Below are 72,089 nucleotides of genomic sequence, written 5' to 3'. Positions count from 1 at the left end.
TCACTCTAAAATATCAAGAGTGCAAAATAGACACCCACACGCACACACTGTAAAAAACTATTTGTTGGGTCAACTAAAAATAATTTGTTACCTGGCTGCCTTAAAATTTTAAGTTCAGTCAACTCAAAAAAAGTTTATTCAACTTGAAATGTTAAATTACACTACGTGATAACTTTGAAAATTTGAGTTGATTCAACTTAAAATTTTAAGGCAGCTGGGTTACTTACCCATCTGTTAGGTTTAACAAACACAAATATCTAAGTTGTTACTTAGTACAACTTAACATTTCAAGTCGACTAAACTTATTTTAGTTGACTGAACTTAAAATTTTAAGGCAGCAGGGTAACAAATTATTTTAAGCTGACTCAACAAATTGTGTTTTTTTGTTTTTTACACGCACAGAAACACACACAGACACACATAGAAATGAACTGATCAAAATGTAGCAGAGCAAATTTTGATAATATGTGAAATAAAATGAATAAATTAATAAATACAAAAGAGTCTCTCTCTCACGAACACACACTCAGAAATTAACTGGTAAGACTGCAATAGAGCAAATATTGAGAATATGTGAGATGGGGAGAGCAATTTTCTTGTAAAATAATTAGTTTATATGTAAATAGTTACAATTATATTAATTTATGGTTATTTAGATTTTTTAACCTCTTTTTCTTCAATTCACTGTTTGATCATTATTGTTTTTGCTCTATTTTAGCAGATGTTCCTGATATCTGACTAACAGTAATGCTTCCCACTTGTTCCCTTTCAGACAAAAGTTTGATGTTTGTAATCATAATGCAACCTGATATTTATCTAACCAAAAATATCTAAACTTAAAACTTAAATTCTAAGACAAAAAGTAGTCTTTTAGAATGTCTAAATGTATTCTAAAAGCAAAACCTAAAAAAAAAAATGTCAAAAAAACAAGCCAAAAGCCTCTGTATATAGGTATAATATGTATATAGGGAGCTATACAGGAGCTTACATGAATTTTTATCTTTTAATGACACCAAATGGCACAATTCTCGCTACAAAAAAAAAAAAAAAAAAAAAAAAAGGATTTTAAATGTGTTCACTCTGTATACAACATACAACAAACTGCTCATTAAAATTGTATAAATATCGCATACTGTCATAAAATCCCCTCAAAATTCTAAATAATACTCAAAAAATATTATTGAACAAAAATATTTTACAATGATTTTTCTGAAAAAAAGAAAAACAAAAAGTTACATTTCAAGTCTTCGGTCACTTTGACCACAAAGGAGCCAAGTGTGACTCCTTAAGATACTAAGTCATAATTGTCACATAAAGTCATGAAAAAACATTATTTGTGATATGAAGTCATAATTTTAGGATACAAAGACAGTTAATAAAGTTGCAAACGTGAGAAATTAAGTGTGAGATAAGAATGGGCAAATTTGAGATACAAAGTCATAATTAAAATACACAAAGTCATAAATATGAAATACAAAGATCCTGATTTGAAATATGAAGTTGAAATTGTGAGATACAAAGTCACAATTACACAAAAAAAGTGCTGAAATATGAAAATGCTAATCTGATATACTGAATGATGTCACAGCTGTGAGGTTTTTGATACAGTTATGATAAAATCATAATTATGAAATGAATGAGCAGCTTTGAGATACAAAGTCAAAATTGTGAGATAAATTCAGAATTGTGAGATATAGTTGCAGTGATGAGAATTGAAATCACAAATTTGAGATACTAAGTCATACATTTGAAAAATTAAGATCCTAATTTGAAATATGAAGTCGAAATTGTGAGATACAAAGTCACAATTACACAAAATAAAGTCACACATTTTAGAAATGTGCTGAAATATGAAAATGCAAATTTGACATACTGAATGAGATCACAACTGTGAGCTATTTAATTACAGTTATGATAAATAATATCATAATTGTGAGATAAGAATGAGCAACTTTGAGATACAAAGTCAAAATTGTGAGAAATTATGAGAAATCTAAACAATTTTGTGATATGAAGTCATAATTAAGTTAAACAGTCATAACTGTAAAATCTGAACATTCTAATTTGACATAAAGTTGCAGTTGTGAGATACAAAGCGTTATGCAAAATAAAGTTGCAAACATGAGAAACAGTCATAATTGTGAGAAATCAAGTAATAATTGTGAGATATGATTAGGTACACTTCAGATACAAAGTTGAAATTGTGAGATATAAAGACAGTTATGCAAAATAGAACTGCAAACATGAGAAATAGTCATAATTGTGAGAAATTACGTCGTAATTGTGAGATACGAATGGGCAAATTTGAGATACAAAGCTGAAATTCTGAGATATAAAGGCACAATTGTAAGAAATAAAGTTGCAAGTATAAGAAATTAAATCACAAATGAAAACACAAATTTGAGATATGAAATCGTAATTGTAAAAAATTAAAATCCTAATTTGAGATGTAAAGTTGTACTTATGAGATACAAAGATAGTTATGCAAAATAAAGTTGCAAACGTTAGAAACAGTCATAATTGTGAGAAAGAAAGTCATAATTGTGAGATACCACTGGCCAAATTTGAGATACAAAGTTAAAAAAAATTGTGAGATATAAAGTCACAATTGTGAGAAATAAAGTTGCAATTATGAGAAATGAAATCACAAATTTGAGATAAATTTGAGTCAAAATTGTGAGATACAAAGTCACAATTACCTTAAATAAAGTATTTTAAAATAGCCATGTGCTAACATATACAAATACGATATTGAATGAGATCATAAATAACAATTACGATAAATAAAATCATAATTGTGAGATATGATGGGGCACATATAGATAGTATAAAGTTGAAATTGTGAGATATAAACTCACAATTGTGAGCAAAAATGTTGCAATTATGATAAATCAGGTTTATGGTATAAGGTCACAATTTAAATATATAAAGTCATAAATGTGAAATACAAAGATCATAATTTGATATGAACTCATAATTGTCAGATACAATGTCAAAATTTCAGAAAACAGTCACAAATTTTAGAAACAGCAATGTGCTAAATTATGAAAATGCAAATTTGATATACTAAATGAAGTCACAACTGTGAATTAATAATTATGATAAATAATTTCATAATTGTGAAATATGACTGATCAACTTTTGAGTTACAAAGTCAAAATTGTGAAATATAGTCACAATTGTGAGAATTAAACTTGCATTATGAGAAATAAAAACCATTTTAAGATATGATGTAATCAAAGTCATAATTGTAAAATATGAAAATAAAAATTTGACATATAAAGTCGCATTCACAAATACAGTTATGTAAAGTAAAGCTGCAAACGTAATAAATAGTCATAATTGTGAGATATGATAGGGCACATATAGATAGTACAAAGTTGAAATTGTGAGATATAAAGGCACAATTGTGAGCAAAAATATTGCAATTATGAGAAATCAGGTTTATGGTATAAGGTCACAATTTAAATATATAAAGTCATAAATGTGAAATGCAAAGCCCGTAATTTGATATGAACTCATAATTGTCAGATATAAAGTAAAAAATTCGGAAAACAGTCACAAATTTTAGAAACAGCAATGTGCTGAATTATGAAATGCAAATTTGATATACTAAATGAAGTCACAACTGTGAGGTAACAACAATTATGATAAATAATTTCATAATTGTGAAATATGACTGATCAACTTCTGAGTTACAATGTCAAAATTGTAAAATATAGTCACAATTGTGAGAATTAAACTTGCATTATAAAAACCATTGTAAGATATGATGTAATCAATAAAGTCATAATTGCAAAACATGAAAATAAAAATTTGACATATAAAGTCGCATTCACAAATACAGTTATGTAAAATAAAGCTGCAAACGTAATAAATAGCCATAATTGTGAGATATGATGGGGCACATATAGATAATATAAAGTTGAAACTGTGAGACAGAAAGTCATAATTGTGAGCAAAAAAGTTGCAATTTTGAGAAATTAGATTTGAGGTGTAGTCACAATTTAAATATGAAAGTCATAAATATGAAATATGAAGATCGTAATTTGATATCAAGTCATAAATGTGAGATACAAAGACAAAGTTTCACAAAACAAAGTCACATTTTAGAAACAGCAATGTGCTGAATTATGAAAATGCAAATTTGATATACTAAATGAAGTCACAACTGTAAAGTATACACAAATCCAAAATTGTGAAATATAAAGTGAAATGAAATCAGACATTTGAGTCATAACTGTAAAATGCAAAACTCCTAATTTGAGATTTGAAGCCGCAATTGTGAGATAGAATGTCACAATTATGCAAAATAAGGTCATAAATATGAAAAATAGTCAAAGCTGCGAAATATGAGAAGGCAAATTTGAAATACTGTATGAAGTCACAACTGTGAGATATTAAGTCAAAATTATGAGGGAAAAAGTCTTAAATATGAGATATGAATGGGCAAATATGAGAAGCTGCAAATGGGAAAAATAAAGTTACAATAACGAAAATAGTCACTAACCAAAAATAAAATTTAAATCTGCAGAGAATGAAACTAAAGTTGCAACAACATAAAGCTTTCTGTTGGTCACCATCTCCTCTTTATTTAATGAAATGTGCATTTGCGGTCATTGTAATGATTATGAATTGTAATGATGGTGAACTCAAATTATGTCGCCAAAAACATCCAATCTTTTGATGTCGCCGCATTTCGCGTGCCAATGCGCGACCCCTCCCTGAGAGATGTGCGTTCATGTTAATGATTGAAGTCAGGAGATAATTTCCGAAGCTTTCTGGAAAGTCAATTATCTCTCTCTGCCCCTCCCGCCCACGAGCCATCTACCCCCGTAAGCTTCATTTATTACCTTTAGAGACTTTTGACAGAAATACCATTAAAAAAAAGACACTGACATTACTTAAAAGAAAGGGCATCACACAGTCGGGTGATGAAAATTAAGCGCCTCACGCGCTCGTGCGCATTCGAAATGGAGCTAGACCACTGTGACAGGAAATGCGCATCAAATGCGTCGCCGCAGTGGCTAATAGCCGTAGCGGTACCGGTGATGGCGAACGAGGGGCAGAACTCCATCAGCCGCCCTCCTTCTCCGCCGTCCCTCCCTCTCCTGCTAAGAGAGTGTGTGTGTGCCACTCAGGCGGGCGAGAGAGTCGGCCTCCAGCTGGGCCGCATTTAGGAAATGCCAGTGAGCATGGGCGGCTTGCTTGACTAAGCGCAGTCTCACAGAGCCACGCACCACTGGGGATAGTGTGAGAAAGGGTGCAGAACACCGCCCTCCCCCTTACGGGACGACGACGCTTTGCTGTCACACACACACAGGTCTGCACATGGAAACACGAATGCATGCAAACATCCACAGTGGCCTGTTACACTATGAATCTCAGACGTGCGCAAAGCTGCCACGGCTACACCACCCACCTTGTGGCACGGATCTTCGCTTTGATGGTTTGTCTACTCGTGTAGAAAATGGATCAATGGGGTGAATGTGTGGAAGGTTCAACTGTGTGTCTGTTATTTTCATTGTCTGACGCTTGACATCTCAATCCAACTCTGAAAAGCTCCACATAACTTCGGCCGTGGCCTGTACACTCTTCACTTGAAGTTGTTGGCAAGCAAACGCTCGTTCCGGGCGTCGTGCTAGCTTCAGGCTAGCGGCAAGGCTAGGTCTTAATTAGCTTAGCACAATGTAACCTCTGGAAGCGCCTTGTGGATACACAGCAGAGGGCACAACCCTGATAGCACTGATGAACACACTCACATAATCTTGTCATTTGCAGCAGCAAACAAGTAGTCACTGTAAATGTATATTTTATTTAATGTATAAATGTGTGCATGCAGTGTACTTTAAATCTTAAAAGTATATTATATATAACAGATAATATAATGTTTTATCTGACTTTTGTGTACTTAGAAAGTACTACTTGAGTAAAACTTAAGTAAACTTTGTCATATGGTCATTAAACGTTTTGAAATTATGTTGTGCTTTACAGAATTACACTTTTTTCATGTGTTGTTGATTTCAAAACACATGTAAAATGTTTCAATATTCAATATTACATGTAGAATTTTCAAATACTGACATTACAATTTCAAACATATTTAACTACATGACATGCAAGTTATATAGTTAATAGAAAGTTTACTGTTAATGCTTGTCAGCATATATAATATAAATTTGAACAATAATACATTTTAATTTAATTGCAATTAAGTGTTTGAAAACATTTAAAAAGTACACTACCAGTCAAAAGTTTAATGTTTTGTAAAGTCTCTGCAGTTATTTGATCCAAAGTACAACAAAACAGTAACATTTTGAAATATTTTTACTATTTAAAATAATATATAATAAATAATAAATGTAAAAAAAAGATTTATTTAAATATATTTAAAAATGCAATTTATTCCTGTGATCAAAGCTACATTTTCAGCTTCATTACTTAAGTCTCCAGTGCCACATGATCCTTCAGAAATCATTCTAATGTGCTGATTTGCTGTTCAAGAAACACCGTAGTTATTATTATTATCAATATTTCAAACAGTTGAGCGCATTTTCTTTCCGGATTCTCTGATGAATAGAAAGATCCAAAGATCTGAAATAAAAATCTTCTCTAACATTATACACTATACCATTCAAAAGCTTGGAGTCAGTATATTTTTTGGAAAAGAAATTATAGAAATTAATACTTTTATTTAGCAAGGATGCTTTAAATTTATCAAAAGTGATGATAAAGACATTTCTAATGTAACTATTTCTATTTCAGAAAAATGCTGTTTTTCTGAACTTTCTATTCATCATAGAATCCTGAAAAATAAATACTCAGCTTTTTTAACATAATAATAATAATAATATTAATAAAAAAAATGTATTTTAAGCAGCAAATCTGAATATTAGAATGATTTCTGAAGGATCATGTGACTGCAGTAATGATGCTAAAAATTCAGCTTGCAAATCACAGGAATAAATTACATTTTAAAATATATTCAAATAAAAAGCAGTTATTTTAAATAGTAAAAATATTTGTATTTTGAATCAAATAAATGCAGACTTGGTAAGCAGAAGAGACTTCTTTAAAACAACAACAACAAAAACATCTAACTGTTCAAAAACATTTGACCGGTAATGTATGTTATCTATGTAATAAGTACTTTTTTAAAAATGCTTTTAAAAAAAAGTTTACTACTTTTTCACTATGGGTACCAATTTTTCCCAAGTGTTTCTTTTAAAAGTAAGCAATAAAAAAGACAGAAACTAAACAATTATTGTATATACAGACTACTGTATATGGCCATTAAATTAAACCCTTACAAAAATTAACCATGGTTTTACTACAAATAAATCAGGTTACTATAGTTAAAGCATGGGAATCACAAATTAACCACGGTTTTGCTACACTAACCATGGTTTAACCATGGTAATTGTAGTAAAACTGTGGTTACACAAACAGCAATCAATACACCAAAAAATATGGTTCCTACACTTTTACTATAATAAAACCATGGTTCATTTTCATAAGGGATAACAGTTTTGTCTTGGTAGAATTTGATGAGAAATGTTTCTGTTCATAATGAGATCTCTGAATTCTGATTACACTGCAAAAAGTGATTTTACAAAGTTTTAAGATGATTTACAAAGTTGATTTAAAGTTGTAAATAAAACAGATTGTCGAAGTATAAGAAAATACTATTTTGTATTGTGCATAAAACTATTTCAATTGTGAAATTTACTAGCAAATCTGAGAAGTAAGACACTTTAGTAAAGTCTTCATTTAGTCACATTCTGGGCGATATTTAATATTAATATTTGAGATATTAAACCGATCTCAATTACGTTTTTTGATTATTTCAACATTTTAAACTCCTACATTTTACATCACTAGCTCAAATAGTAGTGCATGGTGCTTGCAACATCAAGGCCAAAGGTTCGATGTCCATGAAAGCATAAACTTATAAAATGTATACCATTAATGCAATGTGAGTCGCTCTAGATAAAAGTATACGCCAAACGCATAAACGTAACATTAAAAATGTACCCTTAATGATAACTGAGGACAATAACAAACAGTAAAACATCATAATTATTACATCCATGGCACAGCAAGCATTATTAAAATGATTATAATTTCATTATCGGAGCTTTGCTTTGTTTACAGACAATTTGTATTTACATGGCAATAAACGTACCAATTGGAAGACCGAGATGAGTGTGTGTGCGTATTTCGAGGCAGTGTTAAATTGTCTGTCACTAAGGCCTACATCTGTACTGAGGACGATGTTTCCGCCCGAAGCAGAATGAGCCGGTCTCCCAAGAGCCCAGAGCTCATGTACAAAGACAATCAGACAGTGTTTCTCTTTCATTTTTTAATCTCATAGTGAAACGCAGGCGGATCATCTTAGTGCTGCTGTGAGAGAATTCAAAGCTATTTGGAGCAGGAGAGAAGGACTTCCACTGCACACGAGCCAAAAACCTGCTACTGGCAGAGAGGTTGTTAATAAACCTGACAGTAACAACCAAACTTGGCAGGGACTGCAGCAGAAACATGTGGGAATTTTTATTTAATTGAATTATGAAACTCTCCTTGATTTAATGTCAGAAACTGAACATAGTAAAAGTTGAAATATTTACTAGAAGAACTAGAAGTGAATGCATAGGACAAAAAAAGACACATAAAAAGTTGAAATCTGAAATCAATCAAAACTCATGGCAGCCAATCAATAACAATTTAAAACTTTCAATCAGAGAAGATGTAAATGATGTAAAGTCTATTAATAAGCGAAATGATAATGCCTTTATTGTATTGATGAAACAGAGGAAAAGATTTCAAAAGCTCTTCTGAATACAGCAAAAGAAAGAAAAAATAAGTCAGTATAAGTCAGATGTCAGTAAATGTCATTGGAAAAAAAAATTGTATTAAAAATAATCAAAACAGTCCGATGGTGAATTTGTCACTTTGCTATTAGAATGGAAGCAAAATAAACTCAGTGTTTTACAATTAACAGTTAAAATATTTAATATATCCATTATATTATGAATGTTAAAAATCTGAATGAAAAGTGAATTAATCAATACATTTTTAAAAAATCATCAAAGTACAATATATCAAGATTGATCTGAAGGAGTTTTTTGTTTTAAATATATGCCCTGCATGTTTTTCTAGTCACACATTGGGACAAAGCTACATACCTGTATATTTAAGTTTTGTTTAAACTAAAATTGTTTTTTACTACAACACAATTAACTGAATATCACAACACGAATACGTCAAAATTATGACGTTACTGAATTAATTCATTTGTTGAACACAGTTAAGATGGTCAAGAGAGACCAAAATCCCCCAATATGTCTGACAACAACAACAACAAAATGACATTTGTACCTCTAATAAGTTTTTTGTATATTATTTTAGCATTTCAAATGAGCTTTGGAGTATTTATATTTTCAGTTTTCATTTTAATTTTACTTAAAGGAGAACTCCACTTCCAGAACAACAGTTTACAAATAATTTACTCAACCCCTTGTCATCCAAGATGTTCATGTCTTTCTTTCTTCAGTCATAATGAAATTACGTTTTTTGAGGAAAACATTTCAGCATTTTTCTCCATATAGTGGACTGATATGGTGCCCCGATTTTGAACTTCCGAAATGCAGTTTAAATGCGGCTTCAAACAATCACAAATGCGGTTGTAAACAATCCCAGCCAAGGAAGAAGGGTCTTGTAGCATAACGAGTGGTTATTTTAATAAAAAGAATACCGTTTATATACTTTTTAATGCCAAATGCTCGTCTTGTCTTACTCTGCTTGGACTGTTTTTGTTCCTGTTCATGACAGTTAGGGTATGTCGAAAAATTCCCATCTCATGCTCTCTCTCAACTTCAAAATCGTCCTATATCACTGTTTTACCTTTTTTGTTAAGAGTGTTTGATCTTCTTTGCAGTTCAACGAGAGCAAGACAAGACGAGCGTTTGAGATTAAAAAGTATTTAAATTGTATGTTTTTTAATGAAAATAACCAATCGTTTCGCTAGACAAGACCCTTCTTCCTTGGCTGGGATCATTTATAACCACATTTGGGATCGTTTGAAGCCACATTTAAACTGCATTTTGGAAGTTCAAACTTGGGGCACCATATCAGTCTATTATATGGAGAAAAATGCAGAAATATTTTCATCAAAAAACATAATTTCTTTACGACTAAAGCAAGAAAGACATAAACACCTTGGATGACAAGGGGGTGAGTACATTATCTGTAAATTGTTGTTCTGGAAGTGGACTTCTCCTTTAACTTCTTTCATTTCATTGAGTTTTTCCATGTAATATGTATATTTAAACAAATTATTTTAATAGCTTCAGTTTAAATTAACAATGATTTGAAACCAAACTGTACTGTACTTGCAGAAAGTACCAATAATACAAACAACAAGGCCAGACGTACACAAAGGCCTCTTTCGAACAGCTTAAAATGGGCCAACTGGATGAACTGACGACAGCAAAACAGGTCCTTTGACCTGTCCATGTCAGAGTTTAATGAACTATTGAGGTCTTACATGACCCTGAACTAGTAACTGAGTACTGAGGACAGACTAAGGGATTAGCGGCTCCCTAAGGGCCACAGGCCTGTCGCCCACCCTGGGGTAAGAGCAGGGGGTTGTCACGGCAACCCCAACTGCCACTTTCCCAGCCTGGTTACGGGGCGTCAGTCACGACAGACGCTAATGATGCTAAGAAGATTTCTTCTCTGCAAAACCATATTAGAAATAGTAATAATTTAGGTTTAAATTCGTAAAAAGAGACAAAACGAGTGAGGGTTGAAGAGGAAGAGACACGGAGAGGGATAGAAAGAGAGAAAAGGGGGGAGAGGATGAGAGCGTTGCCCCCTCAGCAGTGCAGCTGCCCAGCAGGCAGTGGGAAAACAACAGCGGGGTCCTGCACAGCTGTGCCCGGAGTGGGGCCTGTCACTAGCGCTTAGGCTGACAACCACTCGCCGCTCGTTGGGGCCCCCTCACAGGTCAGTGGGTGACAGGAGGGGCCGTCATGCTCGACTGAACAGCCCCCCTCCCCAACACGCACGCACACACACACAGTCACACGCGGCCATCGGCATACTGGGAAAAGGTGTTCGCCACCTCATCTGATTGGCTTGTAGCTACAACTCCATTTGCAGCGCTCCCCAGGTTCCAAATCCATGTTTCTAATTAAGTGTTACCATCACACGAAGTCTAATGAAGATGTGGCCTTTTCAAACGAGGCCATGTAGTGTTGGGGAGGTGATCATGGTACACATTAATGAACCACTAATGTGTTTGAGGCATGTGTCAGTCTCGGTTCAAACTAGCTGGGCTATAATGTAATTACGCGTGATCTGAGTTATCCATCCAAAAGAGCTGACAAAAGCATTGAGGAACTTCATTTCTGCAACAATTTGCTATCTAATCTGATCTAATATATGCTAGCGTAGTGCTACAGTACCTTCTCCAGTGAAGACGTTTTTCTTAATGCTTGACTATTTTCGACTCTTCAAATGGTTTTGTAACTATAACTCAACAAATCAAATAAGAAACCTCACCATTATAATAAAACACACTAAGACTTACATTTATATTTCATTATTTAGCAGATGGTTTTATCCAAAGCGACTCCAAATGAGGGCAACGGAAGCAATCAAAACCAACAAAAGAGCAGCTCTATGACAAGTCTTGGTTAGTCTAACGCAGTACACGTAGCAAGGATTTTTAAAAAAATAATAAATAACAAGAAAACAAGGAGCAAATGAATAGAGATCACTGTTGTTAGAGGACGTTTTTTAATAAATTAGAAGATAATTCGTCGAAAGAACAGAGGACGGGAGTGTTAACAGATTTTTTTTATATATATAAGTCAAAGTTTAAAAATAAATAAGTCAAAAGAATAGGGAGCACTTGTGTTAGAGGGTCATTTTTTATAAAAAATAAAAGGAAAAGTAGTAGATAGAATAGAAAATGAATTGAGAACGCTAATGTTAGATAATCATTTTCTTTAAATAAATAAATAAAACCAAGTAGATAGAATAGAAAAAGAATAGAGAAAGCTAGTGTTAGAGGGTCATTTTTTAGAATAAATAAAAAGAAAGGTCGAAAGAATAGAAAAAGAATAGAAAATTCTAGTGTTAGAGGGTCATTTTTTTATAATATATAAAAAGAAAACAAGTAGATTTGGGAATCAATAATATAAAATGAATATAAAACACTAATGTTAGAGGGTAATTTTTTAATAAATTTTTTTTTTAAATAAATAAAAAGAAAACAAGTAGATAAAGCAGAAAAAGAATAGAGTATGCTAGTCTTAGAGGGTCAAAAGAATAGAAAAAGAACAGAGAACACTAGTGTTAGAGGATCAAAGTTTTTTATAAATAAGAAAATAAGTTGAAAGAATAGAAAAAGAATAGAGAACGCATTGTTAGAATGTTAAAGGATAAAAAAAATTAAAAATTAAATAAAAAAAAATCAAAAGAACAGAAAATGAAGAGAACACTAGTGTAAGAGGATCAAACAAATTTTATTAACAAGTCAAAATACAAATTAAATAGTGAGTGCTAGTAAATAATTTTTTTTATAATAAATAAAAAGAACCCAAGTAGATAGAATAGGAATAGAACAAAGAGCTTTAAATGATTGATTTAAAGATTAAATTATTATGCAATAGGAATATTTCAGGTTTAATACAAGTTAAGCTCAACTGACAGCATTTGTGGCATAATGTTGATTATTACCACAGAAAATTATTTCCATATTTCTCTCTGTTGCAATGTTTTATATATATATATATATATATATATATATATATATATATATATATATATATATATAATATTTCTATTTGCATTTCTTTTTCAGTTTTATTAATTTCAGTACTTTACAACTTATTTTATTTCAGTTACTGACAAGGCATAATTTTAAATTAAGTATTTATGTTTATGTTTTTCAAGTTTAAGTTTTTCCATGTAATTTTTATATTGCATTGTATTTCAGCTTTATTTCAAGTAACGACATACTTAATAATAGTTTACACAGGAAATAATGACTGTTTTATCACTATGACAATGTTGCCATAAACCCTAAAATTACTGTAAAAGTGATTTAGAGCGCTTTACAGCTCAAATAATACAGAAAGTTAAACTGTCAAATTACACTCAAAGCTGCATTTTGGTTTTTGTTTGTTTGTTTATTTATTAATTATTTATCAAAATTACACCTCACATGCTAATGAATGAGCTTGACCTCCACAGAACCTGGAATATACTTTTGAAGTTCAAACATCAATTCAAGATGATCAAGGATTTCCCCTGCAAGGTCATGTGGCAAATATTTACACATGTTTACTATGGTCGTATTGTTTCTCTGTTTAGCATCAACGGTGCTAAGTGGGGCAGAAACTCGCCAATAAGCAAATCAAATACAATGCACTTGGCTTCAAATGCAGAAGGGGACACTGCTCGCCCTAATGCTGAAACTCTGGTGATGGGATGATGAGTCTGGAAGGTTACACACCTATTAAACATGGTGGAAGTATTGTTCTATGCTTTTAACACATCTGGGCCCATCAGCGGTGAAAGCTACTTGTTGAGGTGGCTTGCTGTGATTGAACACGGTGTCGTTATGAAATACGAAGTGGCAAATGCAACATTGTTAAATTGAATTACAAAAGCTGAAATGAGTCAACAACGCGCACCACATGATACACTGCCCTATGTATGTTATGTACGCATCTGTCTTCTGTTTGATAGTATCGTACTATTGTATGGAAGAACAGTCCACTATGTGGTTGAATGACAATGAAGCATGACTTGATTTGACATTTGAATACTATTATAATAATGTCCTGATATTAGTAAAATGCTCACACATTTGGATGCAGATTTCATTTAAGACGTAAGAGGTAGCAGACCAGATCAGGTTCCTCACATAATTTCCATGAATATGAAATCAGAGTGAAGCAATAACACTGGCTTATGAAGCAGTAAAAATGCTTTGAATATGTAAAGTTGCAGTTCAGTGATTACTCAAGGCCTTTAAACCTTAAAGTAACTGTGGGGCTTTTAACTTACATTTATTGTCTTACACATGTAGGTTTAAAACTGCTATAGTATCAATAGCAAGAGCTTTCAACTAAATTTTTTTAGGTAACTATCACTTGCAACCTACAAAGCAAGAAATGCCCTTAAAATGTAGCTAATGTCACGTCATGTTTATACACTAGTCTATAATCCATTCAGGCTGAAATGTCATTTAATTTTACTTGACAATAACATTTAATTTTTCCGATAATGTGGAAAATTAAAAGTGTTCAAATCACTAGTCGTGACCTACTCTTGTGTTTCTGTCGTCCCAGGCAGAGCTTAGTGCAGTCTATGGCCTCTGAATTTCTTAGCTGGTGCCTGAGGGAGAAAATGACTCCGTTTTATAAAGGAAAATCGTGTAATTATAAAATATTTACTTCTATCTTAACTTACCTAGGTGTAAATAAGTCATTCTTATGTCAGCTCTCCTTAAAAGTGCGTCTGTGGCAAAACCGTTGCTCTGTTTGTTTGATAGGTTAGACAGAACCGAAAACTGGATCTCCATTTTAAAAAATGTTTGTAACGTTAGCCGTATAACGTTCGACTTTGTTAACCGTTCAACTTCCCGTAATTCTGTCAATTGGGACGAAACGTTACTAAAATACTGCACGACTATTCAGCGTCACTGCAACACCACTACTAGTCCATAGTCAAAGTGTAGACCGATTCCCGAACAAATGACTCTTTATAGTAAATCAAAAACATCCGTACAGCGAATGTAGTCTGATTCGCAAACGAAGACTCTTTGTGAATCGTTTCTTTATAGTGAATCAAAACACATGTACAGCTGGAACAGTGGTCCAATCACTGTTCGCTAGTGAATAAAAATTCTGTTCGACCCGTCCGATTCCCAAACAAAACGACTCGTATGAATCAGTTCTTTATAGTGAATCGAAAACATACGTACAGCTATTTTAAAAATGCTATTTTTTATTTTGTATTTAAATACATTTAATCTTAGTATTTTTGTATTTTCAAAATGCATAAAACACTTTTTGCCAATCAACCTCTTTATTAGACTGGCTGATTTACTGTATCAACAAGTATACAAAAATACTAAATACAAAAATACTAAGATTAAAAGTATTTAAATGCAAAATACATTAGATTTTTTTCAAAGGTATTTAAATACAAAATAATGTTTTGTGTTTCAAATACTTGAAATACCGCCCATACTGTGAATGTAGTCTGATTCACAAACACTCTATCTGAACCGTTTCTTATAGTGAATCAAAAAACACATACAGCTGGAATAGTGCGTCCGATCACCGGACAAATAAATCTGTTTGCTAGTGAATTAAAAATTCTGTTCGACCAGTGTAGTCCGATTCCCAAACAAAACGACTCTTATGAACCGGTTCTTCATAGTCAATCATAAACATAGTGCGAAAGTAGTCCGATTCCCAAAAGACTCTTTCTGAAATCGTTTCTTTACAGTGAATCAAAAATACATGTACAGCTGGAAGTGGTCCAATTACTGGACGAATGAAGCTGTTCGCTAGTCAATTAAAATTTATGTTCCACCAGTGTAGTCCGATTCCCAAACAAAACGACTCTTATGAATCAGTTCTCTTATGAATCGGACTCCTATGAATAGGTTCTTCATAGTAAATAAAATACATACATACATCGCGAATGTAGTCTGATTCCTAAACAAAGACTCTTTCTGAATCGTTTCTTTATAGTGAATCAAAAACATACGTACAGCGCCTATAGCTGGAATAGTGGTCCAATTACCGGGCAAATAAATCTGTTCCCTAGTGAACTAAAAGTTCTATTCGACCAGTGTAGTCCGATTCCCAAACACAACGACTCATGAATCGATTCTTTATAGTGAATCAAAAAACGCGGACAAACGAATCTGTTTGCTAGTGAATTAAAAATTCTGTTTAACCAGTGTAGTCCGATTTTTATACAAAACAACACTTATGAATCAGTTCTTTATAGTGAATCAAAAACATACATAAAGGCAAATGTAGTTTTACTCCCATACGAAGACTTTTTGTGAATCATTTCTTTATAGTGAATTAAAACCACACATACTGGAATAGTCCAGTCCAAAATAATCTGTTGTCTAGTGAATTAAAAATTCTGTTCCACCAGTGTAGCCCGATTCCCAAATGAAACGACTCTTATAAATGTGTGAATCATAATCATATGAAATATTAAAATTAATTTAGTATCAAAATATCTTTCAGTAACGAAACAGCATTTCCCAAATATTTTATATATATTTTGGTTTAACCAGTGGAACTACAAATAAGCTACTATAAGATAACCTATTGCCCAGATGCCAAACCACAGCCCAACATGTATGCCACCTCAGCCCCCATCCGTGTCTAATTCTGTGTTACTGACATCATTTTCCTCATTAGATAAATTTAGTGACTAGACTCGTGGAGCATGATGCCTTTCTGAGCTTGGAGTTCATTGGAACAGATTAGATTACTCAACAGTGATCCAGCGATTGAGATGGTGTCATCTTCTGCGATTAGGCTTCAGAGGACAATCCCTTCTGCGGATCTCTGGCCCTGGAGGGGAGGCAGCGAGGGGGAAGATTGTTGCGCTTGACACGTATTAGAGTAAAGCGAAGTAAATCAGCGGAGCTCAGAGCTGACCTGCGCTATCTGTTATGTATCAGCCTCAGACTAACTCCCACACTTCATTGATTTCACACTCCTTTTACCACAAATAACTCCCTTTCCTTTACTTGTGTGAGAGGCACTGGGCCGTAAGAACCCTATTGGGTAATTAGAAATCATATAGTAAAGCCCATTTCTTGAGAAATGTTCATGAGAAAGATTGCATGTGAGCCATGTGGCATAATGACACTAATGTAATTTGAAAGACCCACAGAGACAGACCGAAGCAATATGGCATTTTTTTGTTTACTGTGTATTTTCTAAACGGCATAATTCTGGAACATCAACGTGAGAATGTGCGAAATCCAGATGAGTCTGAATCAATTCCAGTCACATGTGGATTTGAACGCAGCCAGAGAATAGACCGCAGCTCGACTCACTGATCTTCACCGGGCTCGCTGAACCAGAATCACCTGAAAACCCAATGTCCTACTAACAGAAAGCAGATGTGGTTAGAAAAAAGTATTGTTGTCGAAAATTAAGACCTGGTATGACCCTCCAAATTCAGTTTGCCAATCTAATTTGGAATCTATTCAAAATCACATTCTCCAAATACCTGGATAGTAAAACAGCAGTTCCATTCAAAGATATTAAGAACAAACACGCACCAACCTGATGAAAAAGACATTGCATGTTTAATATATGCCTCTGCATGCCTCCCCTACAGTAACTTAAGTTTCTTTGAGTTGAAGCATGTCTAATTATATGTTATGTAGATGCTACTTTTAAACAGCACCTTTCCGTTGAGTTAACGAAAGGACTTGCCCTCTACAAGTGCTTCGCCACCTCAGACAGAATCGCACCTATCTAATTAATGCATAACGTGTGGGAAGACATATCATCTTCTTCAAAGAAAGAAAAAGTTTCATTCCAATACACTGCAATTATTAGCTTAGGTTCGTTTGTATATGCATTCGAAGCCTTCAAGTTTATCCGCTTCACTAAACTTAAACAAGGATACAGTGAGGGAAGAACTCTCATGTTATCACATTTGAATTTTACAATTTAAATTTCAGCTTTCAAATGTCAAAAGTAGTTTCCAGTAAGTATTTTAGGGTTTATTTGGTTGGTGTGAATCCCAATTCACAGTTATTTAACTAATGCAATGCATTTGTGCATAAAACAGATGTTCTATGAGAAAAAAAATGAGCTATTTGGATATTCATTAACATTATCCAATAGGTCGCATGGCCTAATCCGCGTAAGCGGGAAAATTTGAGTTCAAAGAGTTGAAGTCAAAAGTTTACATACACCTTGCAGAATCTGCAAAATGTTAATTATTTTACCAAAATAAGAGGGATCATACAAAATACATGTTATTTTTTATTTAGTACTGACCTGAATTTTAAAAATTATCCCATTCAAAAGTTTACATACACTTGATTTTTAATACTGTGTTGTAACCTGAATGATCTACATCTATGTATTTTAGTGTTTAGTGATAGTTGTTCATGAGTCCTTTGTTTGTCCTGAACAAACTGCCCGCTGTTTTTCAGTAACAGCCTTCAAGTCCCATGCCTTCAGCATTTTTGTTTATTTTAACCCTTTTTCACACTGAGGACAACTGAGGGACTCGTATGCAACTTATTCAGAAGGTTCAGACGCTCACTGATGCTTCAAAAGGAAACACAATGCATTAAGAGCTGGGGGGTGAAACCTTTTGGATTTGAAGATTAGGGTAAATGTAACTTATTTTGTCTTGTGGGAAACATGTAAGTATCTGCTGTAGTTTCTAAAGGGCAGTACTAAATAAAAAAATATAATATTTAAGCAAAATAAGAAAAATGTACACATCTTCATTCTGTTCAAAAGTTTACACCCCTGGCTCTTATTGCATCGTTTTTCCTTCTGGACTATCAGTAAACTTTTGACTTCAACTGTACAGGGCCCTGTGATATCTGCCATGAGAAAAACGAAAACAGAAACATGGAATCAATCATGAAAATGGAATTTACTGTATAGAGCGGAATGTCATGGAATTTGCCAAATTTTCAACAAATAAATCAAAGTAGGTCAGCACACTCAAATCAAAACGCAATATGGACTAGTGTCTGTGAACATTAAGTCAAAAAGTTTATTTATGAATGAATGGCGCAAATGCGCAGTTTCGTTTACTACGTACATACTGGTGTTTTCAGCCTCTGCCGCCTCAATATATACTGTAAGTACATAAACACATAAATATAATCTCTAAAACTGCTCTGAGAATCACTATGTGAGCATTTTACCATTTCTTTTGAGAAAAACTATCATCATATCATATGCAAACAGAAACTTTAAGGTCTTCACAGCAACTCATCGAAATAAAAGTTCGGTTTAACTTGAAGAAATTGTGACAGAAATATTTTATTTAATGACTTAATTAATAATTTTAACAGAAAAAAATATGTACCAGAATTTATTTATCAGAAAAATATAAATACACATAGTATTTCTGAAATATTTTTTTTTATTATTTTTTTAATTAAATCAATTAATTAGAAATGTTTTTGATGATTACATTTAATGAAACTAAACTGGAAAACACAGAATTTGGTAAAATGAAATAAAATGTATTTCATAGGGCCTTAAAAAGTTATTTTTGTTAAACTTTTAATACATTGCTGTTAAATTTTGTACATTTCATGGTTTCAATTAATTAGACATGCTTTCTGATTAATAAAATGTGACCCTTGACTACAAAACCAGCCTTAAGCAGCATGGGTATATTTGTAGCAATAGCCAACAATACATTGTATGGGTCAAAATTATAGATTTTTGCCAAAAATCATTAGGATATTAAGTAAAGATCATGCTCCATGAAGGTATTTTGTAAATCTCCTACCAAAGATTTATCAAAACTTAATTTTTGATTAGTAAGATGCATTGCTAAGGCGATTTTCTTAATATTTTGACTTTTTTGCACTCTGAGATTTCAGATTTTCAAACAGTTGTATCTCTACCAAATATTGTCCTATCCTAACAGACCATAGACCAATAAAAAGCTTGCTTTATTCAGCTTTCAGATTATGTATAAATCTCAATTTTTAAAAAACTGACCCTTATGACTGCTTTTGTAGTCCAGGGTCACAAATGTAATTTAACCATTAAAACAGAAACAATAAAACAGATTTTATAGGGCCCTACATATATGTTTGCTAATGCTCTCACAGTGGACAAAATAACTTGCTATGTGACTTTAAGCCAGTGCAAAGAAAGATCCTGGTCAGCATATTACTACACGCTGGGTCCCTCGTGTCCCGGCTAATCCTCTTGCGATGAGAGCATCTTCTCCCCCTTTGCCGCTGATGTGAAGAGGAAAGAGACAGTGACAGGGGTCACCTCAAACCGAGATTAGGGCTGGCAGCTTATTGAGTCCCGCAAACACTGAGTCCTGTCCTGCCGGAGAGCTGTCCTGTCCCTCGTTCGGGTCTGGTAATTCCTTTCTTTCCAGCTGTGGTAGTTCTCTCGATCACTGTTGTGGGCTGAGCTCGAAACGGAGGCCTACAGAGCAAGCGAGATGAGAACATGCATTAGCCTGAGGATATAGGATATTTAAAAACAACTTCTGAAAGAAGTACAACCTTATTTTTTGAACAACTGTTTCAGTAAAGCACAACCACAAGACTGTGAGAGTATTACTTTACAAAATGTAAAGCATTTTGCAAATATTAAATGTTAAATAATACAAAACATGACTATTTAGATTCAAAACAATACTTGTGTGTAATAATTTTGTGTGTAAATCATCTATAGTTTTTAAATAGTACATGCACCGAGTACACAAATTATTTTTTTCCCTCTAATTATCAATTGGACAAGTGTTCTCTTAGAAAGATAATTCATCAAATTAACAAACCCAAAGCAGAAATAGACTAATTAGCAAATGTTAAGACATTCACACTCTCTTACGGGACTAATTTGATTAATGCCACGTTTTCTTCTCAGATTTAGACAAAACATCAGATCAATTAACTGCTTGAAAAGACACTCAACATCTGTCCTAAATTAGCTTTGATTTCAAAGCAGTCAACCTTGAAATTTTCAACATTCGATCAAGAGTCTTTCAGAGCTTAGAGCAAGAGTGAAGTAATCTCGGAGTGCAGCGAATTACTGTTATTTTAAAGATAATTCTCTTTTACAAAGTCTCATTTCATTCGCAGTCCAAGCGGACTTTGTGACAACTTCACAATTACTATATGAAGTGCTTCAGGCTTAATTTAGCCTAATTATTAAAGGCATTAACTTGTTAACGCCTTTAATAATCAGCAACAAATGCTGAAGCCTTCCCCACTGTAATCTTGTTTTTATTTAATAATGTTTGTTTTAATTAATCAGGTTGATTCACTTATATTAAATGTTACTACACTGACCACAATCAGAGTCGATCCTGACTTGCACTTACTGAGAAATGAATGTGACCTCATGAATCGGATCCACCGGAGAGGTCTGCTAAGCTTGTGCTAACACAATAGAGGTTACAGAGATCAGGGATAAAGTCAGTGAACGGCTGGAGTAAAGACTCAAAGACAACCCGTACACAGAGCCTAGGAAAGGTCGGAAGAGCTGTTAAAGGTCACAGTCCAACAACGGTTTTCTTATATGCTTTAACCGAAATATCCTCTAAACTCACCAGAACGCTTTACATTCTTATCTCATCATAAAAGGTTTGTTACTGTAGGCCTACACTGTATATATACAGACTAATACATATATATTTGCAGTAGGCTACTAACTCAGCCATCCAGAAAACATATAGTTTATGTAAATCGCATGAAACAAAGGGGTGAACCACTGAATAAAAATGTATGCAGAAAACAAATCAAAGATTATGCAAGACAAACACTAGATAAGTAGCATAAATACATACATGAATATTCTTAGATTACTAATATATAAACGCTATTTTGTCAAATATGGGTATCTTTATGTGCCTATGCTTATGATTTCCAACTAAGCTCTAATTGTTAAATTATGCAAAATTAGGGTATTTAGGGTACATAAAATGCTAGCTATTAAAATTAACCACAGAAAGATAAAGAGTCAGACATTTTATTTAAAAAATGTAATAAAAAAAATAATTTTAAAAATCCTCCACAGAATGGCTTTAAATACAATACATAACTTGAGTTACAATGGAAATGACATTGCAATAAAAATGTCCTGTCAGAATAAAATTTTCAAGTACGCATTACTTTTTAATTTACAAGAAAATACCTGAGTTACTTTTTCGAATAGCTCTCCTGTCCCCATGTTGAGAAAAATCGGGAGTAAGATATTACTTTAGTTCTAGAATAAATGTGAACATGCATTAATTCATCTCACAAACAAAACAAAACAAACAAACAAAAAAAAAAAAAAAAACACATTCAGTTTTCCTCAAAACAAAACAATTACAATTTCCTTAAAACAGATATCTATTATGTATTTAATCCAGATTTATAAACCAACATCTTTGCTGCTGTCCTTCGATGATCCAATTCAACCATATTGATAAGCAAAAATTAACATTTGTTCTTTTTTTAATTGCTGACGAGTGTTGAATTTTTGTCTTCTGCATTCTGCCGTACAGACGTGAATTTACTTTTCCTTCAGCCTGAGGCTTTTGGTGTGAAAGGGCTTTTATATTTGCCAAAAAATAACTTTTTATATTAAAACCAACAAGCATGCCCTGCCCAGATTTAAAAAGAAACGCTAAAGTAACGCAACCCACTAACGTGATTAGTAACATGATTACTTACTTTTTTTAGGGAGTAACACAAAATTGTAATGCATTACTTCTAAAAGTAACTTTTCCCAACACTGAAAATGATAGAATTTCCTGATAAATATACATCCACTTAGTGGACAAATTAAAACTTGTAGTACTCTCGTGAATGTGCAGAAGACGAAATAAATCGTTGAATAAAGCTGTTATTTTTGTTTTCTTTGCACACAAACAATATTCTTGTAGCTTCATAAAATTAAGGTTGAACCTCTGATGTCAAATGGGCTATTTTAACAATGTCATTACTAACTTTCTGGGCCTTGAACGTTTCAGTTGCATTGCTGTCTATGTAGGGTCAGAAAGCTCTCACATTCAATAAAAAATGTCTTAATTTGTGCTCTGAAGATGAACGGGTTTGGAACAACATGAGGGTGAGTAATTATTGACAGAATTTTTGGGTGAAGTATCCCTTTAAATAAACTAGTCAGACTATTATGGTCAAAATCTATAGCTGAAGCAACACCTTGAGATGAATGTTGTTTATTATTTTTTATATAACGGGTAAAAACTCCCCACTGGTTTCCCATCATGTTCAAAACGAAGATATACAGTCAAAAGAAACTGAAGAGAGTCCAGGCTTGAGCAACAGCATTAGGGGACAAAACTAAATTGTTTCTGGATGGCTGCTCAGCTCAACCCAAGGTGATGTACCAGGCAAGATGGAGGCCAGACTCCACACAGCTGCTTGCTGCTCCCCGTGGCCCCCCACTTGGGAACACTAACCCTCATATCTCAAGGGCCATAAGCAAAGCCTGAGGGTCCCCTGAGACCAATTCCTGCCATCCTGTGGCCCACTTCCGGCCATCATTCAAATTAGCATCTAAAAGAGTAGCAGTGTCTCTGTCTGAAGTCATCAGATAAAAGCAACGTGAAGCTTTTAGAATACAATACAACACATGTCCAGACTAAACTAAAGGTTTGTAGTGTCTAGAACATCGTTAAATAATAACATGCATCCCTCACATTTACACTTTGAAACTAGAGGATCAAAATCTTTTTGTTGATATACAACAACCAAAACAAACGACAGTGTGTCTGTCTTTCTAAAAGCAAAGTGATTGAAGTCAAAGTGCAGCATTAATTCAAGTCAATAAGCAAATCATTATTAATCCTAAAAATCCCACATCCCAGGGGAGGACGTTCACCGTGGATAAACGATTTCAGTGTTTGTTGTCAAATTATAAACAACGTGAGCAACTTCTAAATGTGCCTTCTCTCATTTATTCAAGAATAAATACATGCCGGCTCGGACAAATTGCGTCCTCGGATATAAGCAATTTGCTCTAATATACTTTTCAATTACAGCTCGGCGTCAGAAGGCAGAAGAGGATGAGATGAGTGTGAGTGGGTCAGGGCGGCCCCAAAACAATGACAGGGCCCCGGAGCCTCGGGCCCCCTGCGGCTCTCCCATCTGCAGTCATTACAGTGACTAGTCAGACATGAAGGAAAAAGCCCACTCTCCACTCTCTCTGTCACACAGCCGTCAGGCAGGACAGCAGAGACGGATAGAAAGAGGAAGATGCCACTATGATTTCATATGCCACTCTGTGGGCTTTGCCCCAAACCATCCATTATCAAAGTATTAGTGGGAGAGCAATGCTCTGCGCCTGTCGGAAGAAATGCCAGTACACGGACAGTAGGACACCCATCAATGAACGATTATTGAGCAATATTAGAAAAACGGTCAGCCCATGAGCCTCCCTCGACGTTGCATAAACCTCGTACCCTTTCCGAGGGGGGCCAAGGGCCACTCATCAAACAAATAGTCAGGGGCCCGTTGAACTACAGCCTGCCAGTGACCCCAGCCTCTGAAGGATTATCCGTAGAAGCTGGGAGGACCACATGACTCATCTGAGAGAGGAAATAGACTTTTCATAAGCATAGGGAGAAGTCACTCAGCTCCAGCTCCAGGAAGGGCTCTTGAACCTAGCAGACAAACATAGAGAATTATGCTTTTATAGATGGCGGATAGAAAAACAGGCACTGGGACAAACCCCTGCTATACGAATTTAATGCATCTGACCAGTAGGGGGCCATAGAGGATTAGTATTGGGCTCAGCGAGACTCTGACCTCACAAGTAATTTTATGAGCCTGCAGAGCTTAATAACACAAAAAGCTGCAAAAATGGAACTTTACAGAAAACAGGAATCTATAACAGTAGGTACTGAATGTGTTTTGGCTATGCTGATTTATTGTGTGTATTTCAGTAGCTCTTAGATGGACATTTACATATATAAGTTACTAACATAATTTATCAGGCTAATTAAAATTGAGCTCTATCAAAAACATTTTTGGGTTTTCTAACATTTTAAGTATCTCTTCTATAACAACAAACAGTTCAAAGACACCAACTTTATATTTATGCATTAATATTCTGAATATACCCAAATCATGGGGGTTTTACAAGAAATGACTTAAGGATGTACACTCTTAGAAATAAAAGTTACAAATATCCTTCTTAAAAGAACTGTTTTAATAAACTAAACAGCTTTTTTTGTGTAAAAAAATCTAGATTTGTTAAAGGTTCTTCATGGAACCATAGATGCCAAATAAGAAGAGAATTAAGAGTGTCCTCACACAGATAAATGTGACCTTGGACAACAAAACAAGTCGCAAGTAGCATGGGTATATTTGTAGCAATAGCCAAAAATACATTGTGTGGGTCGAAATGATTTTTCTTTTATGCCAGAAATCATTAGTATATTAAGTAAAGATTATGTTCCATGAAGATATTTTGAGAATTTTCTTCCGTAAATATATCAAAACTTAATTTTTGATTAGTATTGTGCATTGCTAAGAACCTCATTTGGACAAATTTAAAGGCGATTTTCTCAATATTTAGATTTTTTTTGCACCCTCAGATCAGTGAAAAGTGTATTTATTCAACTTTCATACAATGTATACATTTCAAAAATTGAAAAAAAATGGACCCTTATGACTAGTTTTGTGGTTCTGGGTCATAAATGGTACATTTGGCATCAGTTTTATAGTGAATTGTTATTGATGAATTGGTTTTATATCACTTCTCAAGATTTTTTTTTTTTTTTAAATTTTGTAGACCCTCAGGGTATTTAATTATAAGGGATTTTTCACCCAAAAAAAAAAAATTGTGAACGAGAAATCCTGAAAAAAATTCTCAGAACGCGTCAGCAGCACCACACGCATGCGTCGTGGTACTCTTGCAAACAAGCTTCAAAGACTGGCACGGAAAAGAAGAAATTTTTGAATAAAGTCATTATTTTGGTTTCTTTATATAGAAAAAGTATTCTCAGAGCTTGATAAAATTAAGGTTGAACCACTGAAGTCACATGGACTATTTTATGGATATCCTTACCTTTCTGGGCCTTTAATGTGTCAGTTCCGTTGCTGTCTATGCAGGGTCAGAAAGTTCTCGGATTTCATCAAAAATATCTTTATTTGTTTTGAAGATGAATGAAGGTCTTACGAGCTTGAAACGACATGAGGGTGAGTAATTAATGACAGAATATTCATTTATGGGTGAACTGTCCCTTTAAAGAAATGCTAAATTAGGCAACTTTGCAGCATGAATAACATATTTTTGTTTGGACAAATTATTACAAGTACTTAAACCAAAAAGAGCTGCACGTTTGTGACCCTAGACCACAAAACCAGTCATAAGGGATCATAAGTCATTCTGCATCATCTGAAAGCTGAATAAATAGTCTTTCCAGTGATGTATGGTCTGTTAGGATAGGACAATATTCGACAATATTTTGAAAATCTGGAATCTGAGGGTGCAAAAAATCTAAATATTGAGAAAATCACCTTTAAAGTTGTCCAAATTGAGTTCTTAGCGATGCATATTACTAATCAAAAAGTAAGTTTTGATATATTTACGGTAGGAAATTCACAAAATATCTTAAGGGAACATGATCTTTACTTAATATCCTAATGATTTCTGGCATAAAAGCCAGATAAAACGATAATCAACCCATACAGTGTATTTTTGGCTATTGCTACAAATATACCCCTGCTATTTAAGACTGGTTTTGTGGTCCAAGGTCATATTTATGATTTTAAACTCTCTACAATGCTTCACCAAATTTTAAATACATTATACACAATATTTATTAAGCAAGATATCTAAATTTTGTAATCAACTGCATGCCACAGAGCAAGCATTCTTGCTTGCAGAGAATAATGCAGTGATAAATAACCAAGCTCCAATTGTAGAATCACTGCTGTCTTGCCTTAAAACACTGTAAAATGCAAGAGGGCTGTTTTTCATGGCTTGTTTTGCGGAAACTGTATGGCCCTCATCACCGCAACATCCCGGCGCTCGACACAAAGCAGCATCTGAAATCTCCAGCTGCCCACAGAGACAGTGAGTGAAACTAATACAAGCCCTCGCGGCACTCATCAAACCACACGAAGGCAGAAAGAGACAGGGCTCTGCTTCCCACACGCAGGCGACGGGAATCGTCCCCGCTTTGCTTCTAATTGAGAGGTGAGTGGCAAATGAAGCCGGACATACAGCTCTCTCCCTGGAGACCCAGCGGCACAGGTCAACGCCTACTTCACACCCTCTGAGCCCAGAAGAAGAAAGGGAGAACATGAAAAAGATGGAGAATTTTGCCTGGGTGGGTATGAATGTGGGAGTTGGGTCACACCCAAGCCGCCCGCCCAGCTGGCTGCTCTTATCGACTGTCAGGGCACATAAGGGTGTGCAGGGGACTTTGAGGGTTGCAGGGGTGTTTAAAGGCCACCAGGGATAGTATGACACCCTCTGTGAACTTGCTTGACCATCTTTCACTTCAGTTCTGTGTTTTTCTCCTACACCACTGACTATGCCGCATTTTCATTGGTGTTTCTTATAAGAACTATAAACTGAAAGGTTCTTCTACGGCATCACAGTGAATTTTTTAAAGGATAGTTCACCCAAAAATAAAAAAAATTCTGTCATTAATTACTCACCCACATGTCGTTCCAAATCTGTAAGACATTCGTTTATCTTATCTATTAACACAAATTAAGATATTTTTAATGAAATCTGAGAGCTTTCTGACCCTGCATAGACAGCAACTGACACGTTCAAGACCCAAAAGGTAGTAAGGATGTTGTTAAAATAGTCCAGGTTACATAAGTGGTTTAATTTTAATTTTATGAATACTTCAGTTTTGTCATGTTTATGGTTTGTTAATTTACTTGCCTGCTCATAAACAGCTCTCACCTTCTGTGTACTTTCTTTATTCCAGTCTTTGCTGTGCTTGGTGTACGTAGCTCTCCTGGGCCACTTGTGGCTGACAAACTCAGTACTAGCAATTTGGTGATGTCCCAGTGCGAAGATGAGGCCTGCTAGCTTTGATCAAATCTAAACTAGAGTGCTCTGTTCATACACACATGTACACACCCCAGCAGTGTTTGAAGACAGTAGGAGAAGGAGCCTGCAGGAAAATGGCATTGCACAGCATGACGGTCTTGCTGTTGTCCAGTATGCTCACATGTTATTTCTACCGCAGCTTAAGACACCAGTGGTTGCCTGAAAGGTTCGTTCTCCTCCAGTTGTTGTTTGTTGTCATGAGTGCTCACCCTGACATCTGGAGCCAGAGAGGAGAGATACAAAGGCATTCAGTTGGTGGACAACTTTAAGATATGACTTAAGGTTATAGGCCAGCGAAGCCCTGAAATGGAATTGACCTTAAAAAGTATGAACAGGTTCAAATGGATTTAAAATTAAAACTTAAACCTAAATTCAATACATTTTAAGTGAGAGTTTACTCATTTACTCACCCTCATGTTATTCTTATGTGGAACACAAAAGGAGAAACCATCATGGAAACCATCATAAAATATAAAAATAGTCTATAAAACTTCTGCTATATTCCAAGTTTTCTAATCTGCCATAAGATATTATGCTGTAAAATGGCACAATACCTTGAAAGATTCAGGAACTGTGATGTTACACTCTCAGAATGGACCTAGAACTGCACACACAGACAGAGAGAAGTTTATAAACCTAAACTATGTATGTGTGTGTGTGTGTGTGTGTCTGAAAGAGGGTGAGGGTTTTGCTGATCACGCTTATTACTCTTAATGTTAGGAGCTCATTAAGTGCAATATACTAGAGGTCTGTGTGAATGGACGTGTTGAAGATGTGTATATGTGTGTGAAGTCTGGGAGTATCGAGTGGTTTTGCCACCTGACTGAAATAGGTTGAGGTGTTCAGACTATTATCGTGAGCGAAGGGACGCTACAAAACCAAAGTTAGATTTATGTGTTAGATTCATACATTGAAAACACTAAAGCCTGAAGGGTTATATATGATAGACAGACTATACGACAGACAGACAGATAGATAGATTATATGAACAACAGATATACAAACAGATTATACAAACAACATATATGCTAATTATGCGTACAACAGATATACAGACAAATTATACAGTCATGGCCACCCTTGCAATTCTGTAAGAAAATGCAGCACTTCTCTCAGAAAATTGTTACAGTTGCAAATGTTTTTGTTTGCACTACAACAACACAAAAAACAGAGAAGAAAAGTCAAACCTGAAAATAATTTCACACAGAACTCAAAAATGGACAAGACAAATTATTGGCACCATGTCAAAATTGTAAGTAATAATTGCTTTTCAAGCATGTGATGCTCCTGTAATTTGTATTTAGACACACCTGTGGCAAGTAACAGGTGTGGGCAATATAGTAATCACACTTGCAACCAGTTCAATGGAAAAAAAAAGACTCAAAGGGGTCATCAAATGCCCAATATCCACAAGTTGATATGATTCTTTAGGGTCTTAATGAAAAGTCTATAATATACTTTGGTTAAAAGTTCTCAATGGTTGTGTAAAACAACACCCTTTTTACCTTGCCAAAATCAGATCTGCAAAAATCATCCTGTTCTGGTTGAGGCTGCTTTAAATGTTAATGAGCTCTGCTCGCCCCGCCCCTCTCTTCTCTCTGTGGAGTGACGAGCCTGTTTACTTTAGCTGCATTTAGCTACGTTTAAGCCACTAAACTTGCTAACTAGCACGTTACTAGGAAAGGTGATTGTAGAGATTCATAAAAAAAACCCCTTATACTCACTTCTGCTGTAGGTGAAGCTGGAACACAAATGATTTGCACGAACATAGACACATTTATGTAGATCGGGAGGCGCATTCCCTTCACAAACAAACTTAATCCACTGCATCTTCAGCGGCTCAGATGTCGGGAGTAAATGACAACCAGTATGTTCATTATTACATCCAGCAACACAACACCTCAATCGCTCAATCAGAGATATTCTTGTCTAACTTACGTCCCTACTCTGGCATCGAAACAATGGAAGTTAGACTGTGACAGCTGATCTGAGGTAAGACGCTCATGTCAATCAACTATTGTGGGAGCGGCCTCTGTCAGTGTGACGTCACAACGACAGGCATCTGAGAATGGCTCGAATTGAAAAAGGGGATATTATTTTTACAGACTAATTAAAAACCACTCCGTGGATTTTTATCGTTATAGGGTAGATTTGTACATATGCTGCCAACACACATTAATGTTCAAACAACATGAAAAAGTGAACTTTGCATCTGATGACCCCTTTTAACCTGTTGTGTGTCACACTGAGCATGGAGAAAAGAGAAGTGTGAAGAGTTCACAGACAACTCTTTGAGAGAAAAAATTGTGGAAAAACATGGACAATCTTTAGGCTACAAGTCCATCTCCAGAGATCTTAATGTTCCTATGTCCACTGTGCACAATATCATCAAGAGGTTTACAGCCCATGGCACTGTAGCTAACCTCCCTGGATGTGGACGAAAGAACAAAATTAATGAAAAATTACAACGAAGGATCGTTTGAATGGTGGATAAAGAACCCTGATTAACTTCCAAAAAAATTCAAGCTGATATGCAGACACATGGTACAATAGTGACAGCTTGCACTATCCGTCGCCATCTGAATGAAAAGGGACGCTATGGTAGGAGACCACTGCTGACACAAAGGCATAAAAAAGCAAGACTGGAGTTTGCCAAAAATTATGTGACAAAACCACAATTGTTCTGGGAGAACGTACTGTGGACAGATGAGATAAAAGTAGAGAATTTTGGTAAAGGACATCATGGCACTGTTTACAGAAAAATGAGGCCTTTAAAGAAAAAACACAGTCCCTACAGTCAAACATGGTGGAGGTTCAAAGATGTTTTTGGGTTGCTTTGCTGCTTCTGGCACTGGATGCCTTGACTGTGTGAATGCTATCATGAAATCTGATGATTACCAAAGGATTTTGGGGTGCAAAATAGTGGCCAGTGTCAGAAAGCTGCATCTCCACCAGAGGTCATGGATCTTCCAGCAGGACAATGACCCAAAACACACTTCGAAAAGCACTCAGAAATGGTTAGAAACAAAGTGCTGGAGAGTTCTGAAATGGCCAGCAATGAGTCCAGATCTGAATCCCATAGAACACCTGTGGTGAGATCTCAAAACAGCAGTTGGGAGAAGGCATCCTTCAAATCTGAATGACCTGGAGCAGTCTGCAAAAGAAGAGTGGTCCAAAATTCCAGTAGAGAGCTGTAAGAAACTCATTCAAGGTTACAGGAAGTGACTGATTTCAGTTATTTTTCCAAAGGGGGTGCTACCAAATATTAACTTAAGGGTGCCAATAATTTTGACCAGTGCATTTTTTGGGTTCTGTGTGGAATTGTATCAGATTTGACTTTTCTTCTCTGTTTTTTGTGTTTTTCCAATGCAAACAAAAAAATGAATAAACATGTGAGTACCAAAACATTTGCAACTGCAACAATTTTCTGAGAGAAGGGTTGCATTTTCCGACAGAATTGCAAGGGTGCCGATATTTTTGGCCATGACTGTACTTACAACAGATATACAGACAGATTATACAAAATTATTATGACAGACAACAGAATATATACATTATCATTAGTTATAGACAGATTATTCCAATGACAGACACAAAATAACTAATTATATGAGCAGGGGAAACTATTCAATGCTTTTCTCCACATCTTTCTGCAACATAAGTATTTAGCGCTCACCTTGGCCATTTCAGTCCAGCGCGCTTCATCCTGAGAACGGATCGCAGCTCACTAAGATAAATAAGCTCATTGTGCGGCAGGTCTTTGGGTGGCTTACGTGCAAGGTCCAATTGCCCCGTCTAGAGGGTGTGCTGTTGTGTTGTGTGTATGTGTTTGAGCTCAGTGAGGCAGACAGAACTGGCCGAGCTAATGAACAGCATTGCTTTCACGGACAAGCAAAGCAGGACCAACAGGGCCCCACTGCTCAAAGCCTCCTCATTTCCCCCTCAAGTTCACTCAGCCACCAACACAACAGAACTGTCGGAATCAAGCATGGCATGCGTGAGTGTGGTCCTCATATCTAGACAAAGCCTAGCAGCATCAAAAGGCCTCCAAAACAGTTCTTTGAGTGGTTTTGTACCACTGGGCTACTGTATTTGAGAGGTCTTTGATTGCTTTCTCATCTGAGATCAATTCACTTTCTTTTCCTTCATTCTCTTTCCCAGTTTTCCAATCATTCACCTTGTTTTGTACCATGCCAAATCAATTATTCATTCTGAGGACGGGAGTGAAGCCAGAGTGATAAAAAGGCTGACGTATACAAGTCAATAAGCGACTCAAAGTCCATTGTTTTTGATGGAGAGAAGACTGTAGTCATATAGTCGAATGCCACATATTTGGAGTTTGACAAATGATGCTTCTCTACAGATCTCTCAGGCCTGCCATATAGACAAAAATGACAAATTGATTGAGTTGAACAATATATTTCCAAAACTTCTAAAGCTCAAAAAGCAGCCACAAAGATGCATTGCAGAAAGCAATGCAAAGAAGTATTGCAGAAAAAAAACAACATTATTTGGTTAAACTGATAGTTTTACTATATACTGTGTGAAAATGACAAAAAACATAATATAACAGATGCCACTAAACTGGTTTTGTTAATTTTAAACTAGTCTCAGTTTTACACCTCATGCCGATAGTCAAAAACTAGATGACTGTCAACATATTTGCAAAAAAAAAGTCACAAGTATCAACCAAAAATATCTGAACACACTCTACTATTCCATTAAATATGAGATGAACACTGTGATAATTGGTATGTAAATAATCTAGCACCCTTCTTTATCCACAGTTGTCTCTAGCTCTTTAGCGGAATTTCACAACACGCGGCAGGTCTGAATCTCACCGAGAGAAGAGGATTCGTCTCTCCCCTCGGCTCATTTGCAGTCTTCCAGTATGGGATGGCACTGAAATTGGAATGTTATGCATCAGTGGTCACACTCGAACTCCAACTGTTCTCTCTGCAGCGAGTGTCGAGGCCTGGGGAGCGGCAAGTAACCTGCTAAACTGAGGGTGTGACTTCACGGTCTTTGTGAAAGACCCAGGGCTGAAGAGAGGTGGGGAAGTGCCATGCAGACTGTTTGTATTATAAGAAGACTTGCGATGAATTTTTAAAAAAGATTTCATGTTGCTTTGTTTCTGCTGACAGGCAGAAGTTGGTCAAGCGTGTTAAATGGACAAGCGATAAAAGCTTCCATGTATTTCTGAGCGACTGTCAACAGCTGCTCTGGGCAGCCCCACCCAAGGTGAATCCTCATTGGTCCAAAAAACCTGCTTGGCAAAACTGTACATTAAGCATCCAATTTCAAATCAATGTGAGAAACACTACCTAATCTCATTACACAGACCTGTGGGAACTTTTTCGCAAGATGAGAAATACGTACCAATAAGTACATATCATTGCAGTTTCCAACAGAAATGAACACTAGAGGCGGTAAAACTGTGAGCACTTGTAATCATTTTCATACACAGTTATGATTACAGCTCCATATGTTTTGCTTTCCAGATGTAACAAGCTTGCTCGGTAGCTCAGCCCGCACGTAATTGGACTTAAAATATGGAATCCTTGGGTATGAATCCTGTGAAAAACATGACTCGCGATAAAAGAGCTAAAAGATGATATAAAAAAACTAAAGCTAAGCTAAAATAGCATGCTTGCGATTGCATATTTACGTCACTTTTGTTTTTGTTCATACTATCGGGTAAGTTTAGGTGTAGTGCAGATGGTACGTTATTTTAAAACATCATGGAGCATCACTCAGTGACTCAATGGACAGTGACAAGTCAGAACTGCGGTGACATGTACAAAACCAGTGTCACATTAGACGTAGCGTATGTACATTCATCTGTTCCGGGGGAAAAAACAAACACTCTTTTAGCGCCACTCAGTAGATATTTCTGTTGGAAAATGCAGTGATATGTACTTATTGGTACGTATTTCGCATCTCGTGAAAAAGTTCCCACAGGTACGTTTTGATCATGAGATCAGGTTGGAGAAATAAAAACATTTAGTTGTTAGATTTAAGATACATAAAATGCCTGCCATTTCTTTCTAAAATTAACAACTTTCTAAAATCTTATTTTCTTGACATAAACATATAAAACACGTGTAGTTTGAAATGTGGTGGAAATGCCATTAAGATAGAAATGTTTATGAAAAAAATCAATTTTTAAGATTTTTCATACTAAATAAATGTCTTATTAAAACATCAGACATACGCTGGGTACACACTAAAAGATTTTTAAAATCTTATAAGATCTTCAAACTGTGAGAGACCGCAAACATGAGGACAAAAAATCCTAGATTTAACCCTAAAGTTGATGCTCCAAAAGTATAACCAGAGTCCCGACTGTGAACACGGGAATTCTCGCAAAATCTCTTGAGATTTAAGAATAAACATGGCAGACAATAGACAGCAAGAAATTGTGATGACTGTGTTTGTTATGCTTCTGTTCTATCAGCTTGCTTTTTTATTGGATATTGTTTCGTTTCACATGATAATCTCCAGATCGTATGCGCATTTGTCCTCAGGGTTTCCCCCACACATCAAGATTTCTGATTGTAAATATTCAACAGGTTGAACATTTACGATTTGCGATCGGGGTGCCTCTGATGTTCTTCTGAACCGATTCAATCACTCTTAACACACCTCACACCACAGGAAAATCTGATAAAATAATCTTTAGAACCATAATCGGGACATTAGCTAGGATTATCGGAGAGGGGAGAAATTGGCCCAAAATCAGCCCGATTATCTTGTGGTGTTTACCCAGCATTAAAAAATTAAATAATTGTGTATATTTAAGGTATATAAACAGTCATTTAATTAAAAAAATATATAAAAACTAAAACAATCAGACTTTGTTAAAACTATTAGACTTAAGTAGAGCATAAAATTTTTCCAAAAATGTTACAAATATTGAATTGTGTGTATTTTTAAAATACATATACAAAAAAATGATTAAAAAAAAATTAAAATGTAATTTCCTCCACATAATATTATCAAACATGTATAATTTGAAATGTGACCTGACATGTCTCCTTACATGAAAAAAAGACAATTCTCCTGTGATCCATGTGGGTATTTCTTACATTTTTTATATATATTTTTTAATATTCAAATATTTTTACCATCATATTTATTCTTAAAAAGTAACAGATTTTGTATAAAAGAAAGAAAGAAAGAAAGAAAGAACAAATGAAAATATATTATTTATTTTGGATTTATGGTATCAAATTGTACTTCAAATTAGCCTTAGCAAGACCAAACAGTTAAAAATGTTTTTAAAACTAAAATCATTCAGACTTTTTATTAAAATGACCAGACTTCAGTGAGAAGTATCACATTTTAATTATAAAATTTTTGTTTTTATTATTATTCAAAATAATTTATTGGTATGTATTTAAAATACATAAGATGCAAGCTGTGAAATTAGCCTTGGTCATTTCGTTCCAAATAATTTTTGTTCCTGTAATATTTTCAAAAGTATATAATTTGTGACCCTGGACCACAAAACCAGTCTTAAGTAGAACGGATGTGTTTGTAGCAATAGCCAAAAATACACTGTATGGGTCAAAATTTTTCTTTTATGCCATAAATCATTAGGATATTAAATAAAGATCATGTTCCATGAAGATATTTTGTACATTTCTTATCATAAATATATCAAAACTTAATTTTTAATTAGTAATATGCATTGCTAAGAACTTCATTTGGACAAATTTAAAGGCGATTTTCTCAGTATTTCGATTTTTTTGCACCCTCAGATTTGATGTATAAACCTCAGTTTCAAAACACTGACTGACTCTTATGACTGGTTTTGTGGTCCAGGGTCACATTTGATATATTTGATGACATGAAAAAGACAATTTTCCATTGAAGTATGTATGTTCACTGCTGGACATTGTTAGTAGATAAATCAATTCAACTAGCTAGCGTGTAAAAAGTGTTTTAAGACATTTACAATAAAGTTCACAGAGCCAAAAGTCCCCATAGTTGAAGAAACACCCAAACGCTGCAGAAAAAGAAAGCGGCCTACAGTCTTGTCACCGTCACCGATGGCGTTGCAGATTAGCTGTGGCCCGGTTGACCTGGTCGCGAGAAGAGGGCCAGACAGCTGTGATTGCGGTAGAGATTTCACACAGTGTAATTACCGCACTGACACCAAGGACTCAGAGGTAGAGAGAGAGAGTGTGTGTGTGTGTATATAACCGATTGTAGAAAGTGTGTAGCGGCGGTGGAGAGGGGGAGGGAGCAAAGAGAAGGAGAGAAAAAGGGGGCTCTACAGGTTATTAGCACTAAACACTGGGAAATGAAACAGCAAAGTCAATGCGTAATTTGAAGGCCCATCAAGCCTCATCAGGAACAGCAGGGAGGAGAGTGTCTGACTTCATCAGCTCGCTCTCCTGACTTGTGTGGAAAATTACAGTAATTAAAAAGGCAGCTAAGTACTCCGCCGAGCGCAAGGGGATCCTTTCTTCCCCCCCACCTCCCGTCACCTTCAGCGTGGCCGGCTGCTTTTTGCATGACCTCTCCGTTCCCCCCGGCCCTTGCTGCCGGGCTTTGTGTGGAGCCAGAGGGATGGTAATTACCGCCTCACTGGCTGATGTCGTATTGATCAGCCGGGAAAGGTGCCGCAGCAAAATGAGAGTCCCAACACAGTGGACTCGGGCCAATCGAAAGGTAATTCCAGCCCGTGCGATGATTCGGCCCTTCTCCCCTCGCTCCGCCGCTGCCTCGTTCTCCGCTACCCTTTCATTAAGAGACAGCTGTGATATTGCCGAATCGATACCCAACGCTGCATTGATTGCGCTGTCAGCGAGGCTTTCTACACGAGGCTCAATCAGTGAACTCTGACATGCGCCCTCTGATCCTAATACTCTCTTCACTGTATTGGCACCGCCATTCAGAAACTGACGGGAGGAGAGCGGACGCCGTACCTACTCTGTTGACGCTTTGGCATCTTTAGCGCTCTGTCGATACTCCGCTTATTTGCCAAATTCTAGAGGCGACGTCTTTAAGATGAAGGATTATGGGTAATGATATTGCTGTCGAGAGCTGCCAAAATGAAGTGGCCAAATTTAGTAAATAAATAAAAGCACGGACACGCTAAACAGTGAGAGGAGGCAAACAGATCGATTACGGGAGAAAGCCAGGCAATAGGGTTGGGCTTGGAAGAAAAACGAAGCGCTAGCCAGGTGATGATAAAGATTAGAAGTCTAACAACCTCTGTCAAAACATTACAGAGGGCTGATGGGAATCTTAATTATGCAGTGTACTCTCTGCCAAGACAGTAATTAAGATCACTCTGTCATAGAGTTTCGATCACTCCTACAATGCTAAGATACGTTTCAAACCCCTCCTTCAAGTCTGTTGACAGTGGAACTCAAAGAACCCTCTTCAAATGACAAAAAAGAAAGTTTTCTGGGAAAATAAAGGGTTGTCAGTGTTCAAAAAGTCTTCAAATGTCACCGATGATGAGTTTTCTCCTACAAGGTGGTAATCAACAGGTATGTTTACAACAGTTCATTTGAAAGGATTCAAAATTAATGATTTTTTCTTTCTAGACTTTTACTCTGAGAGTTCACATATTCAAGACATGGGAGAAATTGCCTTTAGTGGCTGATTTTCAAAAGGAATTATTTAAATGCATGCAATGCCTCCATTAATAGTGTAGATAAATAGTACTGAGAACTCAGTACTTTTGTGATTATGATGCATTCTTTAGTAACCCGAATTTACACTGTTTATGTTTATTAGTTAAAAAGGCATTGGCTTAATTTAAAGGATTAGTTCATTCCAGAATTTAAATTTCCTGAAAATGTATTCACCCCCATGTCATCCAAGATGTTCATGTCTTTCTTACTTCAGTTGAAAAGAAATTAGGTTTTTGAAGAAAACATTCCAGGATTTTTCACCATATAGTGGACTTAAATGGGAGCCAACAGGTTGGAGGTCCAAACTGCAGTTTCAATGCAGCTTCAAAGGACTTTACACAAAATTTTGCTTAGCAGCTTAGTCAGAAAAAAAATTCCACAGGAAGTGGCAAAGTCACACAGTCCGTGACGGAGAGATCGTTAACAGCTGATCTATGTGGTAATATAGTACATCGGGCAGGGCATCCAAATGCTTTCATGCATTCAATCATTCATCGACCTCAAATATGGCTTTTCATCTTGAATGCATGTAGTAGCAACTTTACATGGCAGCTCAATCTAATGTTAACCTAGAAAAATGTGCACTACTGAAGTGTCTGTGTGGAATGTGGAAGCTGAATAGTAGCGCGCTCACTGCATGACAGATGGAGGCACCGGTGCAATCACTTAAAATACTCCGTCATTTTTGGTTATACAGATAAAAGTAATACATCTTTTGAATCTGTAAAGACTCTACGTTTATTCGTATGCACTCAGATTAACAATAAAACGTTGTGCTTTTGTAAAATAATGCAAGCAAATGGATGTGCTTTCTGCAGCCACGGTCTCTGTGAACTTGAGCGTGAAACTTTGAAACTTCGACTTGCCTTACAGACATGAAAAATATATCTATACAGAGTGAAATGTCTACTTTCAAAGAAACCAATTCAAATAGAAAACAAATATGCTTAGATTATGTAATCCATACGAAATGTGCATACAGGTGCATCACTACTGCAGAGATGACGAGTCAGTGTCGCCGACATCTCTTACGCCAAAAACGAAGAAAGCACTAGTTTATCAATTATCAAATTAAAATGTTAATGCAGTCTCCTTGCTGTTTTTCCCTGACACATTCATAACTATTACATCTGCCAGTGCGCTGTGGCAAACTTTTTTGTGTGTGCTTGAGTGCTTATTAGGCTACGTAGGCAATTAAAGGCTCATTATTATGACTGGCATGGTTTATTAATAAACATGTGACTAATAGTAGACTAATGCTTAAAATGAATGACTACTAGTCCACCAGAAAAATCTTTAGTCGAGGGCGGCCCTAGTGTTTACAAAGTTAAAGTGCAAAGAAAGTCAAACGCCCTTTACAAGAAAAGGTAAAACAACAATGCTGGACCATTTAGAAATTCGAGGAGAAAATGAGATGGATTTTTTTGCCCTACCCTACCCTTTTTGGACCAAATGACACAGATGTAGAACTAATCACATATGACCTTTCTAACATGATTGTGTAATGCGTAAAGTCAAGCTACTGCAAGAGCCTTATTCCTCGGCTGGGCAGCCCTCTGAAGCTGCACTGAAACTGCAATTTGGATCTTCAACCCGTTGAGCACCACTGAAGTCCACTATATGGAGAAAAATCCTAGAATGTTTCCCTCAAAAGCCCCAATTTCTTTTTGAATGACATGAACATCTTGGATGACATGGGGGTGAGTAAATAATCAGGACATTTTAATTCAGGATTGAACCAATGCATTGAATACTCATAGTGTACCACTATTTCCATGCAGGTAAATGCAGAGAAGGATTTGTCCTAAAATACAGCATTGATCACACAACTATTAAGTGAATTTCCCCCACAGTGTTTGCAGAAGTTCAACCTTTAAAATTTAAAACATGGGAAAAAGGGTTACAGTGAGGCACTTTTTTAACAGAAGAATGAAAGTGCTTTTAAAAATTCGAAGCTTCATATTTCTGAAATCTTCCATAAATTATCCCCATTCACTTCTGTCTCATGGTAAACATAGTTGAAAGAAAACAAAGGACAAATTCTAATTATTTTTTGCAGTTATCATCATTATGTCACAAATGCTGTAGACTGAGCTTAACTTGTATTAAACCTTTTAAAGGGGTCATCGGATGTGCATTTTCCACAAGTTGATATGATTCTTTAGGGTCTTAATGAAAAGTCTATAATATACTTTTGTTAAAAATTCTCAGTTGTTGTGTAAAACAACACCCTTTTACCTTGCCAAAATCAGCTCTGCAAAAATCATCCCATTCTGAGGGATTGTTCCTTTAAATGCAAAAAAGCTCTGCTCACCCCGCCCCTCTTTTCTCTCTGCTGCTCTGACAGATTGTTTACTTTAGCCGCATTTAGCGCGTTTAGCCGTGAAACTTGCTAACTAGCACATTATTAGGAAAGGTGATTGCACAGATTCATAAAAAAACCTTATACTCACTTCTGCTGTAAGTGAAGCTGGATCACGAATCATTCGCATGAACATAGACGGATATATGTAGATCGGGAGGCGCATTCCCTTCACAAACAAATGTAATCCACTGCATCTTCAGCGGCTCAGATGTCAGGAGTAAATGACGACCACTATGTTCATTATTACATCCAGCAACAGAACACCTCAATCGCTCCATCTGACATATTCTTGTCTAACTTACATCCCTGCTCCGGCATCGAAACAATGGAGGTCAGACTGTGACAGCTTATCTGAGGTAAGACGGTCATGTCAATCAACTATCATGGGAGTGGCCTCTGTGGGTGTGACACCACACCAACAGGCATCTGAGAATGGCTCAATTTGAAAAAGGGGATATTATTTTTACAGATTAATTAAAAACCACTGCATGGATTTTTATCATTATAGGGTAGATTTGTACATATACTGCCAACAGGCATTAATGTTCAAACAACATGTAAAAGTGAACTTTGCATCCGATGACCCCTTTAACACTAAATCTTTTCAGAAGAAATCAAAACTGCTCATCATAGATGATGTAACACACAGCCATTGCAAGTTGACCATAGCTTAAACTACCCATTCCTATAATTAATCGTGACTGTCTATAATTGAGGCCAGCCGCGAGAGATGTTTGTGTCAAGTTTAACAAAGCAGTCATCATCTAGAAGGACTGTTCCACTCTTGCACTCTCAAGCACTTCCATTTTCCCTCTCAATTTGGCAAAATCTAGAGGTTGACAATTCCTCCATTTTCTCAGACTGAGCTAAGGGCTCTTAATCACCTACTTCAACTTAACACTTAAAGGAGAAGTGCATGAGGAACACAGGTCACTGTGGAGAAGAGGGTGAATGACAGCTTGGGCTTCTTTATGAAAGGCAGGGCCCTCTAAAATGGCTGCTCAGGTGCGGGGTTTGACAAAGAGAAGAGAATGGGAAGATAGGCCTCCACCAGGGTGTGGTGAACCCTTCCAGAGAAGACAAACTGTTGTCTTTAGAATTATTGTGTTGGAGAAACTTAACGTAATGACAGCAGTTGGAGAAATCGTGTGGAGGTCACACCATCTTCAAATTGGGGGATATGATCCCTTTTTAGCATCATTGGGTCATTATCTGAGCTAACAATTGAGGCTCCCAAATAATAGAGCGATATTGTGCCGGTGCAGTCAAAAACAGACAGGCTCATACAATGCTCGTACAATGCAATTGAAAGGGATGAAAGGAAAATCTCTGTTTCTTGTCATTTGAATAGTGAGAGAATTAAAAAGGAGCCACTGTATGTGAAGCACAGGCTTATTGAAAACATTCAAGCCAAATTTAGGACTTCGAAGAAGTTGAATGAAAGCAAACAGAGTATTGCTGCTTTTGTTAAACTGTGAAAACTGCCAGTGTTTGTTCAATGAGAAAAAAATTGAAACAACTTAATTAAAAGACAAGCATTTGTGTTTAAAGAGTATATAAGTTTTGACCGATCGTGTCACTAGACAAGCCTCTTATTCCTCGACTGGGATCATGTAGAGCACTTTGAAGCTGCAGTTTGAACCCACTGGTCTCCATTGAAGTCCACTTCAATCCTGAGAAGAAATTGTTGAATAAAATTCGTAAAATTACGGTTGAACCACTGATGTCACATGGACTATTTTAACGATGTCCTAACTATCTTTCTGGGCCTTGAACATGGTAGTTCTGTTGCTGTCTATGTAGGATCAGAAAGCTCTCGGATTTCATCAAAAATATCTTAATTTGTGTTTCGAAGATGAACGAATGTCTTACAGGCTTGGAACGACATGAGGCTGAGTAATTAATGACAGAATGTTCATTTTTGGGTGAACTATTTCTTCAAGCATAGCAAGTTGCTGCATTTGCCAGCATTTCCAAATTCTCCCTGACGTTTTCAGCAACTTTTTGAGCTATTGTGTATTAAGGGTGTGTGATATTGTTTTGCACTCGTTTGCTCACTGCTCAATGCTTTCTTTCCTCCGTACCCCCCACCAGCCACCACTAGCCTGCATTGAGTAAGGCCGTGCTGTGTATGATTGCCGTGATTCTCCGGCACTCTATTGACAACGTAGCAGGTGTTCGTTCCACATCCTCTCTCCTCTCCCTGGGAGACGCTAATCCCCTTCAGGAGGCCTGGCTTCAGTCTCACCCCCGAGCCTCCCCCCTATCCCTCCCCACCTAGGACAGTGGCACTAGGCTTTGATATCCAGTCCACAACCCACAGTCGCTGAGCCTGACCGACGTAAGGGGCAGGTGCAACCGAGTCGCGTGTTACATTCAAGACACCTCCACTGCCTTTAGTGTGGGTTCCCAGACCGGCTTTGTTCTTTTTATCCCCCTTTGTTTAATTAGATAAATATAGGGTAAGGAATTAGGGTCATTGACACTGCCGTCGGCAGAGTTTTTGATCATCATGGCAATCAAAAACGACTTGCCTGAATTCGTTTTTCAGAAAAGGCTAATGCACAGATTGCAAATTTATGAAGTGCTTCAAGTACACGTAGCCAAGCGCATAGCAAAAAAAAATTCCACAGTTCTTCTTGCACAGTGTGTTCCATGATTACCTGTTTAACTCTATCATAACGTTCGATTCAAAGAGCCGCATGTTGCCGTCATATTCTTGTTCTCTGCAAAACCCCGCTGAGCTCCAGAGAAGCAAGCAACACCTCTCGTATTAATTAAACCCTCCACGTCTGCCGCGGCACCATCATCATAACCTGCCAATCTTCCGCTGATGAATGTCACAAAACATCATCAAGGTCCTTAAGAAACGACACCTGTTCGACTACAACAGAAACAATTGACCGTACTTCAAACTTCCTCGCCATTTGAAAGGTTCGTCGTAATTCTTTTGGATGTCGAACAGGAACCAATTAAAAAAAAAAAAAAAAAACACGTCTGGCTGCATTATGATTTAAAAATAAGGCAGTGAAGTAAATTGAAAGGGAGAAAGTGGTGTGGCTAATGCGACGCCCCCTTTAATTTGCGCCCCTCGCTGGGCAAATATTCACGTTCCTTCCTCACACTTGGAAGTCCCGCTATTGTATACACAAAAAAGCCACTGTTAGCCCAACACGGAGCAGGTCAGGCAGGAGTGGGACTGGATTGTGACCTCTTGGCATGACATCGCAGTATATTATTAGAAAAGCCACACCTTCGGTTCTCACACAAAACAACCTGTGTTTACACTGCCGTGCCAATCGAGCTCTTTTACACCCTTGGTCTTCGATATCATTTACTCGTAATGAGTAGTATCCTGTCTACAAGAAATCCTAGGTGCTTGAAAGGCAAATGGATCCAGTGGTATCCATTCAAGGGCTTTGAGAGGCAATAGTACAAGTTTAAATTTGATCTTTTAAACAAGCACCAAAATAAACAGACAACATCAAAAGGCGACCTCTTTATAAGAGTACTTCGCCAAACGTTTGATGGTTAAATGAACATCAATCCTATTACCGGGGGGTTTGGTTAAAAAACCCTAATAGTTCTGTTTGGACCAGGATGAAAGGGGTGGCACTGATCTCGGTGGACAGTTGATGGAGAGTACATATGTAAAACACACCAGAGATGATCCACCTAACCTTACCAGGTGAACTGTGCTAAAACTCTTCTGTTCCTACTGATGACCCACTTGGTTAACGGCCAGACCTGACGTACCCAGAAGCCACAACAAGCCATCTGGTCAAGAGAGAATGCACATGTCAAATATTTCATCTGTGCTTTCAACTCTGAATTGAGAGTTTTCCAGCAAATTCTCTCAAAGAACATACAAGTGCAACTTTCGAGAGAACTATGGTGATGGTATGATGAGCGATGTCACATGGTGGATGCTAATTGTTATTTTTCAGGTCTAACAAGCATGCCACCCCCTCCCGCTGCTCGGAGAATGTTTTCAACTTTTGATCCTGACACCTGCGTCTGCCTGGAATTCCACTCCAGCTCCGTTTCTCTCTGATGTACCTCCAGGATCTAATGGATTGTAAAAAGTCTGGCAGGATGTAATCTACAAAACAGAGAATACTTTCTGTGTGAACTGTAGTGTGGAACACTTCTGGCCCAATCTGTGTTTTACGGTGAAATGTATGAGGGAGAGAAGCTGAAATGTCAAGAAGATCACCAGTGCCTTCCAAAATGTCCAAGGGAAATATCGAAAACAACATTACAGAGACAGGTTAGAATTCAAACAATTCAGGCTTCCCAAAGATCTAACTTTTAACCCATTTGACAGTTTGTCTTCTACTTTTTAATTATGAAGATCTAGATATATTCACAAAACTGGTATGCGTTAACAGTGACGATAGCTGACTTATTATAATAATTTCACACTAGTAGACATTCAAACAAGAATCAACTGAATAATAAAGACTTCAAAGGGATAGTTTACCCTAAAATAAAAATTCTCTCATTAATTACTCATCTTCATGTTGTTTGTTCATCTTCAGAACACAAATTAAGATATTTTTGATGAAAAGTTTTCTGACTCTGCATAGACAGCAACGCAACTGACACTTTAAAGGCCTAGAGAGGTAGTAAGGACATTGTTAAAATAGTCCATGTGACATCAGTGATTCAACCATAATGTTATGAAGCTACGACAATACCTTTTGTGTGCAAAGAAAACAAAAATAATGACTTTATTCAACAATTTTCTCTCTTCCGTCTTCAATGCACGTTCATGTGAGCACCAGAAAACTCTTTGATTTCATCAAAAATGTCTTAATTTGTGTTCTGAAGATGAACGAAGGTCTTACGGGTAAGGAACGAAATGAGGGTGAGTAATTAATGACATAATTTTCATTTTTTGGGTAAACTATCCGTTTAACTAAAACTCTAACCATTAGAATTCTGCTGCATAGGCAATAATATAAAAAAGTGACAACATATCCCATATAATGTGACCAAAGGACCAGAGTCGTGGCATAAACTGCTAACAATTTCCTGTTTAGAATGGTGGTAGTAGCGAGAGGCTGTTGTGCTTGGCCTGGCAGTAAAAATATGCCTGATGGCTTCTCTGATTTGTAGAGCTACATTAGTGTGGTTGACGGAGACATCGAGTGTTAGGGCGCTGGAAAGCGTCCCCAGGCCCAGTGCTGCTCATGGCATACTGGGTAACATTGAGACATGACAGGTTGTGTTTGGACGTTTGGACGGCCACAGCCATCAGGCAGCGTTATGCAGATTTCTGATGGGAGCCGCGGAGACTGGCATTCCCCCAGGTGCCACAGAGCGCCTTCTTAATAATAGGAAGTGACAAGAAGCAGACGGCCCACATCTCTTTGCTTGCCATGCTGTTCAGGACAATGCCACTTAAACGGGTGGCTGCTAAATTGGGTGTAAGGGAAAAAAAGAAACATCAGCCTTTTGTTGTCGTCGTCTTGAGCGAATCGGACAATAAATCAGACAGTTGTCGTAGGACCCACATTAACACTCCTGTTTGAGTGACAAGCTAGCTATTTAGAGAAGGCTGAGATGTTGTTTGGAAGGGCAGAATATGCCTCTGTCGGCACTAAAAGATCAAATCAATCTGAAATGTCATATTTTTACTTGTCTATTAAATAGATAAAAGAAAGGCATTTGGCTGCCATGCTAACAACACTTTCGTCACCATTTCAGGGAAACGGCAACAGAAATGGCCAGTTTTTGAAATTGCTACTGAAGCAATAAGGTAAATAGAATGTTTGCTCCTTTAAAGCCCTAACCATGAAAAAAGATCACTATAATGCATGGACTTGAGTGGCTTGATGCCTGCACAAAACTGGCAAAAAGCACAGTTCAATTTATTATTAACAGTTATCAGAATAAATAATTTTTTCACCAAGTAACACAGCTGGGTGGTATATCGAGTTCGTACAGTACGATATATCAATATATTTTTTGTAAACAACATGGTATGAGGCAATACCCTTTATATCGATATACAGCTATTTAATACGAGGCGAGGGCATCTGAAAAATAGCGGAGCACAAGGAGTGAACTGCTGCGGGAAAGTACATAATCCAATTTGTCCTAAACATCAGACATGCTTTATATTAAAGGCTTTTTAATAACTTTTGTATGGAATGGTTAACACGTGTAGTTTAAAGTGGCTTGCCACGTCAGTTGCTCTGACAGAAAGGCTACCTGTTCTGCTAAATGCAGAATTGTGCTGTTTAATGCATTTAAGATGTGTTTTCCTCATTTAACTTAGGGATAGGGATAAACTTCTAGGTAGCATTTGTCCCCGAGAGGAAATTTATCTTGGGCAAAGTGCTACCGTGTTGCTCTGAACATACAATAATAATAAATAAAAACAAATTAAACAAAACAATTAAGAATATATATTAAAATACAACAATGTATATGTATAAAATGTAAAGTGCAAAACACAGTAAAGTGCTAATATGCTTTAATATGTTGCTTTAATATGAGTTCAACAATTTTCACATGTATCTGTAACTATTAGAAAATCAAGGAAATACTACCATTTTGCTGTCAGGAGTGAATGCGCCTTCTATAGGCGAGTCTCCTAAACTTCACAGACGTCAGAGAAGGAACGCCGCCGCTCACAGAGACTTACGGTTTATCGGCCGCTATTGTGTAGCCCCGCCCCTTTTAGCGCTGCGTTTGCTGTCTTCAGGTTGTATTTCCACAGTGATCTGACGGATTTATGAATGAACCTGAATGTAAGGACATTTGCTTTAAACATTACAATGATTTTAACTTTTGTTAACTCTAAAATATATAAATCCACTTTACCACTTTATTCTTAGACAGCGATGCCATAAAAATATACAGAGCTACCGCGCAACCGGAAGTTCAAAGACAATATTCTAAAGATCCTGAAGCGCTTGTTTCTCTGAGAATATTAAGAAGAATAACAAAGTACAGTAAATGGTAAAACTACACTGCAAACCAATGTGTTCATAATTAAGATAACACATTAAAATATCATGGTAAGACATACCAATTTGCAGTAATCACGCAGCAAAACGAGTTGTTTTGTATAACTAAAAATAGCTAGACGAGACCGGAAGCCAGATCCATACAATTTATAAATGGGCACGCCCACTCTTAAGGAAAAATAAGGCGGATAGAACCACAATATTTCTGACTAAAATATACAGTTTGCTGAAATATATGTAGTTGGCTAATGAATGTGTGAATGTAGAATTTTAAACCCACAAGTAAGTGTATTTTTATGATAGTAACTGTAGTAAATTAGCTTTCGTTTTTATTTATTTTCATTTTTAGTTTAGTGATTTTAAGTTTAAAAGCATTATTTTGTTTTTAGATTATAATGTTATAATGTTAGAATGTAATGTGATTTTAACCCTTTTATGCCCATAATATATCCAGATCAAGAGATCTTTAACAGACATCTTGCAGACGTATGTATCTCGGAAGCAGCACGGGTATATTTGTAGCAGTAGGCAACTATACATTGTATGGGTCAAAATGATCTATTTTTCTTTTATGCCAAAAAAAATTGCGATATTAAGTAAAGACCATGTTACATGAATTTCCTACCGTAAATATATCAAAATTTAATTTTTGATTAGTAATATGCATTGCTAAGAACTTCATTTGGACAACTTTAGGCGATTTTCTCAATATTTAGATCTTTTTTTTTTTTTTGCACCCTCAGATTCCAGATTTTCAAATAGTTGTATCTCAACCAAATATTATCCTATCCTAAAACAGCATACATCAATGGAAAGCTTATTTATTTAGATTTGGTGATGTATACATGTAAATGTCAAAACACTGACCCTTACGACTGGTTTTGTGGTCCAGGTTCGCATATAGCTTAGCCTACTCATTTGTAGCACATCTGTACTTACATTATATTGTCTATTGTGTATTGCCTTTCACATATTTATTCGAATCGCTCATTTATTTGTCCATTGTTTGTGTCTCTTCATATATTTATTTTAATCACTTGTTTATTTTTGTTATCTGTGTCTTGTCACTTGTGCACTGGAAGCTTCTGCCACCAAGACAAATACCTTGTGTAACCTCTTTCTGATTCTGATTTCTGATTTCAATAAATTCAATTCAATGTATTTGTTTTCATAGCCTTTCAAACCCAGAGATATAATTGTTTTTTGGCCATTTCGCCCAGCCCTACGGTATAGTACAAAGTGCAGTCAAAGTAATTAATTTATTGGAATTGCACAATGGCAAAGTGGTTCAGAATTTAGTTAGTAATTTTATCAAAATGACATGGTCTACCACATTTGCTGGTCTGTAAAATTTTGTGATTGAAACATTATATGGAAGAACAATAATAGACTAAGCACAAGTATGGTATTATCAATTTGCCAGATCTTGTCCGATTCCTTTTTTCTGAGAATACACCGAATCGTAAACCGTAGGAAGGTACCCACTTAAAAAACACAATAGTCTCTACCTTCTCACCGTTTAAGACAATATCGTTTTGTTTTGGGCCCTGCAGCTGGGGGTGAAATGACCAGTGAAATCCGACGGCTGGTGTGTTATTTCACACCCTGGGCGGCGACTGTATGTATTTATTTTCACACAATAGAGATGCAGCCAGGCTGGGCGCTCTTTCATTTTCGTCCACAGGGGTGTTCGCTCTCTGTGGAGCGCAATTAGAAGCTCGTCACCACTCCAGCCGTCCTGCGCCCGTGAGGGAGCGCCGCTCAGATGCCCTAGCCTCCGCAGGTCCTGACATTGATCCTATAGAGCAGCTCGTCGTGCACGGGAGCTTCAATTAAAACCCCACACCACAACGGCTTTACGCCTTTTTTTATACACGTCTTGCTGACACCAAGGAGGTGAATTACAGGCTATCGCTCAAGATGTTAAAATAAAGATCCTGGTGTACTAGAACATAGGGGGAAAATATAGCTTCTGTATAATTGTATTAAATATGTTCACTGATAATTTTTTACCATGTTGGAGAGGACTTTGGAAGTAAAACAAGTCTCCAAGGAAGTAAGAAGTAATAATGTATATGGAAATGAAGTTCCTGGTATCTACAATATACATATTTTTGTTATTGCTTTAACTGGTTATATACAATACAATTGTATAGGTCAAAATTATCCATGTTTCTTTTATGACAAAAAGTAAAAATCATGTTCCATAAAGACATTTTGTAAATTTCCTACCGTAAATATATCAAAACTAAATTTTTGATTAGTAATACGCATTGCTAAGAACTTCATTTGAACAACTTTAAAGGTGATTTTCTCAATATTTAGATTTTTTTATACTCTCAGATTCCAGATTTTTAAATAGTTGTATCTCAGACAAATATTGTCCTATCCTAACAAACCATACATCAATGGATAAAAAAGTTAAAAAAAAAGACCCTTATGACTGGTTTTGTGGTCCAGGGTCACAAAAGCTACTTCTACATAAATTTCCAAATAGCAGCTGTACACTATGGAAGCCTGTTTTACCTCAGAGTAATAAATAATGATAAAAATAATAATTTATAACATATATCTCACATTTGACACTTTATGTCTTAGAATTGGCTCTCATATTTGACAACTACACTGTAAAAATACATTTTTAAGTAGTAAATAAAAGCAAAGATTTTTGGAGTAAATACTATTTCAGTTTTTCGACTTCAAAATGATGTGTTTAATTCAATGGGTTACTTTTAGTTTCTTTGTAACTTTTCGAACTTTACTAACAATTTCTGAGTCAAAGTTGTTCCTACACCATTTTTTCAGTTTTTGCAGCAACTAAAAGGTAATTGTGAAATAAATTTTAAAATAAGTAATATGATGAGATGTGATGTAAATTACAATGAAGTTGATTTCTCATAACATTATTCTGAACTTCATCTCACAATTGCCTTTTATTTTGGATGAGGAAGAAATCGGCTTCTGTAATATTCTAGGTAGCAGTTCACAAAAAAAAAAACTAATCTTTGTATCACAGAAGTTTTTACTTGACAGTCTATGCATGGTACTATCCATACATAAGCTGATTCGGGAGAGGGCAATCCAATAGGAATTTCCCACACGGCGACAGGGCTGTAGCATTCTGACAGGTGCCTGTTGGAATTGGACAATCTCAGGTTGCAGAGTGTTATTGTCTGTGAATTGTGTGTGGGTGTACTGGACATTACTTCAGGGCTTCATAACTCCAAACAACAAAAGGCTGTAGAACTGTATAAATCACATAAATTCGGTAAACTTTCTTCTGTCTTTTGAGGTCTTTTACAGAAACAACAAACGCCCCAGATATGTCAAAGTCATCCACAGAGATTATACAGAACACAAATATATTTTCTCATAATGTCTGTGAATAAATTCTGACTTCTGTTTACCAGACCCTTTTTTCCCGCACTGTTTTCTGTTTCTATGCACCAATCAAGAATTCAGCCCTCAAGCACAAAGCTCACTCTCAAAATGGCTTTGACGTTTTGATGCAATGCAATACAAATTCAGAAATTTCAATACATCATTAGATGGTGGTATTCACAATAAAGAAACCTACTGTGATTGTCTATCTTGGTGGGGACAAACCTACATGTGGCAGGCTCACAATAACATCCAACTGCTTTAAACCATATTCCCAAGTGCAACAGCTCTGATCTCTTTAGACGTATGAAAATCAGCTCCTCAGTCAGCCTCATGTTCAGTGACATTTCACAGTATCGCTGGAGATACACCATTGAACCCCAGTTGTAATAGCACCTATGTTGCAGAGGGTGAATCAATATGACAGGGCAGGCCAGGGTTACACCGAGAACATCTGTGCTAAAACTAACAATATCACATGAAATAAGACAAGACGTAGCCAATGTGCCACTTGGCACATAATGGAATCCTAATACATTAATAAAACAGAAGAATTAGTAGAATTGAATAGAAACTGTTATGGAAATTTGCAAACTTACAAGCACTTACAAAGACGGTTTTGTAAAATTGTTTAATTAAATTATATTAAATGTAGATGACTTTTAATTAAATTTCAAAATATGATCTCTAGTGGAAGTCCGTACTAGTTAGTTTCAAGTAATTAACTATTCTCTTCTGATATCAGTGTCTAATTAATAAAACCAGTTGTAAGTAGCATGGGTACATTTGTAGCAATAGCCAAATTGTATGGGTCAAAATAAGCAATTTTTCTTTTATGCCAAAAATCATTAGGATATTAAGTAAAGATCATATTCCATTAAGATATTTTGTAAATTTCCTATCATAAATATATCAAAACTCATTTTTGATTAATAATATGCATTGCTAAGAACTTCATTTGAACAGCTTTAAAGGTAATTTTCTCTATATTTTGATTTTTTTGCACCCTCAGATTCCAGATTTTCAAATAGTTGTATCTCAGCCAAATATTGTCCTATCCTAACAAACCAGACATCAATGGAAAGCTTATTTATTCAGCATGTTTAAATCTCAGTTTCAAAAAATTGACCCTTATGACTGGTTTTGTGGTCCAAGGTCACATTATACTGGACGTACTGGAACTGCTTCTGAATATCAATTCAGAGTTAAAGCTGAATAAAATAATGACATTCTGTTAATTCTGATGTCAGTGGATGGACAAACCGAACATAGTATGCACAAAAACACACCAAAGTCAACTGTGCCGCCCATCTCAATCCCATCCAATCCCACCAGCACCCCAGCATGCATGCATCCCTGTGGCTAGTCTGCTCCCTGCCCATAACTCCTGCTCTACAACCTGGCTTCAATACAACCAGATCCCCTCCTGCTCCATCTTCAAAGCACCAGACTAGACCACTTCTCTGAACCAACTGATCTTTGATCCCAGCGCGAAAACCAGGTTTCCTGGGGATCGGGGGGCTAGCGTGCATAACCCTGCCCCTGCCTGACTCACCTGGGTCATGAGAAGGGAGCAGCTGGGTTGAGGGTGTTCAGCAGGCCCTCCGCAGATGGATGGCTTGATGCGCAGTCTCGCTCATTAGTAGTTTGGCACACCTGACAGGTCTGCGAATCCCTAAGAGGGGACTTCATCTTGCCTGCTATCAACGACATTTTTGGCTTGATTTTGGGGTCTGTGAGAGAAACTATAATTGTAATTGGTAAATAAAAACACATTCTATTCAACATCTAAAACTATTCTTCTACATGGGTAAAATCATTCCAAACTTTACTAAACAGAAAACTCCATGAAAGGTTCTAAGCTGTGTTTTGAGCAAATTAAACCAGCAAACAAATTTCACTCAATCTTCTGCAGCTCAATAACTGTAATTTACTTCTAACCAAGCACGCAGAATTTTTCTAGTTTAACATTGTCAAAGTCAAAGAGGCATATTTTAGGTTGAAACCACTGGGAGACAATTGGCTAAACCATATAATTTGACCACAAAGAGAACAGCACACAGTTTTTTTTTGTTATCACACTGGGAATTCAATTCAAAATTCAAATAAAACCACCATGTGCTGTAGCATCAAAATGAACATCATCCAAATGTGCTCCTGTCCACAGAGGGGTGAAAAAAAGGTGGGAATGAGTGCATCTGTCTCCGCTAAAAACACACACACGCGCAACCAAGTCAGATTTCTCAGGTATACTTATCAGTCTCTAGGTGGCAGTGTTGTCATGCCACCAGCAACATGGACGCCACATGCCTCAGAAACTCTAGAGATCTATAGTCTCTTATTTAAAAGGCAACGAAGCGCAAGGCAATGAAGTCTTTCATTGATCACAGACATCACACTTTTTTTCCCCGTCTTTCTCTCTCAAACCTTTTCTTCTTCTCCTGTCATGGCAAATATTCACCTTACCCAGTGAAGCAAATTGCTGACACCTTTTTAAGAAGTGACAACTGTGTATATTTCATGATAGCAAATTCCATTTTCATATCAAGCGAGACGAGAATACAATTTTCACTTCATTTAATCAAGGTGGGGACTTCTATGGGTTATGGCACTTAAAGCTGTCAGAAGTTTAAGATGCACCATTGCTGTCAATCTCACACCCTGATACTTAATGAAAGAGTTCATTCAAAAACTTTCTAATTAGTGCAGAGAAGGTGAAGCTTTGCATCATTAAAATAAAGCACAGGGGTTTTTTTATATGAGTGCGTGTTCTTAGCTACGCTATATAGACTTTAGATTAGACAGAATTCAATTAATTGCTAGTACTTAAAAGATAATTTGACAAGATGATAAATTAATACTACAAATATAGTTCAAAACAAATGTTTTTAAAGAATTCAATAAAGCAAAGATAATAAGCATTATTATTTAGTTTAGCAAACTGAAATGTTCTTGACTCACTTTCTAATGGTGTGAATGACAGTTGTGTGGACTGGAAGAGCTGGTAGTGCTGGCCTCCACCATTCAGTCTGAAAACCCCAGTTCTTTCACATACCAAACTGTAGGCCTGTTTGTCCCCAAACACTGACTAGGAACCCCCACAATGCCGTTCTGTCCTTCTACACCCAGTCCCGTAACACGCACACACTTGTACAAGATCTCACTCGTATACTTGGTCGGTCACACATATGTGCTATCACCATTTTAAAGCTAATGCTAATTAGAGAGAACATACTAAGAGCGTTAACTGAATGCTTTCCTTCTAAACACATGAACATATCTAATACTCACATGTACACAGACAAGAAAGGTAAGGGATTGAAACTGACAGGATTGGGGCGGTGAACTTGAAGTAGTTTTGGAAGGCAGCATGGAATGATGGGTAACAAACGAATGTGAGACACCAGTAGTGAAACGGAAAAGTCAGAAAGAGCAAGTAAATAGAGAAGGCCACAAAGAACAAAAATATATACAGACATTGAGAAAGAACTTCCGAACTTGGCTGACCCATACTCTCACACACCCACACATGAAATTCTAAAACTCATTTAGAAATCAAATTCACTTTAGGCAAAGGTCATTCAGATTTTAGAACTGCTGATTGGTCTAACATGACGTCCATCCTAAGTTCTTCTGAACTCCGAGTGAACCTGGCCCTTCCCCGCACATGGGAAAGATGCTAAAAGTTTAGACTTGTCAGTCAAGGGCAGGAATTCCAATAGACGGTTAAGGAATTCCTTTAGGTTGCATTATTTAGCTGCTTTTATTTGTGTGCAGGGAGGAAAATGTTAATAATCAGCAAGTGAGAATGCAGGGAGGCAAAAAAGAAGAAAATGACACCTGTCATACCAGTGAACTACATTCAAACTGATGTACCTCAATATGCCTGTCAATCTAAAGTAAAACAGTGGCTACATCCCTCAGCCCACACCATCCACTTACCTGTCTCAGGTGTTCCTGGTTGTTCCCAAGAGACTCCCTCCAAAGGGCCTTCGTGAACCCCTTACATAGACACCCATTTCCGAGGCCTCCACAGATGCCTCCAGTGAAAACACCGACCTCCTCAATTGTCCGTGCAATACCGAGATGTGGTTGAACATCTTCTCGCTCCTGTACTCCATGCATACCGATCCACATAACGACGCAACACCTGACCTGTCAACAGAATGAAGCTTTACCAAGGAACCAACATCCAGCTCCTGCCCGAGTGTTGGCCACCATCAGGGCTGTGTACGTATATATAGAGGGCCCCCCCAACGTCAGGACTCACAGGCACACCTGAATGGGCTCGAAGTGTGCCTAACTAGCTGCACACCGTGTCATGGTGTGCTCTGATTGCCTTATCTTCTCATTTATCACAGATGAATTGGAACCAGCCTTGCTGAAAGCTCCTTTCATTGTTGGGGAATGAAAAACTGTGTGAAGCCCGGTGTGCATCTGAACAAGGGGCCTTCTGTCAACCCCGAGTGGGTGAGGAAGAAAGGTGAGTGGAGAGGAAGAAAAGAGAGAGGTGGAGAAAGAGAGAAGGGAGAGAGAGGTAATGAATAAATGTGAGTGAAAAGCAAGATTATGTCAGCCTCACAAGTTATTGAGTAGATTCCCCGAAAGGTAACAGTGAACCATGATGCTTAACAACGGTGCTTCACACTAACCAACCATAGGGCGAAGTGAGCATGTTTCCGCCAAGTTAGCGCCCTGCCAAGCTCATCTACAACAGCTTTGGTCGGTGTTAAAATGAAAACAACAAACAAACAAAAAACTGAGGTGTGTGTTTCTCTCCACGGAAGACTTGCAGCACTCATCAGTCACACATAGATTTAATTTGCAAGTTTTGACAGGCAATGGCTGTATGCCTAACGCCATAAGCCGCTGCTGTAAATGAGATGCAGATTGTAGAACCACTAGTGTTACAGCACAATAGATGTGTGCTACTATCAATTGTGGACAAGTTGTTTAAAGAGGACTCTATCTAACTCCCAGTGTTTTGGATTCTACACCCCAAGTGTCGACACTTGGCCTGGCTGGCGAGGCTTGCTCTGTCCCTCAGGGCCTGATTTAAACCCTTCTTATCCTAAATATCGATGCCTATCTGAATTTGTCTCAGCACGGTACAGAAGAGAGTGACAAGTGTACCACTGACGAACTTTAAGCGAAGAAATCTCTCACAGATGCTTTGCTCTCCAGTGATCCCATTAAACTGACAGCGCTTACCTAAGGGGGGTTGCCACCAAAAGTCTCCACGTGGTGATTTTGCACCCTGGAACCTTAATGGGACATCTTCACCATGGCCTATGCAAAAAAAAATGTTCAAAAGAGGCTGACACAACTGAGAAGACGGGTACTTTCAAGATCTGGAGCGATGTTTTAATTGCCTGGATAAGGTGCAACGCTAATATGGATAGTGGCAAGGCAATTGAGAGTTCCTCATCCTTTCCCACCCCCTAAATCAATGCAGACTTTTACAGAATAGCTTGTGAGTCATGCCTGCCCTTATATAAAGTGAGGTAGCTGTGCATTAGATATGCTGCCGGAATCTTCTGCTTGGGCGAGTGGACTGAGAACGATGTGAATTGTTAATGCCTTTCTGCCTCAGTTCACGCCTGCTGATTGATCAACTCGCAACTGTATCTACTCTTTCTTCCATGAAATCCGGAGTTAGTGTCTGTGTGTGCGTGCGTGGGGGAGACGGGTTCATCAGATTTCGGGTTAAATTGAGAGTGAAGGAGGTTTGCTGTGTAGATAGAGAGAAGGGGGGAAAGACATGTTGGGGCCCAGCCTCCAAGCAGCATGGGCCCTAAAGGAGGACATTCAGAGGCACTCCGCCGATCACACGCTCCCTGAACTCCAATGGGACCCAAATTGCATGGGATGTGTGGGTCTTTTCCCAACATATTTATATCCTTTACTCTTTACAAATCCACTCAAACGCGCATGCCGCTGACTGGCAATGGGGTGGGTGACAGGGTGGGTGGAGGGTTAACAGAACAGTGCTGTAATACAAGAAGGCTTATTTGATTTTGGATGCACACAGCACAGGCTGCCTCATAAATAATGCATACTACTGTACAAACAGGGAGCTGCGCGGTGACTTGTTGCTTTGTGTTTGATTCCGCCAAGATGGGATTATTCGGCAGACACAGAAACAGTCCTGTGAAGCTACTGCGTCGGTATGAGAATACAGAATTTGGCTTTCTTTGTACTTCCAAGTGTCAATAAAACTAGAGTCCTTTGACTTGTCTTCTTGGGAACCAAGTATGCCTAGAAAGAAAGGGAAAAAAATATTGAATTAGACTGAGGACCAAAGCAGGTGACAGTCAAAGAAGGTTCAGAGGTGCTGAAGTGTGCATACGCTCGCAAGTGTGGGTTTGGTAACCACAATCACACTTGGCTACAGCGTTGTTCTCCACAGTAAAGGTTAGTGACAGACTGGTCCCCAGTGCTCAGCGCAATCACTGCGAAGGTGTCGGAGAGGAGATCTTCCGCATATGAGTTGCCACGACTGGGGCCTGCCCTCACCAGGACGACGTGGTGAAATTAGCATTTAACGCTGTTTAAAAATTAAACATATGTATTATTAATTTAGTCTCTCTCTCTTTCTAAAAAAAGGGAGAATTTGTTAAAGGAATATTACTGGTTACGGGTCATCTGAGCAAAACCAATTTTAAAGGCATAAATGTAAAAAGATCTTGTTCTTTTGTAGTAATAAAACCTGGAATATTCCTTTAAAGCCAACGTGATTATGTCTTACCTAATGTACTCTTGTAAGAAAACGGGTCCAACGATTAAATTCTAAAGATATACAACCTTTACAGTATATTCTAAGGTTTAATTGATTTTCTCACAACACTTCAAATTATATCTTTACTAAACATGCACATAACACCTTATAAGTACATTTTGCGATACACAACCTCTAGGAAGCTGCACCATGATTCATAGATCTTAGACTAATCTCTGTGTGATTAGACTGACATCTTTGACACAAAGAGGAATGACGGGTTGTCCGTCACTTCACGTTATTACATGCCAAGTCACATTACAGTGGTTCTGCAGACCTGGCACCAGCGGGTGAAGCCCGTCATTCCCCTCAGCGGCATCCACTTACACTCCAGGTGCCAGGACCGAGAGGAAGCAGGCTGCCCACACAGCCTACAACCCTGCAGGGAAGAAATAGCGAGGGAGGCGAGCATGTTAGCATGTGGAAACTGTCTACCCTGTCTTCTCTTCTGTATTGACTGTCACTACAGTACGCCATATCACACAAACATACCTATCAAGACAAGGGCAGATCTGATTGGACCCTGCTGAGATCATCCAGATAGATGCAACGCAGATGAAGGCTAACATTGTCATGGTTATTTGAAACTTTCACAACATTTGTGGCAAAGTTGTGCATTGGTATTCCATGCTGTTTGCCAGAAGGTGTAAAACTGAAGCCAGTTGTAAGATCATTGATCTAATTCTCTTAGAAGCTCTAAGGCAGAGGTGCCCAAACTTGGTCCTGGAGAGCCGGTGTTCTGAGAGGTTAAACTCCAACCCCAATTAGACACACCTGAACCAGCTAATCAAACTCTTACTAGGCATACTAGAAATTTCCCGGCAGGTATGTTGAGGCAAATTGGAGATAAAGTCTGCAGGACACTGGCCTCCAGGACCGAGTTTGGGCCTGTTTGCCCAGGAATCCCTTCATTTTCTGTTCTGTACAGAAGAATTTGTTGTTTCTACTTTTCTGCTTCACTAACACAGTAGTGGTTGGTAATTAATTGTGTAGAAATGAACCTGGGAAGGGCTGAAATATTGAGTCTCTATTGTAATTAAGTAGCAACGCCTCTGCTATGTGTTTCAACCCTCAAAGCCCAACGGTGATGCAAGTGACAGGCTAGCATCAGCTGTAGTATGCCAGTCTCCTGAAAAGCTCTTCACTCCTTCTAACAGCGAATTCTGCCTGTGCATTAGGGTATAGAAATCCCTTCAATGATCTTTTGAAATTCATGTAAGGTTGGAAGAGGGAATTACATATCACGAGAGCAACGAAATAGCTAACCGTGTGCATCACATTCCATCAAACCATCACGCAAGAATAAAAACAGTCTAGTCTTGCAGAAGGAATGTAGAATGCCACATAGCCGGGTTCAACGAAACAGCGTTGGAGGGGGGATTTTCTGCTCAATTTTAAAGCATGCTGCTGGGGATTCTTCACAAAAGGTGTTTGGAGAAGCTCTCTGAGGGATTGCGGCAGAAAGGACCTGAAAATTGACTAGCGAATGTTGGGAAAATGGTGTGAAAAGTCAAACGCCAAGGCTCGTGAAATGAGCAAAAACTGTTCCGCACATTTTTATTACATCTCCACCAATGACATACAGTAATAAACATGTGACAGTACTGAGGATTTCTTTGCTAGATTTATTACCGTACAGTTGAGGTCAAAAGTTTACATACACCTTGCAGAATCTGCAAAATGTTAATTATTCAACTAGTATTTTCTCTTGTGGACTATATGTAAACGTCAATACAACAGATGCACTTACATACACTTGATTCTTAATACTGTGTTGTTTTGAATGATCCACAGCAGAGTTTTTTTTCTTTTCTTTTTTTTTGTGATAGTTGTTCATGAGTCCCTTTTTTATCCTGAACAGTTAAACTGTCCACTGTTCTTCAGAAAAATTCTCCAGGTCCCACAAATTCTTTGTTTTTTAGCAGTTTTGTGTATTTGAACCTTTTCCAACAATGACTGTATGATTTTGAGATCCATCTTTTCACACTGAGGACAACTGAGGGACTCATATGCAACTATTACAGGTTCTAACGCCTACTGCAGAGGGAAAAACGATGCAGGAGTGCCAGAGGTGAAAACTTTTGAACAGAATAAGGATGTGTACATTTTGCCTAAATATATTTTTTTTCATTTAGTACTGCCCTTTAAAAGATACAGAAGATACTTATGTTTCCCAGAAGACAAAATAAGTAAAATTCAAATTCAAAAAGTTTTTACCCCCTGCCTTTTAATGCATTGGGTTTTCTTTTGGAGCATCAGTGAGCATTTGAACTTTCTATAATAGTTGCATATGAGTCCCTCAGTTGTTTTCAGTGTGAAAAGAATCATAGAAGCATACAGTCATTGTTGGAAAGGGCTCAATTACACAAAAATTGTGAAAAACCAAATAATTTGTGAGACCTGAAGGATTTTTCTGAAGAACAGCAAGCAGTTTAACTGTTCAGGACAAACAAGGGACTCATGAACAACTATCACAAAAAAAAAAAATCAGCTGTGAATCATTCAGGTAACAACACATTAAGAATCAAGCATATGTAAACTTTTGAACAGGGTCATTTTTAGAATTTCAACTACTATTTTCTCTTGTGGACTAGATGTAAACGTCTATTGCAAAATATCTTATTCAGGTCAGTACTAAATAAAAATAACATGCACTTTGTATGATCTCTCTTATTTTGGTAAAATAATTAATATTTTGCAGATTCTGCAAGGTGTATGCAAACTTTTGACCCCAACTGTATATGAGGTATATTGCCTGTCCAATCAACTGGCATCCTCTGTGTAACACTAATAATATTTGGGTAATATAGGTAATACTTAACAGACAAGCCTTAAAGAGATTGGCCCTCTGCCTGCACTGAATGGTCATCTCACTCCCAGCATACATATGTGTATCACAGGCAGTGGGGAGCAGGTTGCTCGGGCTGATAGAAACCATAAATCAGCGCTCCTGAAGGGAACAGATGCTGAGAGCATGTGGGAATAATTTCACAATTTAGCCATAATTAAAATTCACCTTAGCACGGCTCTGCCACTTATCAACTGATTATTTCCTTCTGATTCAATATTGGTCTTCTTACGGGGCTCCTGGCATCTGCCCTGCTGACCTATCCTGCGCTAGTTTGTTCAAGACATTTTGCATGAACACATCCTACCACCTTTTAACATCACATGAGCAGATGATCAACAACGCAGTAGGGAGTTAAGCCGTGTATGTGTAATGACTCCTGATGCATTTCTCTATGGACTGCCTTGTAATAACACATTGTATTTCTAACCTCATCTAAATGACCAGCTTTGTGTTTTTTTTACACAAAGCTTCAAGATGATTCTGAAGAAACACTGGAGCAACAGTAAAAAAAGTATGTAAGTTTATCACTGGCCTAAAGTCCAAAGCAATCCATTTTGCAGTCAAGCTTGTCAATTCTGAACACTAGTGTGTTAAAATAGCATTAAACACACCTTGGAAATTAAAAGACAAACCCCATATATTTTTATTTGTCTCTGTCTACAGTGCATATGCTTCAACAAGAATTTAAAATGCATTATGTGTTATTGATGGCCTCAAGGCTGTATCTAATGACTTGGCATTGGTGTCATGTGACAGACAGTGCCCTCAGACAGGCATTATGATCAGTCCATTAGCTGTGCCAGTCAGCCTGTCAGAGCTCAGAGACAAGGCTCCACAGAGACGGGAAACCCACACACACACTCGTGCACATTCCTAAACAGCTTTTGCCCAACCTGTCCAATGCAAAACAGGCCTTATTCTCAGATCTTACCACTCATTTACTCATACACACCTGTATATATCAACATCAATATATCTCACAAGAATCCCCTGTATATATCTCACAACCAATTTGTATGTATTTTATGAGGTGGTTAATCTGTACGACTTCTCTGAGGGGTAGGGTTAGGGGCGGGGTTCGAGGGTGGTCATTTGTACGAATTCTTATGAATTTGCCACCTCGTAAAATACATACGACTTTTCACAAAACATACTAATTTGTACAAGCAAGGTTGTATGAATTCGCACAAATTAGTGACCTTGTAAAAAATTTACAAATTGCTGTGAGATCGCATTTGTAAATAAAGCAAAGATTATTAGAGTATATTTTTCTACTTTAAAATTTTACATTTAATTCCATGTGTTACCTGCTGCTTCATTGTAATTATTTGTGAAATTTAATAGCAATTTTTGAGTGGAATTTGTTTTTCAAAATACACTTCAAAGCATTGATTTCCTTTCCTTGTCTGCCCCTAAATCCACAGGTTATGAGTACATTATGGTTATATTAAAGGAGAAGTCCACTTCCAGGACAAAAATTTACAGATAATGTACTCACCCCCTTGTCATGCAAGATGTTTATGTCTTTCTTTCTTCAGTTGTAAAGAAGTTATGTTTTTTGAGAAAACATTTCAGGATTTTTCTCCATATAAAGGACTGATATGGTGCCCCGAGTTTGAACTTCCAAAATGCAGTTTAAATGCGGCTTCAAACGATCCCAAACGTGCTTGTAAACAATCCCAGCCAAGGAAGAAGGGTCTTATCTACACTTATCTAGTTTATCTATAAACAATCGGTTATTTTCATTTAAAAAATACAATTTAAATACTTTTTAATCTCAAATGCTCGTCTTGTCTTGCACTGCCTGAACTCTGTGTATTCTGGTTCAAGACAGTTAGGGTATGTCGAAAAACTCTAATCAGATTTTCTCCCTCAGGCAGAGTAAGACAAGATGAGCGCGTGACATTAAAAAGTATATAAATTGTATTATTATTATGAAAATAACCGATCGTGTCGCTAGATAAGACCCTTCTTCCTCAGCTGGGATCATTTACAACTGCATTTGGGATCGTTTGAAGCCGCATTTAAACTGCATTTTGGAAGTTCAAACTCGGGGCACCATAGAAGTCCACTATATGGAGAAAAATCCTGAAATGTTTTCCTCAAAAAACATAATTTCTCTGCGACTGATGAAAGAAAGACATGAACATCTTGAATGACAAGGGAGTGAGTACATCTGTACATTTTTGTTCTGGAAGTGGACTTGTTTAAGGTAATAAACACTACATAGAAAGCTGCAAAACCGATTAATCACGACTAATCAATTCAAAATAAATGTTTATGTTTACATACTATAGGTGTGTGTATTGTGTATATTTATTATGTATATATAAATACATATACATATATATATATATATATAAATTGTATGTATTGTATGTATTTGTAATTTTACACTTGTATATAATTTATATTATATATAAACAGAAATATTTTACATATAAATATAACATTTTTCCTTAATAAATGCATGTGTGTGTATTTATATATACATAACAAACAGAGACAGTACACACATATATAGTATGTAAATATAAACTTTTTATTTTGAATTGATTAATCGTGACTAATCGTTTTGCAGTTCTACACAGACGTTCACTTATTTAACTGCTTAAGTACAAAACTGTATTTGGTTAGTTGACATTTCCTGTGCCATAACATCTTATACCAAACCTAAAATTACTTTACACAGAATTTAATATTCGGTTTATGATGCAACTTAAAGTCAAAAGCTTTCAGGTATTCACCAATGTAGAAGTGTGTTAATCGCAGTCCATCATGAACGTTTTAGCCAATAAAATAATCCACTACCGACAGCTACACTGTAAAAAAACAATTTGTTGAGTCAACTTAAAATAATTTGCAACCTGGCTGCCTTAAAATTTTAAATTCAGTCAACTCAAAAAAAAAGTTTATTCAACTTAAAATGTTAAATTATACTAAGTGACAACTTAGATATTTGAGTTGAATCAACTTAAAATTTTAAGACAGCTGGGTTACTTACCCATCTGTTAAGTTTAGCAAACACAAATATCTAAGTTGTTACTTAGCACAACTTAACATTTCAAGGTGACTAAACTTATTTTAGGTGACTGAACTTAAAATTTTAAGCCAGCAGGGTAACAAATTATTTTAAGCTGACTCAACAAATTGTTTTTTTTATTTTTTACAGTGTAGCTAAATGAAACAAAATAGAGTGTTTTCACAACACGTCATCAATCGACCATAATGGAACTTGCAAATTTAGCTGATTATTTACAGCTGATTATTTACAGTAAATTATTGTAATGTTTTGGTCTGTACTAATCGGTCGGATCAGGAAAAACATTTGGAGTACTATAGACTGCCAAAAGTTATAACAAATCAAGTAGAAGAGTGAAAAAAAAAAACTGTCTGAGGAAAGAAGGCGTTTGTGGTTGGTCAGAGACAACCAGGATTTCCAGAGCAAGAATCTTGACAACATTTGTGTTTGTTCTTATAACTTTAAGTAGGTGAATTATTAGGCTAATATCTTAACTAACACTGCTCATGCAGATCTTTACCACCTATTAACTTTAGTTTGTCAAAATATCGCACCTTTCCTGCTTACTAAGTCTTTCTCTATATGATTTAGCAGCTTCCACAGGTTTTTTTCGAGGTTTAGACAGCATAAATTAGTAGAACAACATCTTTAGTAGTACATTAACGATACAATCCATGCAGATGTATACACCCGAGTATCTCCAATATGGCCGTGCATCCGGGTGCACATGCTAAGGACATGTAGGTACTGTAGGTAAAAGACTCATCGGTTTACAGGTTTGATGACCTGGGTCATATCTGGATTCTGCTCAGCCTAAATTTGACCATCCGTTTAAACAAAGACACAATGCTCAAAATGTAAAAAAAAAAAAAAAAAAAAAAAAAAAACTTACAAGACATATTTAATAGTCTTCATCTCATGTACTGTACGTGTACATCATTTTAAATATTACAAAAAAAACAGTACTACATATTAAATATTTGTAAAGACAAAACAAAGGTCTCAGTTATTTGCCTATTCAAAATGACAAGTGTTCAGTATGCTTCTTTTGTTTTTCTTACATCTTTGTTTAATTACTACTGAAATTGTCTATTTCATCAGCACCTTCTGTTTTAAAGAAAAAAAAGGTCGTGTAAGTGCGTGGATGTGTGTTTTTAATCACGCCTCAGTGGAGTGCTTCGCCCTTCTCTCACCGAACATGGATGTCGAACTGTGCGGGTGGGAACATTCCCGTTTCCCCGTGCTTCATTTAACAGCAACCCCGGACTCGTCCTGAAGTACAGAAAATGACAGCGCAATTACACGCGAGCATGTGCTTGACGCGAGGAGGAGTGTTAGCGCGCTACCTGTCTCCGCCTCAGTTTCCCGCGCTCCACGGAGAAGAGTCAGCAATTAGACGGATGTAAACCCGTCCTCTTCCGCCCAACAAATAGACTCGCGCCAGTCACACCTCCCAGTGTCAATCACAGCCCGTCACAACACATCAGCTCCGTGAGCAAACAGTGGAAAACGCGGGCTGACAGCTCGGCCTTTTCTCACACCTCGCACCTGTGGCTGGCTCGCATGTGCTTGCTTCCCACACCTTGATTCCATGGTTCATGAGAAAGTATAGAAGTGTGTTTTTATTAGTGCGCTGAACAGAATGCAGGCGAACCAGCTTTTGTTTTACAGGACAAGAAAACAAGAAAGAGTTTATTTTTTAATATATTTTTTTTTATTTGAATAAATAAATTCAATATGGCACTGAATAAATGCCATAAATGCATAAATAAAGTAATATAAATTTAGTGAAGATCAGTTAAAGATGCTGTGAGAAAGTCTAGATGTTCATTCACTATAAACCATCTTTGGCATGTTGTGGGGTAAGTTCTCACAATGAAATTTAATAAAATAATCAACCCAAAAATGAAAATCTTAAAGGGATAGTTCACCCAAAAATAAAAATTCTGTCATTAATTCCTCACCCTCATGTCATTCCAAACCCGTAAGACCTTTGTTCATCTTCAGAACACAAATAAAGATATTTTTGATGAAATCCGAAAGCTTTCTGACTCTGCATAGACAGAAACATAACTGACACGTTCAAGGCCCAGAAAGGTAGTAAGGACATTGTTAAAATAACCGATTAATCACGACTAATCGATTCAAAATAAATGTTTATGTTTACATACTATAGGTGTGTGTATTGTGTATATTTATTATGTATATATAAATACACACACACGTATATATATGTATATATATATATATGTTTTTATAGGCAAATAAAACAAACAATAATCAGCTTAAACTAAAGGTTGCTGGACTCGATATTGTGTTCCTTACAACTTACCAAAGATCCAGTGGTCCATGGATATTGATTTGTAGCCAGGAATTATGTTTCCTGACATTTATTCCATTTATATGCAACTGATTTTGATGCCAAGGATATAAATAAAGCAAATTTGCCTGTAAACGCATTTTGTAAATACAAAATAGATTGGTCTAAATCCAGGTGATCACTTATATCAGTGTTATATATATATATATTGTCTTATCATCCAGCCCATAAACATATATAGTTTTATATAGTGTTTATTTAAAAAACATCCAGTTATGCATAATTTAAATGGTCACTCCACTCCAAAATGAAAATTTTGTCATTAATCACTTACCCCCATGTCGTTTCAAACCCGTACAGGAGGGTCTGGCTGCAGACATGCACCTGCACTCTCAGACGCCTGCACTTCCGCAAGTGACGTCATTTGCAGTCTATTTTATTTTTTACTTTATTTTATATATTTATTATTTTTTCAATCGAATCTCTCAACATTTTACAACAGTAGCCAGGTGGTGAAGACAATAAATTACAATGTCACTCGCAATCGCCACCTGCACTCTCAGCTACCTGCGACGTCACTTGCAATCCACACAAATCGTGCATGTTGCCAGTGGAGACAAGCCGCTGTGGTCGTTAAACGATTGAAACTAATTTAATAGCATAACGTACAGGGTCCTGCAAGTCATCTGTAGGAGATAAAAACAAGACCCGCAAATCTGTGGCCACAGAACAGCAAAATATGAACGCAATGCGCACCATTTGTGTGGATTGCGAATGACGTCGCAGGTAGCTGAGAGTGCAGGTGGCGATTGCGAGTGGCATTGTAATTTAGTTTATTTTTTCTTGTCTTCACCACCTGGCTATTGTTGTAAAATGTTGAGAGATTCAATTTAAAAATAAATAAATAAAATAAAGTAAAAATAAAATCAACCGCAAGTGACGTCACTTTCGGAAGTGCAGTTGTCTGCGAGTGCAGGTGCATGTCTGCAGCCAGACCCTTCTCAACTCATAAAAGCTTTGTTCCTCTTCGGAACACAATTTAAGATATTTTGGATGAAAACTTGTGGGAAATTTGTGAATGTCCCGTTGACTGCCAAGTAAATACCACTGTCAAGGCCCAGAAAAGTATGAAAGACGTCATCAAAATAGTCCATCTGCCATCAGTGGTTCAACCATAATTTTACGAAGGTACAAGAATACTTTTTGTACGCAAGGAAACAAAAATAACGACTTTATTCAACAATTTGTCTCCTCCGCATCACTGTAGCACCATTTTGGAGAATATCCGCTGGACGCAAACAGCGTACGCTGTTCTGTCAGCCACACCACACAGATACGTTTTCTACATTTATTTACACTTTGATTCAAATGAAAACAGCATATCTGCGTGACACAGCTGACACAAAACGACGTTTGCACCCAGTGGATACTCTCCAAAATGGCACTATGGTGACGCAGAGATGATTTGTTGAATAAAGTAATTTTTTTGTTTTCTTTCCATACAAAAAGTATTCTCATAGCTTCGTAAAATTATGGTTGAACTACTAATAGCAGATGGACTATTTTGTTGACGTCTTTCATACTTATCTGGGCCTTGACAGTGGTATTTACTTGGCAGTCAATGGGATAGTCATAAACCTCTCGGTTTTCATCCAAAATATCTTACATTGTGTTCTGAAGACGAACGAAGCTTTTACGGTTTGGAACAACATTGGGGTAAGTGATTAATGACAAAATTTTCATTTTGGGGTGGAGTAACCCTTTAAGATGGTAAATATTTAATTTCTGAGTTGTCAATACAATATATAATAATACAACATATAAGGTACAATTTTACCGCAAAATTCAACATATTAACATGACATGAAAACTGCAAATTTGTGCTTCGCTGCCTGGAGTTCATTTGTTTCTGTGAATTACAGCAATCCATTTGCTTCTCTTTTCTGTATCTTTCGGCAGTCTGTAAAAATATACCTCTGACTTCTTGTCAAATCTCTTTGTACAGTCAATCGCAAAGCTCTTTCTCATTTTAGATGTGTTTTTTGCGTTCTGTCGCAGCATTCAAGCTGAAACCAGTGCTGCCATTCAGTCTTTTTGCCACATGCGTGTCAGTTGTGATGCTGTCTACGTAGGGACGGAAAGCACTCAGACTGCATAAAAAATATCTTAATTTGTGTTGTGAAAATGAACGAAGGTCTTACGGGTTTGGAACGACATGAGGGTGAGTAATTAATGACAGAATTTTCATTTTAGGGTGAACTATCCCTTTAACTCCAAACATTACTGAGAACAGCCCCAGTTGACATGTAGCACCGGCCTCCCTACATACAAGTACTGAAACAAATAAAATCAAGGCCAAAATCTAAATAGATCATTCACACGAGGCCTCTGTTGGTTTTCGTGTTAGTGTAGTTCTAAGCCCTGGTTATCAACACCTACACGTTCCCAGTTTTCCCCTCTGAACCTCTGTGGAGTAGCGAGCTAAATCTGTGCGGTGGGTTCACCTCTGTGCACTGGGCCAGGCCTGGGCTCACCTAGCGTCTCCGCTCTCAGCAGACAGGCCCCATCTGCCACCTGCTCCGCCTCTCTGTCCCAGTGACAACTGTCGAGCAGGCACGCAAGATTGATTATCAGTCAAAGCCCATAGCGCTAGCAGCAGATTTCGCTAGGTAAAGCTTGCTGATCCAGCAAAGAGCCAGAGCGCAAAGTTACGCTGGGCCGTGCCAACCACGCTCTGTGTCGGGGCGCTCAGAGAACAGCCGTGCGTGTCGCCATGAAAGCCAGCCAAGGAAACACAGCTGCAGCACAGAAGTTCCGGCCCGTAAAACTTGGCACCCAGCAAAGGACTCATAAATAAACATGGCTGTAAGATGGCACCGTTTTTGGGCGTCTCCTGGGCCAGGATAAATAGCACATGATCTCATGCACAACCCATTTGGAGAGGAACAACTCAATATAACAGCACTGGAAGAGAATGTGAAAGAATTTATATATCTAATCAAAAGACTGACTGTATATTATTATTTAAAAAAAGTTAATGTGGAGCACTTTTTAGCCTAAATGGTAATAGAACTTAATTATTTACACACACACACACACACACACACACACATATGTAATAAATATAAAAATATAGAAAATTAAATATATATATATTTATATATATGCATGTATGTATACATGTGTGTGTGTGTTTGTGTAAACTGAAGATATTTAATATAATTAGAATGTTTATACATTAAATAAAGACAAATATATATATATATATATTTTTGTCTTTATATATTTATATATACGTTATATTGTCTTTATATATATATATATATATATATATATATATATATATATACGTACAGATACACACACATATATGTAATAAATATAAAACATTAAGTCGATTTAAAAAGTTGTAAATAAAACAAATATTACCAAAGTATTTTACAAGAAAATACTATATTTCAGTCTTTTTACTTTGAAATTTTATGTGCAATTCAATACTTTGCCATTTCTTTGTAATTATTTTTTCAAATTTACTTACGATATTATGTAAATATTAATTATAAATATTGACATGATATATGTATAGATAATTAAAAATATATCAGATATAAGTAAAGTTATACATCTAAATTTACAAACATTTTTTTTTAAATCTCGTCTGATTGTGTGTATGTGTGTGTGTCTGTGTGTATTTGATTATCTAATATTTTTTATTTTTCCTTTATTTTATTTATATACATTCTAATTATATTAAATAATTTTAAACACACACACACTCACATATATAAACACACTTATTGTAAGTAAAATAGAAAAGTAATTATGAAGAAACGGCAAGCAGCATGTTAAAGTATGCAAGAAATTTCTATATAAATAACCTGAAATAAAGTATTTTCTTGTAAAACATACTTTGGTAATATTTGTTTTATTTACAACTTTTTTAATTGACCTTTACATTTATGTGTGTATATGTATATGTATACACACACACACACACACACACACATAAATATATAGATATAGATATAGATATAGATATAGATATATAATTATCTATATTTTTAATTTTTGACTATTTCAAAAAGTAAATACATTCTAATTACATTAAATATCTTACACACACACATATATATAAATAAATATATAATTTTCTATATTTTTAAATATTTATTTTACTTTTTGTCTTTATTTTGTGTATATGCATTCTAATTATAGTAAATATCTTTAGTTTTATACACACGCACATACATATTGTAAGTAAATTTGAACAATAATTATGAAGAAACGGCAAGCAACATATTGAATTAGATATAATAGATATAATTTCTATTTTCTATATTTTATGTAATATATATATATGTGTGTATGTATGTTTTTTTTACTATTAATTACTACTAATAATATTTACTATTTATAATAATTAAATGTTATATAATAATATTTATAATAATCATTTAATATTTGCATGGTATTTATAGTACATTTCTATTTATATATATATGTATATATGTATATACGTGGATGTTATTTTTCATTACCATTTAGATTGAAATGTGCACCAAGTTCAGTTTAAGGTTTATGGTTATAATGAAAAAGCTCCTCCCAAACATTTAATCTGTTGTATTCTTGAAAATCTAAAAAAAAAAAATCTTCCAAAAATGTGTCCACTTGCATGATTCAAACTCAATTAAGTGAAAACGAGTTGGAGAGGAAAAGGATTATGTGGTTTCCACTTGCTCCTAATTGAATAGAAAACACCCTTTCTTTGGTCGAGTTTCTAAACAGTACGAATACTCCCAAATGTCTGTACTTTCTAAAGCTCTTTGACTGCGTTCCCCATGTGGTCGGCATTCCCATTGAAAAACAAATACGAGCGCCGAGTGCTTCTGGGCTGAGCTTACCTCCTCCAGGAGAGCTCAGAGCATTGGGTCGGTTGGGCGGCCCACTGGTGGGGAATTCACCTCATGGATAATGACGGTTGGCAGGGGTGCTGCCTCGCTTGTGGCTCCCTGCCAAAGTACTGTCGGTCAAAGCCCCTTTCGCGGGGGAAGCCATTGTGGTAGATTTGCATTAACCGGCGAGGCCTTGTGAGTACAGTGCGTGTCGTGCTGAGATATAACTCTTTAATCCGTCATCATTCACTTGAACTCCTTTCAGCGCTGCGTTCCGCCGCGGTACCTCTGTGTCATCTCAGGTGCGACACGCATCCACAACAACATTCATTATCCGGGAGCACTTCCCTCCCTGAAAGTAAACCGTGTTTGATTTAACAGCCAGAATGAACCGAAGGGCCCCCCATGTAGACGGAGACAGCAACCCTAAAGCTTGGCAGCCATTCAAGGCCTTGAATTCCTCTCTCCAACCAGGATGTCACGGCCAAGACATAGAGACTGTATTTTCCTTTCTTCTCCTGGATCTTCTTTCCCCTTTTTTCTTTCTCACGTCTCCACCCGTGTGTTTGGCGGGGGCGCTCCGTTCAGACTGATTTAGGGGGCATCCGTGTCGACCGGGAACAATCGGTGAACCGAGGGACAAAGCTGCCCGCTCTACTTGAATTACAAGTGGTTGGTACTCATGGAGAAGAAAGGGTGTTTCAATGCACCCTTCAGGGGGCACCGTCGAGCCTCACCTATGGAAATGATGAGTAGGAGCACGCATACACACACGAGGAACTCAAACGCTTCCCTCGTCGCCACTGGAGTGCTTTGCAAACAAACACGGGGATAATTTTCATACTAATGGCCAGGCGTGGAACCTCAGTCTTGAACTGCTGGTTTGATCTGGTTTGTGTGTCACGGTTGAAGTAAATAAGCGGTTTTATGGCCTGTAAACAGTTTACAGCCGAAAAATGGTGCCATTATAGAGGTGTTGGTGGACATAAAAAGGTCTGCAAGGAATTTTGAGAGCTAGAAACTCCCTGAAAACACACTTTTCACTTGTTTATTTTTGAACTAACTATGTCCCATAGACTTTAAATATATATATATTTAAAGTCATTTAAAAAGCAACAAAAGTAAGTAATGTGATCGTGAAAGAATGAAGGAAAAATGTTAGGTTTAATAAATATTATTTTAAAAAATCTTAGTTATCCCAATTATGTTATGAATTGTAATTTTAAATATTCTGTTGATAATCATAGCTTTATGAAATACCGTGTACAGTTGAGGATGTAGGCTGTATGTAAATTAGGTGCATAGTTAATAAATAAAACCAATTAAATATATTGTATACCAGCAATCATAAATTGATTTGTACCAGAGCTGTTTTAGTATCATTGATACTGTTATGGATTTTTAAAAAATATTGTAAATTATGTTCTTTTTATGTGTTCTGTTTTCAGTTCAAGTTTTAATATTTGTGTGTATGTGTTTTGTCATTTTTAGAAGGTGAGACACTGCATGTGAATAGGGTAAAAAATAGGGTAAAAATAACTAACTAATTAATTAACTACTAGTTATCACCTTTTATTCCTTTAATTACTTTACCTTTTATTACTTACCCAGTTGATTGATTACAGTTAATTGCAAATATTTTTTGTATTACAAGATTTCTAAAATGTTAGGTTTAAATATGCAAACAAGGCATTATTTAATGAAATATGCACTAGTTTGCATACATTTATAGGACAAAAATCTAAATACTGAGTGAAGTCAGTTTCAACATTTTTGTTTAATTTTTTTGACATATTAGAGTCAAATGTTTTTAATTTTGGGTATCTAATTTTGTCACTCCATAATTCAAAAAAAATTAGAACAGACAGAAAACAATATAAATAAATATATATGTATGTATATATATATATATATATATATATAAATGTAAAGTCTGGTGTGTGTAAGTGCTACTGAAGTGTAGATTTATGGTTCAATGCAGGAGAAATAACTCATTTTGAGAAAACAGCCTTTAAAAATATGT

The 72,089-nt window shown here is 36.6% G+C and overlaps 1 long non-coding RNA gene across 1 annotated transcript; it reads right to left on the bottom strand.

Moving 5' to 3' along the window:
* Window positions 1–18,867: 18,867 nt before the first annotated feature.
* On the bottom strand, window positions 18,868–67,948 carry LOC127156231 (uncharacterized). The gene is made up of 7 exons (XR_007825695.1): window positions 67,709–67,948; window positions 54,146–56,461; window positions 51,759–51,948; window positions 28,379–28,428; window positions 27,675–28,041; window positions 24,208–24,408; window positions 18,868–20,219 (listed from the first exon to the last, which is right to left on the bottom strand). It is a non-coding gene; the product is annotated as an uncharacterized LOC127156231 (long non-coding RNA).
* Window positions 67,949–72,089: the final 4,141 nt, after the last annotated feature.

Source organism: Labeo rohita, chromosome 25 (assembly GCF_022985175.1).
Source record: "Labeo rohita strain BAU-BD-2019 chromosome 25, IGBB_LRoh.1.0, whole genome shotgun sequence".
Classification (NCBI taxonomy): Eukaryota; Metazoa; Chordata; class Actinopteri; order Cypriniformes; family Cyprinidae; genus Labeo; species Labeo rohita.
Note: the sequence above shows the minus strand (reverse complement) of the source record. Positions and strands in the feature narration are given on the sequence as shown.